Below are 72,089 nucleotides of genomic sequence, written 5' to 3' on the forward strand. Positions count from 1 at the left end.
ACAGAACTTGGCCCACAGGCTAGTACTCAATGCTGCAACAAACCCATGCCTGACAAATACGACAGGCACCATGCCTAAGCATTGCTCAACACTGACGGTGGATTTGAAAAAAATCAAGCTTACACTCCCCCGCGGCCGTATCAAGGCCCAAAGCTGAGGGAGTGTCCACGGACGTAGTGCCTTGGGCAGTGGAGGACACAGTACAGTTTGGTTTGCAGTCAGTTCCTACAACAGCCTTGAATGAGTTTATGGTACTGGACAACTCTTTTGAAAGGCTGTGCAAAAATAGGGAGGGGATAACCAACAGAGGCTACGGGTCTAATACACTAGAGATAAGACCTTCTGGTGATCCAATGGGCTTATAGTGAAGTCCCCTTACAGAAAACCAGGGAAATGACACTTCACGAAATCCGAAATCTATCCTTAAACAACCTATGAACAGGGACTTTTTCACGGCCAGTAACACAGAAATGAGAAGGAACTCAGCGGTGATGCCTCAAGTGGGCTCTCTGAGTCCAGCATCAATCTCGGACCTGCATCTTGTTCTAGAGACCCTGCTTAGGTTGTATGACAACATTAAGGACATTGCCCAGGACAACGCCAGGAAATTGGGAACAATTGACTTTAACATTGCTTTACTATTGGGAGGACTTAAGTCCCTACATTGTGCGCCGTACCGAAAGTGGTAGCTTTGGAGATCTTTTCTCCTGAGTGTGTTGTTGTTGATGAGGCCACTTGGGAAGTGCCAGAAGGGCATGCATTGGCACAATCTTCAAGTCCCCTGTTGGAACTAAGTTATATCCCGAATACTCTGACGGTGCTGTTGGACTTTAAAACAGGGAGGTGGATTTTTTTTCAAGTTGATGGTGATGTCCGAAAAGATGACACGGACGTGGCGTTTCTGGCTGCTGCAGATATTTCTCTCTCCAATACCAATGAGGATCTCCACCAACAAAATTCTAGAAGACAATGGAAAAAAAGAAGCAGCAGCAGAAGAAAAAGCAAAAATATTCTGGCCCCTAACTTGAACAAGCGGAAAATGGTCCAGAAATTCATAAGTACACTCAAGGAACTATCACTGGAGCGTCAGCCGCACTGTCTTACAGCTTTGCCTGCTCCACTCGATGACCCCACGTCAGGAAGTCAGAACGATAAAAGAGCACTCAAGGCCTCCTGCTCTTTTGGTTCTGTGCATGAAGTGTAAACCACCCGATCCTGACTGAAGCTGACGCTCGTAGGAGTACATTATCAAATTCTCCTACAGGTAGACAGGTATACAGCAGCGCTATTGAACACACTTTTATGGGACACTGACAGTGCCTTAAAACAGATTCTGGCAGCCACACTCATCTAGTGTAGTCCCTTTCTGGCCCGTGTGTCATGTTCTCTTCTGGGAATATCAAAAACGACATGCACTGCGTCGTTCTGTAGTATCTGGAATTTACTTAGGCTATTGCTATTAGCACCAACCAGGAGAGTGTTACAGTAGTCAATTTGTGGAATAAGAATTCTCCTTAACAGGGAGCCAGGGTTGATTTGGGACAGAAAAGGTTTGACATGCCTTAGCACTTTCAGGTGGTATTGAGAGCTTCATATAATGCTGTCCACCTGAGCATCCAAGCTTAACGAGGCATCCATGCATATGCCAAAAGTTTTAATCTTAATGAGAATTTTTATCCGATTATTCTCTATGGTCAAGTGAGAGTAATCTGAGTGTAATTTGGTTCTTGATTGTGTAGAACCAAAGATCATCAATTTGGTTTTTGCAGGGTTTAAACACAGACAGTTTTGGTACATCCAGTTTTTAACAAGAACGTAAATGCTGGAGAGCCTGTTGACCAAAGGCGTGATTTCCACTCATTTCCAGGAGGAGTTGGGTGTAGTCTGCGTAATTACATAACTGCTGAACCCATATGCATTAGTAATGACCGAAACCCCAAACTCTCACCCATAATGATAGGCTCACAACTTGTTTCAAGCGTTGGCAATAAAAAGGCCGTAGGATTTTATTGTACAGATATGGGTTATGGTAATAACAATATCACATATCATGATGGTATCATACTTTTGGGCACCGGGTCCTTAGGTTACCCCCTCGGACCTGTGCCGCCTTCTTGTGTCCCACGACTTGTTGTGGGCACCGTTACTGTGCCTTGTACTTCTTTTTGTTCTTCTCCCCTTTTGTAGGGTGGGTGGGTTCTGTGGTAAAGAAGCAAGAAGATTTGGAAGACACTAAGTAAACAGTGAACCTCCTGTTTGCTTGGGTCCCGTTCAGGGTCCACAAACAGATTGTGTTTACTCTGAGCATGCTGCTCTCATTTATAGGACCCATGGAGGCCCTGGGTCTTTGTTGTGTATGTGATGGGGGACGCTGTTGTCGCAGCCCCCGGCCGGATAGCAGACTGTCTGACCCCCTGCTGGGGGCAGATCTTTGAACCTGGGCCCTGCCTGATGGTTGTTTCCTTGTGGCGCTTTAGCACCTTGCTGTTTGGGGAAGGGTGCGATGACTGTTCGCACCTTACCCTTCCGTGGCTTTTGTGCTGCCGAGACTGCGTGTCTCCGTAGCTGGGGGGAAGGAGAGGAGCAGGCGCGGGGGGTTGGGGCTGCCCCTCTCCCAGCTGCCGATGGTAACAGCAGTTACCCTGCCTCGCTTGTAGGATGCCCATGCAGCATTGCCCATAACTGCTGAACCCATATGCATGCATTGGTAATGACCGAAACCCAAAACCCTCACCCATATTGATAGGCTCACAACTTGTTTCAAGTGTTGGCAAAAAAAGGCCATAGGATTTTATTGTAAAGATATGGGTTATGACAATAACAATGTCACATATCATGATGATATCATACTATTTGGGCACCGGGTCCTGAGGTTACCCCCTCGGACCCGTGCCGCCACACACGGGCAGGTTCCCGGCTGACCGTGTTCCCCCAAGAGTATGCCCTAGAGACAGCCCCTGTGAGCAAGCATTGTATTGATTTCCCGAAAGAAATGCTCCATACCCTGGTTAGACAGATGGGTGCCGTCATGGAGAAAAAGGTCTGGGTTGCCTAGTGTAATGGCTGGGTGTTTTATGAAACCCAGTCCTCTTGTCATACAGAATCTCTATCGCCCTGTTCAGTTTTCTTCTAGATATGTCTATAGATTTGTAGCAGTTGGCCACTAGCCATATCTTTCTTGGTAAAATGGCTGAGAAGTATATTTCCGTCCCCCTCCAGTTGTGTGAAATGCCTGCTAGGGAGGAGCAGATTTCTTCGCATAGGATGCGTCTAGCTGTGTTAACTAGATCGTTGCCCCCTAGATGGATGATCAGGAATTCTGGGGGGTCCTTGTATGCCACCAATTCTGCAAGTGTTTCGTGGACGTCAGGCCAGCGTAGGCCTCTGTATCCCCACCATGAAGTAATGGTGTTTCTGAAAGGTGGCCCTTCTTTAGTTTCTTCTGCCCATCTGCCTGTCCTGAAAACGAAAGAGTGGCCAACTATCCATGCTGATCGTAGTGTGGTCCTCGATTCACATGTTGTTTCTGTGGTGGTGGGAGGAGGGGAAAATAAAGTAAATTTTAGGGCAGAAGGCTATATCAATTTTGGTCTGATATATCTTTTATAACAGTCTGACTTCCATCCCCCTATGTTTTTTAGTAGTTGCGGTGCTAAACCTCCTTGCCATGCTGCAGTGGCGGCACCTATCCTGAAGGAGTGAGTGCCGAATTGTTTGGGATCCCACCCTACTCTGCTGATTGCTTTTATCATCACTCCTTTAAATTGGTAGCGGCTTAGGGCCGACGTATCCTTGTGGATTAAAAAGCTCCCCCCTACTTTGGGTCGTTGCGTGTAATAGAGGTTGGTGATACAAACTGGGCAGTTTGTTGCCTCGTCGATGCAACAAATATTGATGGTTCTTTTCGCACCCGTTTTCGACTGTTGCATTTCTACATTAACACTCTCTTGCCTCACCTTGATTTCCAGGACACCCAGGCCGTTTGTGGCCTTGGTGCTTGAAGCGATGAGTTCTCCCACCCGGAAAGCCCCGAAGTAGGTTAGGAAAAAAGCTGTTTTAAATAACGTTATCTCGTATGGGTGCCAACATATGGCTTCCAAATGGCTTGCTATCTGCACCAGTTTGCTGAAATCAAGTGGTCGGCGGGTGTCCACTTGTGGACCCTCTATTCTGCCCCATCCCTTCATTGCGTAAGAGATGAGGGCATTCTGGGTGGGGTCTGAATCGCCCCGAATTTTTGTAAAGTATGAAATTGCCACCAGGTGTCTTTTTGCCCAATCCCTTTTGAAACCTTGTTCCCGGGCCCATTTTAAAAATACTTCTATATCTTTAATCGTTATAAGTTCTACGTGGTTTACACCTGTGGCCTCAAATATTGTTTGCAAACACTTCCTGTACTGAGTTGCAGTGGTGCTTGCCACTGCCCTCTCTCCCATCTCTGTTAGGAAGCCTGTGAGGTTGTTGGCACCCGTTGTTGATGTGCCTGATTCTTGTTGGGCATCCCGGCCTGGGTTCTCTGGCGCAGGCGTTGATGCCAATTTGTTGTTGGCACCCGTTTTAGAGGTGCCTGCTTTGTATTGGTTATCCCAGCCTGCACTCTCTTGTGCTGGCGTTGATGCTAATGTGTTGTTGGCACCCGTTTTAGAGGTGCCTGGTTTTCGTTGGGCATCCCAGCCTGTGCTCTCTGGCGTTGGCGTTGATGCCGTTATTCTTGTCTTCCAATTATTGTCCAGCATTCTGCTGGTATTGGCGTCATCTGTTCTTGGGTGTGCGGCGCTAGCTCTGGGAATCTTGTCCACTGGAAACGAGATAAGCCATCAGCAATGTTATTATCTGCCCCTGAAATGTGCTTCGCTTTGAGTACAACGTTTACTTGTAGTGTGACTGTTGTAATGGCTCGTAGTACTTTTAATACTAGAGGGCATTTTGTAGACCTTCTGTTTATGGAGCCCACTACAGCCATGTTATCGCAACAGATCAACAGTTCCGTATTCGCTAGTCGCCTGCCCCAGATGTGTAATGTTAGCCAGATGGGGAATATTTCTAGTAGGGTGATGTTTCTTGTCCACCATGCTGTTTGCCATGAATTGGGCCAGTGTCCTGCCACCCATTCGGAGTCTAGTATGGCTCCAAACCCCTTGCTCCCAGCTGCGTCGGTGTATAGGACCCTGTTTGACCGGGTATGTAGAGGCGTTCGCCAAAGTAAAACCCTGTTGAAATCTCTGAGGAATTTTCCCCATGTTTCCAGGTCTTGTTTCACCTCTCTGCCTAGCCGGATATGAAAGTGTGGTTTGGTGAGTGATTTGATTTTGAACTCCAGGCTTCTGCCAAATATCCTTCCTTGAGGTATCATTTTGGATGCGAAATTGAGGCTGCCTGCCAAGGATTGTATTTCCTTTACGGTCCCCTTTTCTCTCATTATCAGGTTTTGTATTTTTGCCAGGAGTTCTGATATTTTTGTTTTGGGGATTCTGCAGAGTCCCTTTGCTGAATCTATTTCGATGCCCAGAAAAATTATGTTTGTGTCTGGTTTGGTGTTTTTTTCCTTCGCTAGGGGAACTCCCCACTGTGCGGCCATTTGCTCGAGTTTTGCTAAAGCCCGGCCGCATTCCTCAGAGTTTGGTGGCCCTATGACCATGAAATCGTCTAGGTAGTGCACTATTTTTGTCCCTGGTCTCTGCTTTAGGAAAGCCCATTGAAAAAAGGAACTGAATTGTTCAAATAGTGCACAGGATACTGCGCACCCCATGGGGAGGCATCTATCTACGTAGAATTTATTGTTAAAGGTGAAACCTAACCACTGCTGTGACTCTGGATGGACTGGCAAGAGTCTGAAAGCAGATTTGATGTCCAGTTTGGCCATCAGCGCGTTTCTACCGCACTCTTGTATGAGCCTTACCGCCTCTTGAAAATGCGTGTAAGATACCGCGGATTCTGTGTGTGGGATGCCGTCGTTTGAAGACTGGCCTTTAGGGTAGGATAGGTGATGAATTAGTCTAATTTTTCCGGGTTCTTTTTTGGGGACCAGGCCTAGTGGAGATATTAAATAGTCTTTTAAAGGCATGAAATCCCAGGGACCTGCTACCCTTCCAAGTTGCAGTTCTTTCTTGATTTTGGTTTCTACTATCTGGGGGTTGTCCCTGGCTGACTTTAGGTTCATCGGGATGTGTTGTGACCCAGTGTCCTTAAATGGGATGAAAAACCCTTCGGTGAAACCTTGCAATATTATCCTGCTGGTTTCCTTGTCAGGGTAGCTGTTTAGGGCTTCCCTAAAATTGCCTGGGTTGATGGGCGTTAGTCCTGGTTCTAAAACTGGGATATCATTCTTTCTTCGCTGGTAGTCTGGTGCAGTTGCTTGCTGCATGGTCGCCATTGCAGTTTGTGCAGGCGTGTTTGTACCAGCATTCTTTGCCCCATGTACACTGGTTTTTCCCAAAATTTCTGCATGGGATGTTGGATTTGACAGCCTGCTGTTTGTTCTGTCTGTGGGCATTTTTTTTAGCCGCCCAAGCCTGGTTCCTCCAAAAGGGCTGCTCTACTTTTTTAGATTTATCAGTGTAATGGGATTTGCTTACTTGGGAATTTTTGCTATTTTTGGAAGAAAACTGCATGGTATCTTCTTCCTGGGGAGGTTTGGCGTTGAGGGTATATAAATCGTTCTGGACTTCATCCCACTCAATGGCCGGCCTTTCTGACATGCTCCTCCTAAATCTAACGTCGTATGCAAGCCATGTCTTCCCCCTCTGGGTTACTTTTACTTCCCTTATTTTATCAACGTATGCCCAGATCTTCCTGACATCAAAAGGGAATCTTTCTTCGTATATTGTTGCTAAGATGGCAAAAGCCTGTAACCAGTTGTCCCAGTTTTGCTCGACCTGGGCGTTTCTGGCAATAGCTTTTTCTTCTATTTTTTTGGGGTCTCTGAAAGTGTCTTTCCCTTTGCGCTGGGCTTCTATTAGGGAAAAGATTTCTATAAATTCTTTGGCCCATATGGCTTCTTTGATTGTGGTATGATTGTGGTTCCATGCCAGGCATCTTTTGTATCTATTTAATATCTCTGTTTGGAAGGATTTAATTTTGTGGTCTAATTGTGCATTACAAATTGTTACAATGTCAGTTGTATTGCTGCCGGGTGTCCCTGTCGCGCCCGTGTTGTCTGTGCCTGGGGTTGCCCATGCTTTTAGGGCACCTGCTGGATCGGTTGCTGGAGTTGTGGAGGCTGTTGTATTTATAGCTGTAGGGGCTATTGGCAACTGCTGTGCTTGTTGTGGCGGGATTGCTATAGGTAGTGTTACGGGTGGGTTGACAACCGTTATTGTAGGTTCTATTGTGATGGTGGGGTTGGAGGCCCCAGGTTCCCTTGTGGGCGGTGTCTGCTTCCCCCTTATTTCTACCATTAAATGCTGTAATTCCGCTACATTCTCGCATAGTTCTGACAATTTGTTGGTACCTTTTCTGGTGCCTTTGGATATTTTTCTCCTTTTTAAAGGTGCGGAAACCTCCTCCTGGCTGGGTGGGCTGGTAATTCCTTCCCTGGGTAGGCCGTACATGTTTTCTCTAACCCATGCCCATCCGTAGTGCTCTGCCGCTTCAATGGCTGCTAGCAGTTGTGGAGATTTGGGCTTCTGCGCCGGTGTTGGGGGTGCCCGTGTTTTCCGTTTGAGCCCCATGTTTTTCTATGCCTGCTATAGGAAAAGAAAAAAGGGGTTTTATCAAGGAGTTAAACCGTTGTTATCGGCAAGTTCTTTGCGCCTGTTCTATTTGTTGCCCATGCTGGGTAACTGTTGACTGGTGCCTTCTTGCCCGTGTTCAGAAAATTGGGCAGCCCCCAGGTTTGCTTTAAATTGGTTTTGCTGTGAGGTTGCACTGCAATATTACAGAAATTATTTTAAATCTGCAGTCTTTGGGCCCGCAGCGCTTGGAACTGTGTTCGCTAGCTCTGTGTGATTGTAAAGCAAAGACGAGGTCCCAAGCTGGCTTGTGACTCTGCCCGAGTTTAAAACTGCCTTGTGTTATCTTGCCCCGTCTGCCTTATAAAGCGGGGGTTCCGGTCCACTGTAATCAAACTTCCGGACATAAATGTCTATTTATCCTCCCTCATAGCCCCAGCGCGGTGGCTCACCTTAAAAGTGTTGAATCGTAAACCATCCGCACCGTGCTTGTTCGTGTGCAGTTTCTCCCTCGTTCGCACTGGTTTTGGGGATGATTCCGCGGCACGCGCCTTTGTTTGTTTTGTTTTGGACACGCTCGCCGCTCGCTTTTCGTTCTATGCCGAAAATGTTGAAGTTGCCAGCGTCCGCGCTGGCCGTTCGTTGCCGCTTCTTCCTTTGGTAACGCTGTATTGCAAATGCTTTGAACAGTACAATGTTCGGGGAAGGAAAAAGACACTGCGATGTACAGCGAACTTCAAGAATTGCTAAAGAAGCAAGAAGATTTGGAAGACACTCAGTAAACAGTGAACCTCCTGTTTGCTTGGGTCCCCGTTCAGGGTCCACAAACAGATTGTGTTTACTCTGAGATGCTGCTCTCATTTATAGGACCCAGGGAGGCCCTGGGTCTTTGTTGTCTATGTGATGGGGGCCGCTGTTGTTGCAGCCCTCGGCCGGATAGCCGACTGTCTGACCCCCTGGTGGGGGCAGATCTTTGAACCTGGGCCCTGCCTGATGGTTGTTTCCTTGTGGCGCTTTAGCACCTTGCTGTTTGGGGAAGTGTGCGATGACTGTTTGCACCTTACCCTTCCGTGGCTTTTGTGCTGCCGAGACTGCGTGTCTCCGTAGCTGGGGGGAAGGAGAGGAGCAGGTGCGGGGGTTTGGGGCGCCCCTCTCCCAGCTGCCGATGGTAACTGCAGTTTCCCTGCCTCGCTTGTGGAATGCCCATGCAGCATTAACCAAAACTGGACATTGGATAAAATGAGAGGTCACAGAGGGGCCTGAGGTATACATTGAAAAGGATCAGGGACAGGCAGGCACTCTGGGGAACCCCTCAATCATTTATAAAACATTACTCTAGTATAAGCAGCTCAATATCACACACTAACACCACAAAAATCCAGGCGGTAAGTAAATGAACGAATTTAGCTCCAAAATGAAGTGGGAGCAAAATGGCACTTCAGATACTTAATAAGGGAAGGAGAAGACAAGGTTGTAAGAATAGACAGCCCACATACATTCATAGGCAGGGCAAAGGTTTCAGTTAAATACAACCAGCAATTCTTCTCAATAGGCCTGGGCAAAAATCAATGGTTCAGAGTCTTTTGTATAGGATAGCACAGTTCTGGTAAGTAACGGTTAAGTCTTTGCCACAGATTTTTTAAAGGATTTGGCTAGGCAAAAAGTTTGACGAATGTTTAGGGAAGGAGAAGCCTTTGTAGTTGAGGAAAGTTTCAGGCACTTTCTCGATGGCCGAAAACATTTCCGAACCACGTTTGTACACTACCTTGTCAATGAATAAAGCTGTAGCTGAAGCAGTTGTTCCTGGCAGTTCGAGCAGATCTCACTGTTCCTGAGCTTCAGTCGTGGGGACAAGAAGGAGAACATCGGGAGGTGGTTCGTGCACTGCCCAGGGACTAGGCCAAAAGCTGTAGCAAGATGTCGGTTCAAGGTGTGAGTGCCTTAAAGTCCACAAGCTGGTTTCCTTCCCTCTGGCTATCTGGTTTTCAACAGCACTCTGATGAAAATTCGACCAGAATAGGACGGTGTCCAGGTGGCTTGCAAGTTGGTTGTTTTTTTTTTTTTTTTTATTTGATTTGATTTAGCTGAATTCAATCAACTTTTCAAATGTACATATTTATACAAAATTAATAAAATGGAATGTTACAAATAAATACAGGGTTCATTGTTTGGTACAAAATTCACATTGGTACAAAATATAAAAAAGGACATGCGAGCAATTTAAAATTACATATATACGTTGAATTTCAAATAATCACATGTTTATATAAAATCTTCTCGATGCGAACCCATAATGATTTCATTCTCCCATATTATGGCAAAATAGAATTAGATACATTGTGTAAAATTTAGTCATACCAGTTTAGAGATGTATTTCTGTTTGTAAAATAGTTTCCAGGAAATGTACCATTGATTTCATGATTGAGAATCTAGGACTGTTTACTAGGATACTCCATATCTCCTCTTCATCTCGGTCCACATACAGATTTATAAGTTCAGTAAATTGTTTTGATCGTAAAGATTTTAAGTGAGGACATGTCACTTTCAGATGTTGCAGTGTTTCTATAATGGTGCCAGATTCACAATAACGACAATAAATCTGTTCAACATCTATCATTTTTCGTCTCACCAGAACTTCCCTTGTTGGCCATAAGTTCAGTCTTACACGTAAGAACTGATTTCTAATTTTAGCCGAAGGACACCTCCGAAGATAGCTAGTCATTTGTCCTAGACAGTTAGAGCGAAAGATGTTTATATTAAAATCTTTGTACCTTGCACAATTTTCGTAGTTATGAATCCACGCCCATTGGTAGTATCTTGTTTTGGCTCTAGTTGGGTTCTCTATTAGATTCTGTAGAGAGATGTTAGCTCCCAATAGAGTGTTCAAAACTAAATTACGCCATTTATCGGGAAAGTACTGATTTGATGAGATTAGATAGTTAGCAACTGTACTTAATATGTTATTATTAGACACTCCAAGTAGGCATTTGCGAAAAAAAGCACACATGCTCCATTTGACCCTGCTGTTTATTGATTTAATACCCAGTTCGAGTCGAAGGAGCGGCATAGGGACGCAATTTGGCAAATGGAGCACCTTTCTCCAAAAGGTCGCCTCTATTTTATTCCACATCTGATCATTGGTATATAACTTGGATTCAGCACCGTATGTAAGTATAGGACATACTTTTTGCTCATAAAATAACAATAAATGATTTAGAGAAAATTTACCATACTTATAAACTAAAATTTTTGCCTGAGATACAAGAGATATGAGTTTGGTTTGTAGTTTTTTTGAGTAAAATTGATCATTCACGCTGTTTTGAATGAAGATACCCAGGTACTTATATTCTAAAACTGTGTCCATCAGTTTTTGCTGCAAGTACCATGCAGAGTTTTGTAGTTTGCGTTTTCCCAGGGGCCTACAGATCATAATTTGCGATTTCTCAGTATTTATTGATAGATGATTCTCCAGAGCATATTTGGACAGCGCAGATAGCAAATTCTGTAAACCCAAAGGAGTTTGAGAAATTAGCACTAAATCATCAGCGTAAAGTAACCACGGGATGCGCTGTCCACCTATCTCGGGTGCATCTGAGAGTGTTTGACGAAAGGAGTTACCCATATCAAGAATAAACAAATTAAATAGAAACGATGCCAAGATGCAACCTTGTTTTAGTCCAAGCGAAGTGGCAAAAGCTGCAGAAAGAAGACCCTCAATAGAGAGTCTTACACGCATGGAGGTGTCAGTATGTAGCTGAATGATTATTGCTAACAAGGAGGCAGGACATCCAAGAGTCTTTAACTTATGAAACAGTAATTTACGACTTATAGAATCAAACGCTGATTTAAAATCAATAAAAGCAAAGTATAAGGTTTGTTTCCTAATTGCATATTTAGATTTGAGCATGTTTAGCATTATAATGTTTGGAAGTGTACCTAAACCGCTAACAAAACCCGATTGCAGGGGATCAATTTTGGAATCTCGAAATGCCCACTCCTTCAACTGCTTCAAAATAATTCGAGAAAATATCTTCCCAGGCACATCAAGGAGCGAGATAGGGCGGTAGCTTGCTGGTTTAGTCCGCTCGCCCTTTTTATAAATCGGAACAACAATTGACTGTTTCCAGGACAAGGGAATATTCTGTGTTGCATTGATGGTTTCAAATACCATATACAGAATGTCGGCCCAGATTTCCGGGAAACATTTGAGTTGTTTATTCGAAAGGCCATCTGGGCCAGGAGCTCCCGAGTTACTCGCTTGCGATATGCATAGAAGGATATCATCTCTATCGAACGTAATATGAAAAGGTGAAAGCGGACCCGGGCTAGCTATGCCCGATTGATCCGATGGAGCAGCAAAAGCAGTGGAGTAATATTGGATCCACTCATCCTCCATGACATCATTCATTTGAATAGCCACTTGGTGCCCGGATGTAGCTTGGTTTATGATGTTCCAAGTTTGCGCGGAGTTTTTAGTGGCCAAAGCTTTTAACATGCTAAACCCATCGCTTTGGTAAAGTTTGGCTCTTATACCTCTTACCCAATTTGTATATTTAGTTTTAATTGTAGTTAGGGCATGGCTGCGCAATGACGGGGGAAGCTTAGCAATGCTTCTTTTATCAGCTCTGAATTTGGCTTTTCTCATTCTTATTTCATGATCGTGAATGTGAAGGTGAGGAGTCTGCTTGTGCTTATGTATGGTTGAACCTCGCTGAAAGAGTTGCATTAGATCATAATATATTAAGTCACTATATCCAGAGACTCCATTTCTAACTTTTAACTCGGCTTGATAATAATTTCTAAATGCTGCCAGGGACGACTCAGACCACGTCAATTTATTCCTTGTGGAGTTTATGTTACAGATGCCCGGAATATATGCAGGCAATGATTGGTTTGTATTTAAAGTAGAAGACCAAATCATATTTAAGATGTTATGATCACTAGCATCTGTTTGAAGGATTTGGAAGGCTGTGATCTTATTTAGCATACGGGTCGTGGTATACATGAAATCTATAATTCCCGTGGACCCATTCCGGTGCCAAGTGGGTCTCGGAGGGACATCCTGTGGCAGAGTTCCATTCAGCACAAGCAGACTCCTGGACCTCACAAAAGACGACCACTTATCAAGTCGTTCTCTTTCAGAGGTACGTGGAGGGCCCAAGCAATGAAGATTTAGATCGCCAACCACAAGTATATGTTCTGTTAGACCTTCGAGTAAAACAATGTCAAGTGCCTTAGCCATACAGTCCAGAAAACAGTCATCCTGGATACCCGCCGGGTTCCAATAAATATTTACAATAGCACATGCAAACATCCCCATCCCGACTCTTGTCATTTGTAAAAACGGGTTAGGAGAGTACCATGGTTTGATTTTTAGGCCTGCCGACTGCTTCACCGCCGTCAGCAAGCCCGATGTAGGCCGACCCCACCGACCTTTTACTGCTGGGGTTAAGAGAATATCAAAGTTGTTCCATGAAGGCATCTCTGTGAGCCATGTTTCTTGTAATATGATGACATCATGATCAACCAAGCATACATTCTTATTGTTTAACAAATGATTATGGCCTCTGGAGTTCCAGCTAATAAACGACACTGTCACACTTCGCAAATCCTTATCCTAACAATCACTTGCTTTGGTATTGCACTTACATGTTTTTGCAGTTGGGGGTTGGTCTTGTTTTAAAGTATGTATTGAATTAGATGTCGGGATGTAACTTGATACGGAGTTTGTGGGTTCTATCATTGTCTGGAGCTTAAAACCCAACTCGAGCAATTGAGTTTTTACAGCCCATATGGTGTTTACCACTACTCTCGAGTTGAACCATAAATTAACAGATGTACAGTTTGATTGATTCACAAATTCAACTAGTTCAATATCAATTGTTCCAATATCATCTAACTCTGGAATTTCCCCAAAAATTGCAAGGACAGAAGCTCGATTAAGATTGTATTGCTTTGCTGGTGCGGGTAAACAAGTGAGGGTCAGAGCATGAATAGCTGGGCGTTTAAATCCTACAGTTGTTATCTTTTTGTTACCTATCGATGATAAAGTTTTAGGGTTCGATAGTATTTCCAGACTGGCTTTAGGCTGAGAAAGACCATGGTTCTCAAAGAACTTAACCAACGAGGACTGAATCAACATATCCATATTTCCCGCAATGCCAAGCTCATAGGGGGATTTATTTGATGTTTTTGTTGGGGACACTTGAATCGGCATTTGAGATTCAGAGTTTCCAGGTGCGATATTCAAGACCTTCTGTGTAGTTGTTTGGGAACAATATAATTCAGATGTAGCCGATTTTGGTTTCGCTACCTCGTTTGTACTAAATTCTAGCTTTCTGGGGGCTGGTTGAAGTGCCATATATTCATCAATGGCGTGCCTCAACTCTTTGAGTCGTGTGTCTCTATTCACGCATGGTTTTAATGAAACCATATTAGGTGAAGGTGTACTGGGGATCTGTTTTTGTTGGTCATTTTTGGAAACATCAGTGGCAGCACGGATCAAATCATTTAAAGGACTATGATCTGGAGCTGGAGTTATCGATGCTACATGATCGTTTATTTTTCGGTTTCTTGCTTGAAAAGAATATTTTTTGGCAATCGCTTTGGCCGCAGTTACAGAGTTAGCAGCTGGAATGGAGATGTTTTTAACAAAGGTTTTGGTTTGTGAGGAGCCTTTGATTGTAGATTTAATATTTTTAGATTTTTTTGCAAGTGGAGGTTTTTTAAGTCCCCGTTTGTTGTTTGAGTCAAACAAGGGATATGTAGCTTTTTGGGAATGTTCCACACCAGTATTAATTGGGTCGCACGAGAGGTCAATTATGGGATTCGCAAAACAAGGAATAGTCTGGTAGACATGCGGGGGAACTGCAGCTGGAAAGTAGGTCTGGGATGCTATTGACCTTTTGTTGCTTGTTGGGCTGTCAGTTTTGGACATGTTTTCTAGTTTACTGGCAAGTGTTAGATGCTCTGCCAGTAATTGGTTTAATTGAGCGGAGTGCAAGTCTGCTTTCGTTATTAGGGCCTCAAACAACTTTGCTAAGGCCATAATGGCCGTGTTCATGGACATTAGAGCTACTCCTGTGTTTACGGTAGAGGAATCAGTAAATCCAGCTTCTTTAGTGTTATGGGTCGGCATTCTCCGCGGTGTGGGGGCTGTAAAAGACAGATTGGCAACCGACTGGGCTGCACTGACATTTGTGAACAAGATTGGTGATCTAGACAAGTTTTCAGAGCGAGTGTATGAAGAGAAGGCCGTTGCATTATAGTCCAAATCAATGATGGGCACAGTTTCAATATTTGAGAGAGGGTTTGGGCTGGGACCTGTTTTTAACTTGTGAGCTTCATCTAGAAGCAAAGACTTCGAATCAGACATTTTTATAGGCTGAGCAGTAGTGCCTGTCAAGACATTCTTTAATAGAACGCTATCTGTGAGAGACACGTTTTCTTCAGCAAAGACCACAGAATCAGTTGCACCAGTGTCAGCGACTGTCACCCTTGGAGTTGTGCCTTCTTTTGCTACTACCTTTGTACCAGGCTCAACTAAGGCGATTTTGTGATCTATAGGGGGTGCTAGCACAGGACTGAATGAAGGAGGACCATTGTTGTATTTAGAATGTAGTGAGGAAGTTGGGATAGACGAGTCACAACAAAATGGACGGATATCCATACTTGCCAGTATGTCCGTTTTTGTTTTGGATTTTCCAGTGACATTGCTCACACGAGGGGTGGAACTCAGTCGTGGTTTTTTGGATTTTGTGGCTGTCACTTTTTCAGCAGAAATGTCATCATTTGAGAAGTGTGAGGTTAAAACTGGGGGCATGCCTGTTTTTAAGGAAACAATGCTGCGTTTCATGTTGAACAATTCAGTACAAAATAAAAAAAAAAAATATATAGACAAATAATAATAAGTAAAAGATGGATAGGTAAATGACTGAATGTCTTGTCCCAACAAATCACCTTAGATATTATCGCTGCACGCTGCAACAAGCGCGGCAAAGCGGGTAAGCGGGACTTGACCGGGACTTTGCTCCGGTGCGCGCGCGCGGGGCGGGGGCTCGGCAGGCTTTATAGCACCGCCCACACAAAAGGTAAGCAAAGCCTAAAAAAAGGAAAGGTGCATTAGTTAATGTCCAATATATATGTTGAAAAATGGTGAGTGGTAAGTTCAACGATTCTTTTCACCTTCTGGGCGTTGTAGTGTAAATCTCCCAAATAATCGTCCAAATAATTCAGCGAGGATCCTGAGAGATCGGCAAGAAGCTGCGGGTAAGCGGGACTTGACCGGGACTTTGCTCCGGTGCGCGCGCGCGGTGCGCGCGCTCGGCAGGCTTTATAGCACCGCCCACACAAAAGGTAAGCAAAGCCTTCTGGGCGTTGTAGTGTAAATCTTCCAAATAATCGTCCAAATAATTCAGCGAGGATCCTGAGAGATCGGCAAGAAGCTGCGGGTAAGCGGGACTTGACCGGGACTTTGCTCCGGTGCGCGCGCGCGGTGCGCGCGCTCGGCAGGCTTTATAGCACCGCCCACACAAAAGGTAAGCAAAGCCTTCTGGGCGTTGTAGTGTAAATCTTCCAAATAATCGTCCAAATAATTCAGCGAGGATCCTGAGAGATCGGCAAGAAGCTGCGGGTAAGCGGGACTTGACCGGGACTTTGCTCCGGTGCGCGCCGGAGCAAAGTCCGGTTGTTCCCACCAAACTCAAGGGAAGAAGTTACCTTGAAGGGCTTCTCTGTTGTCGGAGTTTCAGGTAATTCAGCCTGCAGCAGGGCTTCATCGGTTGTCCAGGAGGAGTTGCAGCAGTCCCTTTCCTTCCTCTCCTCTTCTGTTCTTTCGTTCCAGTGGTCGACTCTTCTTTCCAAGTCCCAGAAACCTGCTTTTAAACAGTTTTCCCCCATTCATTACAGCCTGACGGTCACTCACACAGCAGGGTGGAGGTCCTTGCTGGACAGCCAGCCGGCCAATCATACCAGAGTGCATTCAGGTCTCCTAGGAGACTAAGCACAGGGAGTTTTGGGCACTTCCCTCACATTCTGCCCACCCCAGACACTCAGGTCCCAGAGGAGGGCTTCACCACTGAAGCCCGCCAAAGGCCAACGAACAAAGGGACCAAACCTGGTTTGGCACGCAGAGTCAAACACAAGAAGGACCTTTCCTAAAAGAAATGGCCAAAAAAGATGACCGGAGTCTGTTTTTACAGATAGGTCTTGGGCGCCATATTGAAAAACATGGCTGACCCGATTTTTTGCAACCTTTGTTAGCGGTAGGGCAATATCATGGTAGTTTGATCTAAACTACTGCCACCAGCCATTTAAAGTAAGAAAGGGTAACATGTTACTGTTACATGAGTCTAGGCAACCCCTCCGGCCCTCTATAGTAAGATAGTGTGTGCTGGATCAGTAAATTTAAAGAGACTAGTGAAGTCAATTTAAATTTACATGCCCTGGGAGACAGTAGTCAGTCCCAGGAAAGGTATTTAAACCTTGGAGAGTCTGAAAGACACCCCTGTGCCACTGCACTGAAGGTGCTCTGTGACACACAAAAAAAGATGATGCCTATGGACTTGTGTTAAAACTCCATAACCAAAGAACATAAAAGTAAAACACACATCAAAATACATGAAAGAGAGGGAAAATAAATGCTCACACTCTTTCCAGGTAAAACAATAAAATCCTAGAAATCCAGCAAAGTTGCTGGGGGTCTCAAGAGGTAAGGGAAATTAGCACATATTGAGAATTCTCACTAACACATTCCAGTGACCTACTGAGGGGAACTAGGCCTTGTTAAAGTATGCGAGATGGGAATTCTAGACATCACATGGAATTCCCGTGGACTGGTAGGGTGGCCCCCTAGAACCATTCTTTTGGGTAATGGCCTTTTCACTAATTGCGATAGTGCATCTCATCACAGCTGATGATCGAATTACTGCAAAACTTGCCACTTTGGAGGCTTTTTGGCCATAACCGCAGCTAGAGAAGTGCGCCAGGTGTGAGATTTCAAACCCATACACCCCTTGCCACTACTGTATTGGATGCTTTTTGGAAAACCAAAACCCCCTGTCACGGATACCTCTAGCAGCTGCAGCATTGCTGAAAATCATCAAAATGGACGTTTTTAAATGTCGTTTTTTAAAGGGAAGCACCTGTATAGACCAGATAAAGATGTGCGCTTCAAAGTGCTGCTGACCCCTATTTGCTGGAATCCGTTTATTGAAAGGGGAAACACGCATCCTCTTATTGCGATGGACCTTCTTGTGTCACTAAGTAGCTGTGACGTTTTTGTGTATTACTTATGATGATTAGCCCTCCCTCTCTGCTTATTTCTTTAGGGTGTGTGCCCCGCTTATTATATTCAAGATTGAAACTGCGCTGAGATTTTATCTGCATGTAAACGTCTCCTTCCTTATCTCTCCTTCCCAGAATTCGCGCAGAGTACCTTGTGAGTGTGTGTGCATGCTGCATGCTGGATGCTGTGTGAAATGTACCATGCACCACAACCCTCCATGGCGGGCAGGTGTAGAGCCACTGTGACTAAGAGCCATTTGGAATGAAATTAAATGAGTAATCATTGTTGAGAGAGCAGCCTGACTTGGCAGCCTCAAACATCAATTCCAGTCAAAAGGCGCGATAACACTCACAGCCAGGAAAGAAGAAAAGAAAACCGGCGATGCAGAAACAGCTATGCCAGGAGGATGGCAAGCAAGGGCGTGGATTTTTACATAACCTTTGTTCACTTTGAAAACCGTTCAACTTTTTCCAGCTTCTGAGCTCAGGAGGGTTATGGAGGGTTATATCTCTGTGTAAAACGTAGGCCCTGCATCTTGCCGCAGAATTGGCGGGCGAATATTCGTCAATGGGGTTTCAGGAATAGAAAGACGGCGCGCGTGACAGTTTACCGAAAGGAGAAGCACACGGCCTACACACACATTTACGGGTACGTCACTCATCCGTTTAGTGCAATTTCCTTTTCGGCATCATTCACACTTGTGAGATATCTTTCAGTGAGGCACACAGCATGCATCAAAGCGGGTTTGAGAAGAAAGGCTTTGTAACGTGAGCTGTCAAATGAGCAAAACTGTCTTGCGGTGAGGGCGAAGCCGGAAATCCTGATAAATACAACATAATTTGCATCAAATGTCCAACCGTCCAAGCAATTTCATGTTTTGGGGAAGTGCGCCGTGCTTACATGGTTACCGTGAGTGGCTACCTATGTTATTGTTTTCTGATTCCTATAGAACAGCATATTATTCTGACAGCCTAATGTTGCCATTGTTGTTGACTGCTGTTGCATTCTTCGAGTCCTTTTAACCCAAGCTTGGATATATGTTACAACAGGTAAACAGTGTTTATATCGAATCCTTTATATTGAAATACACATATATCGAATCTTTTATCTTGAAAACCTTTATAGTCAATGTATTTAGGGTGGGTTAAAGGGTTACATTTTTCTGGGAAACGGTCGGGATGGGTTTTTATAGGTGGGAAATGGTTGTTCGCACCACAGGTCCCCCACCCCCCACAAATTAAAACAACAAAAAATGAATTCCCTATAAAAGACATGTAACCGTTACAACACGGTATGTAACATTAGGGCTGATTGGAATTTTACAAAAGGACTTAGCCTCAGTTACTCTTCATATGCGTGCAGTTTTTAATAATGGTAGCAGGTATAAGACTCCTAGTTCCTTAAAACAGTCACAAAGTAACACAAAGGGGGTAATTCATAGATTTCTGCGCACAAGTGGCGCACGTGGCTGGCGCACAGTGTGCGCGTGCAGCAGCCTGCGCCAGCCGCGTGCACCAAAACCCATCTCAGCGCACATGGTATTCATGGATTTGAACATCCATAACCAGCCTTGGTGCAGAGTGGCGGAGCGACCCTGCAGCAGCGCCAGTTACGCCCTCAACCCCGCCGCGTGCGCCATGAACAGCGCACAAATCCAGTACATGGCGCAAAGGCCAGTGGACCAGCATACAGCCCCCCAACCATGAAAACGCGTGTAAAACTCCCTGCGTACCACTCCGAATACACGTACCCCTCTCGCGCTAGCGAAATCGCATGTAAAACTCTCTGCGCACCCCTCAGAATACATGCATACAGCCCATCCACCCTCCCCATGCCCTACAGGCAGGCCATCCCCCCAGTGCATGTCCCACAGGCAGCCCATCACCCCAGTGCATGCCCCACAGGCAGCCCACACCACAGGGGGGACTATTCCCAATGCGATTCCGGTAGCGCGAGAGGCGTACATGTATTCTGAGGGGTGCGCAGGGAGTATTACATGCGATAGGCCATGTGCGAGCTGGGTACGTGTATTTGTGGGGTATGTGGGGAGTTTCACACGTGATAGTCCCTGTGCCAGTGGGGTACGTGTATTTTTGGGTTACGCAGGGAGTTTCACACGCGATAGGCCCTGTGCGAGCGGGGTACATGTATTTGTGAGGTACGCAGGGAGTTTTACACGCGAGCGGGGTACGTGTATTTGTGGGTTACGCGGGGAGTTGTACACGTGATTTCGCTAGCGTGAGAGGGATACGTGTATTCTGAGGGGTGAGCAGGGAGTTTTACACGTGATTTCGCTAGAACGAGAGGGGTATGTGTATTCGGAGGGGTGCGCGGGAAGTTTTACACACAATTTGACATTGTGTGCCCTCCAGGGTGTGCGGTTTCCCCCCTCCCCATGCCCTGCAGGCAACCCACACCACAGGGGACTGCCCTACAACCCTCACCATGCCCTGCAGTCAGCCCACATGGCACCATGCACTTGTGAGCACACTTGTGAGCCCTGACTCATGTACCCCACCCACCCCCAGGGACGGGCACCAGCCAGCAGGCCCCGACTCATGTCCCCCTGCACCTCCGCCCACCCAGCATTGACGGGCACCTTCCAGCAGGCCCGAATCATGTCCCCCTCCACCCCCACCCACCCAGCATTGATGGGCACCTGCCAGCAGGCCCCGACTCATGTCCCCCTGCACCCCCACCCACCCAGCATTGACGGTCACCTGTCAGCAGGCCCCGACTCAAGACCCCTGCACCCCCATCCACCCAGCATTGACAGGCACCTGCCAGCAGGCCCTGACTCATGTCCCCCTGCACTCCCACCCACCCAGCAAATTAACGGGCACCTGCCAACAGGCCCCAACTAATGTCCCCCTGCTCCCCTACCCACCCAGCATTGACAGGCACCTGCCAGCAGGCACCGACTCATGTCCCCCTCAACATCTCATCACGATCCACACACATGGCCCTTATGGGTACCCAAATCACACCCCATGCAAACCCAGTCCAAACACCCAACCAAGTATACCATCCTCCCCACATTGAAATCCCCATTACATGATACATCCCAAATGGCAAGTATGCACATCAATACATGTCCGACAAATGAAGTATGAAACCAAAATGTATTAAAAATAAAAACAAGGGACTGAAAGAAAATTACACAATAATAGAAATAATAAACAAAAGGCTGCATGTCCAAAATAAATAAAATAAAATATATGAATGCTGCATCAAAATAAATCCAAATGAAAATGTCTCCAAAGGGTTCGTCTATCAAACAAAACCCAAATGAAAAAATAAATCCATTGCTCCATGGTCAAAAATGAAGTCCAATCCAGTCTTCAACTATTTACAATTTCCAAATCCAGGGTCCATGAGCCCAACAATCCAAATATAACCTACAAAAAACCCTACCTACAACTATATACAAAAAGGTGGGGCATAGTCCATGTGCCCCAAATGAAATAAAAACATAAAGGAAACCTAACACCAATTAACTATATAGAATGGCGGCAGGCAAGTCCTATGGCTCACTTGTTGATTTCCCAGGCCAGGGCATCATCGAACTCCTGTTCTACGTCCTGGAGGCGGGCCTGTTCCATGGCCCCGAGGTTTTGCAGGGATAACGCCATGTCCACCTCCAACTCCCTGCAAATTTCCTTGAGGCACTCAGCCCGCCTCAGTGCCCTGCGCATGTAGTTCTCCGCCCTGACCATAGTGAGCCGTGCCTCTTCCGCCCGCCTCCGCTCTGCATCTATTTGCTAGCCCAACTGCTGCCACATGGAAGACACTCCCAATCCAGGGTCCTCCTGCCCTCCAGCCGATGACTGCCCCTCTGATGTTGATGGCCCCGAGCCATCATCGCTCCCACCTTGAGCCTGCTGCTGCCGTGCATGTGCCCTGCCTCTTGATGCCTGCACGTCCTCCTCCTGCTGGGGTCCAGTTGTTGGGGTGGCCACCCCTGCTGGACCTCCAACTCCCAACTGTGGCAACGATGTGTCCTCCACCAGCCTGGCTGCTGGGTCAGAGGCAGCTCCACAGGGTACCCAGGTGATACTTGGGCCAGAAGATGGCACGGAGGATGACTGGCGCATAGGGGGTTCAGTTGAGGAGGGGTCAGTAAAAGGTCCAGTAGACGGAGGAACCCAGCACTGTTGACCCGTCTTAGTATGTCGACGCGGTCAATGAGGCATCCCAAATAACGTGCAGAGTCCTCATGAAAGCCCTGCATGTCATCCCGGAAGCCCCGTTGACGCAACGCCACCCCAACCAGGACAGGCTCAACACAGTCCCAGATTGCCACATCCGCAGGGAGAGGAAAGCCAGTTGTTGTTCGTGCATCCCCTCCCTGCGAACGGGTCTGGACGAAGGCATCCATGCTGGTGCAGGATGATGCAGTCACAGGATTGGGGACAGGATTACACACAGGCACCTCTGCGGCAGCCTGTGCTGCCTCCTGTCCCTGCCCCTGAACTGCACCACTAGCACCAGTGGAATCCCCCTCCAGACCCTGTATGTGGCCCTTCCACGGCCTCCTCCTCAACCAAACCCACCACCAACCTGGATGACTCCGTGCCATCTTCCTCCATCGGACCCTGTGGGGTTTCAGCTGCCCCTTCTGCTGCAGAGGAGTCCCCCTCTGACCTCCGCCTCTTGGACCTACCCTTGGCAGCTGCGGCCATGGACGCGACACCAGACTCCTCACTTCTCCGCCCTCTTCATCAGTTGACGCTGCAGACAGGGAGAGATAGAACACAGGCATCAGGGCACTGTACAATGGTCTGATACACACATGACAATTGCACATGAGTGGCAGTGTCAAACTTCCCACATGACATCACACTCCCCAACACACATATCATTTCAACTCACACACATGCGCAAATCAACAGGAATGTTGCAGGCAGCACCATCCATACACATACAACAGCATGAGCAGTCGAAGGTTAGCCTGATGTCACATGCAACACGGGGAGTGCAGAACACATGCAGACACGCCACCAGACATGCATGCATCTGTACATCTCCACCACCTGTCATCGACATCCATGTCACATCTGCCAATCAGCCTCCTACATGTCAGTGTCACATGCATCCATGGTGTATCACAGTCGCGCACTTGTCAAATACACACACATGCACATGTACGTAGTGCAGATACATGAAGGTGGAACCAGTATCCATGTGTGACACCACAACCATGCCACAGTACAAACAAAGAAATGTAAACATGTGTGCACCCACACATGCATTCGGCCACCATGCATTTGAACACATACACCATTGATGTGCCTCACACATGACAGGACTCACATGCGGCAGGCTCATGTCCCTGTACATACACATCCATACATGGGCCTACCAAGACATATGTCCAACTTGCACACTCCTGGCACACCTCAACATGCACAGCATCCAATCAGTATGCATGTACACTTACCGCTCGACTCCGGACGGGTCTGCCTCTCAAGGACCTGGAGGTGGAGTGCTGGGCTTATACATTCCAGGACCCTCATCTGGTTGTTGGTAAGGCGGACCTGGCACCCCTCAGCATCCGCTGCCTTCAAGAGGCGCCCGGCCTTGTTGAGGGTCCTGGACCTGAAGTCCTCCCAGTGCTTCCGGACGTGTTGAATGTCGCGGGCTGCCACCCCTTCCACGTTGATGGCAGCCACAATGGTCATCCAGATCCTCTTCCATCCTTCATTGTCGGCGCATGAACTTTCAAAGAGGGCATCATACTGCCTCAGGCCTTGCTCCACCAGGATGCCAACTTCATTGGCACTGAAGCTGGCAGCCCTCTGCCTCTCTGCTGGGGGTTTGCCACTGGTGCCAGATGGTGTTGTGTCGGACATGGCAACCCCCGAGGCAGGTGTGGGTGGGCAACTGGGTCCTGGGGCTGGGCTGTGGAGCGATGGAATCCCAGTCGGGAGTCTTCTGTCCCAGCAGGGGTGGTCACAGCAACTGGAGCCCAGCAGATGGCTGACGTGCAGGCACCAAACAGCAGGGCACGTGGCCAGCAGGCAGGCAGGCAGCAGCAAATGGCAGGAGGGACCGTGCTCGGGGCTCTTGCGGGCAGGAAAATGGCCTTCTGGGCAGGAGCGTGGTCTTCCGTGTGTTGTCGCATGGCCAGCTTGATACGGAGTGATTTGGCATGTGAAAAAACTGCACGTCAGCGTGTAATTCGAGGAAAGGCCCTTAGCGCGTATGCGTGTCTGTGACGTAACGAGCACGGGCGTTTCCCTCGTGATAGGTGCATAGTGATTCAGCACGTGAAAAAACATGCGTGTATTCCGAGGAAAGGGCCTAAGCACGTAAGTGACGTGACGCGCCTGGGCGTTTCCCTCAGCACGGGTTAAAGGTGAGTGTTGCCAACAGTTCGCTGTATGTGCCTTTCGTAGAGACCGACGTGTGTGTTGCTACTTTGTGTTGTTTCACGCACCATCACAACTTCACAGCGGATCAAGGACGTATCTCTTCTTTTGGTGGGGGTATTGGCTACACGTGTTTTTCATTATCACGCTAGTCTGACGGTGAGTCGCGCATGCTATATTTCCCACTGCGGGTGCCCCTGTGTATCGCATACCCATTTTCGAGGTCATAGTAGCCTGCGTGTCCCACGCGTATGTGATTTTCATGTCCTTGGGTGCCACTGCATACTGCGGGAGGTTAATTCCACACACGTGGGCTACCGGGGGCTGCGTGCATGGTTTTACTGCAGTTTTGGGGTGCCTGAGCATTGCGTGACCCATCACTTCATCACTGGGGTCACATGCAGCCTTGCAGGTGCAGGGGTGCTGTTAACATATTGTATCCCACCCCTTCACCCCAATTGCCCAGGACAATTGTCATGTACACCCCCCATTGGCACTACTACATCTGTGCCGGCACTACTGCATCTGTGCCATGGCTGGGAGGCCACGAAAGGTGAGGGGCACCTCAGCTGGGTGTACTCCACTTGGCAGGCGTGGTCAGGGACGTAGCCAATGTGACCAGGGAATAGGGGGACTCCAGGGTGTCCAGGGTGGCTGCAGAGGGGGAAGAGGCAGGGGTGCACCAGCTCGGCACGATGTTGTGCCACGTGTTGGTGCAGTCATGCCACCACCCCCTGCGGCTCCCGGAGATGCAGGTCTTGCATCTGGCACTGGCGCCCATGTGACCCGGCAGTCCGTTTCATCGACTGCCACGGGCCCAAGGATAGTGGTAGCTGCAGGTGCAGCTGTGGACACCACCACCCAGGCTCAGGGTCTGCCAGCGCAGGCAGCGTTGGCACTTGAAGAGTCCATGGAAGATTTCCAGGAGGTCAGGAGGCACACCGTAGGTGTACGCAGGGCTGCCCTGACCGAGGCACATGTCCCTGGGGCAGTAATGTCATCTGCTGCCCTGACCAGCCAGGTGTTGGCAAGTGCATGGGCAGAGGCAGCCGACACCATCCCGGTTGTGAGTCTACCAACCAGGACAGTCCCGTCAATTACCCTGGCATAGCGGATGTTGCTGCGAAGGGTCCATTCCAGGGCACCCAGCAGCCACTGACGCAAGTCAGGGCTTCGTCCATGTTCCACCTGCCACTCCCTCGGCTCATTCCACCAGCGCCACTGCCCATACTGATCAGGGCGGCATTTGCCAGCCAGGGTCCGGACCAGCGTCCAAGAGGAGGAAGGTTGCACCTGCAGTAGAGGCTGGGATTCCAGACACAGCTACGGCCTCTGGCACATCAAGGAAGAAGCCTTTTTGCGTGCAGGAACTGGACTTCCTTGTGGACTACGTGCGGGAACACAACCGTGACATGCTAGTGGGGCTGAATTGTCAAACTACGGCTGCCCATCGTAATACCCACTGGAAACAAGTTGCGGATCATGTGAGTGCATTCGGCCATGAGGTGCGCACAGCTCAAGAGTGCAAAAAGTATTTGGATGACCTCAAACGCAGCACTAAGGCGAAGCATGCCTCTAATTACAACATGACTCTGGTGACTGGCAGTGGGCCACCACCTGAGGAGGAAGACCTCACTCAGCACGAGTCAGTCGTTGCAGAGTTCATACCGACAGGAATGTTCTAAGGAGTGGGAGAGCTGCTGGACTTTGATGCCCCGTCCAATGAGTGTTGTCACGTGTTTGTCGAGGCCATGTGTGTTTTGCTTGTGTGATGTGTTGTGCTTGACTGCCACTACATGTCATGTGTACATGGTTCTCATGTGCAAGTCATGCAATGCTTCACTGATGTGTGCCTGCTGTGCAGGATAGTGGACATGTAGAGCAGATGGGGACTGTCCTCATCACCACACTGGCACCCTACTCACATGCTAGTCACCCGGCTGCCCCTTTGTTCCATGTTCCAGATCACTGGACCTTCTGCATGTAGCCTGGGGTGTCTTTCCACTCATGACTGGGACTATGTCATTGCATGACTGACGTGCATGTGTCTTCGGCCTGCATGCGGGTACTCCACGTAGGCATGCTCCCTTGCCCCCCCTGCACCACCATTTCACCATGGCACTGGTGTGCATCATGTTGGCACCCTGCATCAATGGCCTGTTCAAGGCTCCGGTGTACATGCAAACTTCCACCAGCCAACCTGCCCGACACATGCAGTGGGGTACATCCTCTGTCCTTGATGCAGGGTGTCTCACTTGGACTGTGCAGATGGCAGATCCTCCACAGGGACATGAGTGCCCATTCATGCTCCATGTGCATTCCATGCATGCCCCTATATGTCCTTGACCAGATTATCATAGTAGTACATGTCCAGGCTGACCTACATATCATGGCATTTGATCAACAATTCCATGGCCACTCTGGCTCAGGCCAGCATCACAAACAGGTTTAGGGTGTTACAGTCCGTGTGGGGCACCGGCCTCACCCTGTTTCTGGCCCACTGACTCTGTTCAACTGGTGTAGTGGCTTCTGCACACATGGGTGTACTACTGAGGATTCATCATGTGTCCTGCTTACTGTCCCATCATCATCTGCTGTGTTGTCAGTTGACTCTGATGATGCAATTGACGCTAGTCAACACTGTCTAGCAATACACAAGTCTCTGGTCCCCTTTTCGCTGCCATGCAATGCCTCCCTACATTTTCACTTAGGTGGGTGGGGGGGTTTGCCTGTAACCATGCAACCAATTGCATGCACATTGCACGTGATGCCTGAACTTGCCCTTGCACTGCCCACACGTGTATTTGTAAACTTCATAATGTATTTGTTCATGTAGATAGTGGGGCACGTACACATGTTCTGCACTGCATCAACCCACTTCCTAGCCGGGTTACACCCTTCTATATGACTACTCACTGATGCTATGTCAAAGTCACCTGGCATGTATGGACTGTCTTTCATCCCTTCTCTGTCATGTATGCGATGGGCATAGGTTCATCCTGTGACACATGTACTCAGTGTTAGGACTACCTAGTTGTTTTTTAGATTAGTTTATTGGTCAATGTGCGGCCTATACCAACTGGCATAGGGCACTGATTGGATGTAGCCTGCCAATTGGGTTGTGATGACTGTGGAGCATCCTTCACGTGTGTATGTGTGCACTTCCACATACATCTAAGCAAGCAGCGTTATAGATGCTTGCTTTGGTGTATTGGATGCTGGTCATGTTCGCAATACAGGCGTATGGGGAAATGTGTGTTTTTGAACGCTTCCACATGTGCATATGCAAGAAGCTTCAACGTTGTGTGGTGCAACATTGCGAGTACTCACTTATGTGTTTGTGAAAGTGTCAATTTGCACATGTGTCTTCTGCAGCTTTATTGTTGACTGACTAATATGTAGTTGATAGATGTTTATGCTAGTGAGATTTCAGCATAGCGCACGTTTTGTGGAACTGGCATGATCCCGAAGGTTCACTGTTGTGCAGTATGTGTATGCCCAGGCCCACTTACCTACTATGGTGGGTCCTGGGTGTGTACATTTACACAGGGAATCATGTAATGGGGCACATTCATAGCCCAATGTGGACAATCAGGCCCTGAGGTGTGCTGTGGAGGCCTCATGTCCTGCAGCTCGGACGGTACAGGGCGTTATAGTCCCTCATGCCTGGTTGCAGGGCCTTGCTTTGCTTGTGACATTCACTATTTCTACATGGCCCATGCCACCCGGTACGGGGCGAGCTGCAGATGGATGTAGCTATATTGATGATGATGCTTCATTGATTCATGGCTACATGCATGTTACATGTGTCATTGTGTGTTTGGATTCACTTGCAGCAGTGGTCAATTTGCAGTTCAGGCATGCTTATGGTGTGTTGCATCTCTTAGTTGCCCTCTGTCTTTTCTGCCTGTGACAAGAGCCTGACAGGGGTGGTTTCTGATGAAGTTCATATAGTACATTTTGTAATAGTGTAGGCTTTGCTATTTACACACATCCATTTCTGCTTATGGGATGTGTTTGCATATCAAGTCCACTGGATGTATGCCAGGTTCTCATTTGTGTGTGACACGTCTGCTTCATGTGTTGGCTGTGTATGTGATGTCTATGTGTGTGTGTTTCATGTGCTTCTGACATGTGTACTAATGTTCATCTTTTCTCCCCTTTCCAGATGATGACACAATGGAGCCAGAGGATGGTGTTGTCATGCCAGACACAGGGTTTCTATCACACCAGCAATCCAGCACAAGTGGGAGTTGTGGGGTGGTAGTCCACGAGAACCCATTTGTGTTACACACCATCTTTTCTAGGGCTGGCAATGAGTCTAGCTCGGAAGATCACTCTGACGACAATGTCGAGTTGGATGTGCATCGGGTCCATTCGTCAGGGGTGAGTGATTCTGATGTGGATGCTCCTCTGTCCGTGACACCTGCACTGAGGGGCCAGACGGTGGTGGGACCTCTGCCTGTGGTGGATCGGGACGCAGGGTCACCCTCCACTCAAGTTGCTGATGTGCCTGGGGCATCAGGTCAATGGAGGAATGTAGTGCTGCAGCCGCGGGCGGTGCCAACCCAACAAGGACGTCAGCTCCTTGGGTCCCGTAGGTGTCAAGCCCAGCAACGCGGTGGCCACGTGCCACTGGGGTATACTGAGTGGGAGCAAGCTATGGTTGCCAATTCAGAACACCAGGGGGCAGCAATTGATAACATCGCTGAGAGCATGGAGCGTGTGGCCCAATCCGTGCTACCCCCTGCTAGGCAGGTGGAACTCCAGCAGCGGGTGGCACAGTCTGGGATGAGGGCTGCTCTTATAAATGCACGCTCTAAGGTAGCCCATGCTACTGACATAGCTGACTTATTACACACTGAAAACTTAGACCTCTTACCTATTCCAGAATCTTGGCTTCACCCAGCAGCCAGCCCAGCAATTATGCTAGCCGTGCCAGACGACTACACCCTCCTAAGGCTCGACCGTACTACCTGTCGAGGTGGTGGCCTTGCTACTATAGCTAAAACAAACCTATCTTGAATCTCTCACCACCATACAACATAAGTTCTGGTGAAACCCTAATGGCTAAGTTAACTCTATCTAATACACAGTCTGTATCCATTCACCTATTATACAGACCTCCTGGTCCATTAGGATCTTTTGAAGATGACTTAACAAATATTATATCACATAATCTCAAGAACTCCTCCCAAAGCATTATATAAGGGGATTTTAACCTTGGTCTTAGCGACCCGTTAGACACTAATGCCACTATAATCAAAAACACCCTAGAGTAACTAGGTTTCACTCAGAAAATCACAGCCCCTACCCATACTAAAGGTAGAACCCTGGACTGGCTAGCTGTGCACAATTGCCGACTTACAGTCTCATCTATAATTCCACAGCCGTGGTCTGATCATCACCTGATCACATTCTCCCTAGAGCCCACATCACCGCTGCTACCTATCAGCATAGCTCCAGCTGTCCCAACTAGAAATAAGAGAAACATCACTCCAGAAAACCTTATCCCTCTGATTTTACCTACTCTTAACGCTATTCCTGACCATTCAGATCCCTCAACCATGGTAGATCTGTATAATAAAGTAATGCTATCTTCCCTTGATGCCATAGCACCTCTCAAAGTGAGAACGAGCAAACCTCGCAAACAGTTGAACAATTGGTTCTCTCCGCACCTTAAGGCTATCAGACAGGAGAAACGACGCTATGAAAAAATCTGGAGATCAGATCCATCTGAAATTAATAAGATAAACCTAAGTAATTTAGCTTCCCAGTACAAAAATGAAATCATCCATGCAAAACAAACCTGTTATGACCTTTGAATCTCTCAAGCGAAATCTGATACTAAAGAGCTGTTCTCAATTCTGAAAGAAATAGAAACTCCCGTCCAGCTGCCTGACTCATGCATCAAGAACAAACAGATATTCAAAATGCACGTGCCAATAAAATTAATTCTCTGCAAACTAAAATCAGTAACAAAAAAGAATCCCTTCTCTCCATCACCAAACTGAGTAACACCAGCTCTACTCCTCCTCAAACCACTCAGGCGTCACCTCCTGTGCCCACCCCCCTCTTCAACTTCAGTAAAGTCTCTACCAAAGAGGTTGAAAAAGTTATTCTCGCACTCAAACCTTCGAACTGCCATGGGGACCTATGCCCTGCACAACTGATAAAAGATGCAGCTCGAGAACTCTCACCATTTATCACTAAACTAATAAATGCATCCTTTACAGCAGGCACCATACCTAACAATCTGAAACAATCTTGGGTCCTCCCACTCCTTAAAAACCTGAATCTAGATCCTGCCATCCCTACCAACTACCGTCCCATCACTACAGTGCCGTTTCTTCTCAAAATCCTTGATAACGTAGCATACCAACAAATTCAACAATACCTTAAACTTAACCACCTCCTGGGAGTCTGACAGTCAGGCTTCAGACCTCAGCACAGGACTGAGACTGTGCTTATAGATCTTAAGGCACAGATAGATGAGCTGAGAGATGAGGGCAAGACAGCACTTCTGTTACTTCTCGATCTCTCAGCTGATTTTGATCTGGTCAACCACAAGATCCTCTGCACACACTTACAGTCGGCAGCTCATTTCTCCCAGGAGGCAACTGAATGGATTCAGTCATTCTTTAACAACCGCACTATGCAAGTTTTCTCCCCTTCAGCAGCCGGTGACCCTATGTCCATTACCTGTGGTGTGCCACCAGGTTCTTGTGTCTCCTCCACCACGTACAACATTTTTGCAAAGCCCCTTTTCGATGATCTAGATGGCCTGGGTATCACCTACACAAACTATGCTGATGATACCCAGATCCTCATCCCGCTGGCGGGGGATTATGACAAGGATTTGGCCTGTGTAAATTGAGTGTACCTCATCATCCAGGCATGGATGGCTTCTCATGGTCTATGCCTGAATAATGACAAAACAGAACTCCTCATCCTAGGCACCGCACCCAACCTCAATAAATTAGGTCAAAACTACTCATCTTTTATCATCGACAATAATATCATCATCGTAGCTAAGGAGGTTAAAACTTTAGGATTCTATCTAGACTCAACGCTCACCTTCAAAAAACAAGTAAATGCCATGGCTTCCACCACATTTTATACATGTAAACTGATTAGGGCAGCCAAACCATTCCTCTCACCAAATAACTGCATCACTCTAGCTAGAGCATTGATCCTATCCAAGTTGGATTATTGCAACATGCTCTACGTAGGCAGTAACAAATACATTAAAAATAAAATTCAAACCCTACAAAACAATGCCTTAAGAGCAGCCCTAAGCCTCCCGAGGAAAGCACATATCTCAGAGACGAGAAGATCATACAACTGGCTTTCTACAAAAGATAAGATTTTAATTAAATCGGTCTCTCTGACCCATAAATGCCTACACCAAGTGGCCCCTCAATATTTGATAACGAGATTCACCAGACCGACTTCTTGCCGCCCCTCTAGAAAAGCTAACTCAAACCTCCTCCTTGTCCCTAGATTCAAACGTACTATGTGTGGAGGGAATAGCTTTCCTGTCAAAGCAGCACAATTTTGGAACTCCTTACCACCATCTTTTAGGGAAGACCTTCCCTACCCACAATTCAGATCTAATACCATCCGTTGGATCAAGGAACGTGACATCTAATGCTAAGACACCTAATCTCTTCCACTGCTGCGCCTATTGTAAATTGTGTATAAATTGTATATCCTCTCACCTCTATGCTTAGATATAAGTACAACTTGTAAACTATGTATATTCACCTATAATTTATACTCTGATGTATCAGTCCTAATGTTTGATGCTTCCAACATTGTAACCTAGTTGGATTAATTTACTGCGTGCTCTGTAACTTAAGTTGTACACTCCTCTTGCTGCTTTGCGCCCTGCTACCCACGGGTTAGGTGCACCTTACAAATAATAAAAACAAACAAACAGTCCATGGCTCGCTCGCTCAGGCTGGGCATGGCGGCCTCAGACAGGGCACGCCGGGCTGAAATGGTGTCTTTGCATCAAGCAATTGCTGCTCACGCAGAGGCAGATATGGAGGTCATGAGGGTTGAGTATGAATCCCTCGGATTTACTCTGGGTGTGCTCTTGATGTCCCAGAGGAAGCGGTCAGAGGAGAGGTTGGAGCAGCTAGAAAGTACCATCTCGGCTGAGCTATGTGCTTTCCGGGAGGTATACCAGTTGTCCAGCCAGGCCATGCAGGAAGAACTCTGTGTTACACGTGCTACTTTGCAAGAGGAAGTACGTGTATCACGCAAGGTTCTTCATGCTGACCTACGTGTCATCGCCGCACAGAACCAGGCTCACCCGTCCTGCAGACTTGCTGCCGACGAGGGGCAAGCTGCATCTAGGTGTGGTCAGGGTACTATGCCACGTCAACCTTTTCAGCCAGAGGTTGATTTGGACAACGAGATATCTCCCACACAGGTCGAGATGTTCAGGCGTTGAGCCCATGGAGGATTTTTTTTTGTCTCAACATCATCGCATGTGGGTGTTGAGGTTCACCCTGTACCTCCCCCCTCCTGGGTGCCTCTCCCCAGGGTCGTATGTGGCCATTTTTGATTTTTCTTCTTAGTTTAGTTAGTTAATATGGTTTTTGATAGTTAGTTTAATTAGGTAATGTAGGTTTTTTATAGTTAGTTTAATTAGTTAATATAGTTTAAAATTGCTTGTCGATTGTGCATTCATGTGACGGTGTGGTGCTTTGTGGCTTTTGAAAGCATCCACTGTCTGTTCCAGCTGGGTCCTTCAAGCTTGTCTCGTGTATGTGTTTGCAGCCTGGGGTCCTGACTCACATAGGCCACTCCTGCTTCCTTTATTCATGGGCTCGCAAGGATGGTTCGGTGTAACAAACATTTACACAAGGGCTTTGAGCTGTCATATCTGTGGTCTGTCTGCTGCTGTACTACTTGTGTTAACACCCCTAGTGGGGATTGTGGGGGTTTATCCACTGCTTTGTGTGTTCAATTTGGGTGGGTTCATGATTGATGTGTCCATTAACTCATCTACATTGTGATGTATGTTTCTTTCTTTGCTGTATATGTGCTTGATGCACTTCATGCTGTAGACAGTAGCCTGCACCCTTTGCCTGTCAAAGTCACACTGATGGTGGGAGGAGTTCTGATGTAGGTCTCTAACATGGCCCAGTGACAACCAGCATGAAGAGACACACACAGGGAACTTTCCAGTGTTAATTATATGTTTTGTGCCATTTCTGCAGGAGAATGAGCCTCCAGACCACCATTGCCAGCAGACATAAGGCGTAGTACTACAGAAACCTGGCCACGTTCGGTGGGGCAGACGTGTGCATGTGTGCGCAAGCAATAGCACAGGGCTTGTGCTCAGACGTCCAACAGAAGCAGACTTGTTCCCAGGAGCTCCAAGCAAGGTGAGCAGCACAAGGGCGCCAAACCGCAGCCAACCTTCCACCAGACCACTTGCACATGCATGCTAAGTAGCGCCACTGATGGGGAGGTTGGACAGATATTGTACAAGTGCACAGTACAGCTAAGATGCGTTGGGAGACAAATGGCAAGTTGCTTTACAAGTTGTAAGGGGCACACACAGGGGCCGTCACACATACCCTCTGGTCCCCCCTGATCCATAGAAGCTGAGTTATTAATGCAGTAGTGTTCCTAGCCAGATACTTATACAGCGCACAAGGACACCCAGCGAGGCACAGACTTTTGTGCCGTGAATATCATTTGCATGTGCTAATTGCCACTTGCACTGCATATTGTAATCCACGGCTGGCAGAACACGACTTGTACTGAAGTCGCACCTCGCTATATGCATCTAGCAGCTCACCCAGGGACCATTATATCATGTGTGATTCTTGAGGCATTGGTCTTCCATTTACCGTGTGCCCACGTGCACCGGCCTTACTGCATTGACAGTGTATGAACCATCACGGTGGCAAGCTAACGTTTACGTACATAGCACCAGACAAGAATGTTTGTTTGTGTAGAAGTCACTCACTTTGGGGGCATGAATGGTGTTGTGTGTGTGTGTTGTAAACACACACAGATCAGTGACTCACACTCTCTTTGCAGCATGGAACTGATCCTGTTACCAGACCTGAGAGTGCACAGGCAGGAGGCCAGCACTCACCCCAGAGATACATCTGTCTTTGTCCTGAATTTGACTGATTTAGTACAATGTGCTTGTAGAACATGGTTTGTCTGAATGAGTATGTGTTATTGTCAATAGTTTTATTTTGTATTTTGCCTATTTTCCCTTGCCAATCCTACTTCCTTCTCCTGCCTCTCTTTCTGGTTATCCTGAATACCAATGCCTGTCCTACCAACGGATCACTGACCCTCTTTCCCCGCCGGGGTCTCAGAGGCCTGTGTAAGTTTTACCTTGCAGGCGCCCAGTCCACAGAGGGGGTGGTTGGTTCGTGCCACTCTTGCGCCAGGAGACCGGAGCTGTGGCACTACCATCAGTTGTTGCATCCTCATTGTATGTTGTTTCCAGAAAAAGGTACCCATCATGTTGAAGCATTGTTCTACTGTGCTACCTGGTAGTTGTATTATTCTGCTTGTACATGCACCTGGTCTTATTTTTCCACTTCAAGTAATCTACTGGAGACTCTTCCAGGGTTTTATGGTGCCTAGAGCCTTTTTCAATGGTTTTGGGGTTTGGGTCCTTTGAGTTCTCTGCGATTTGGTATTTCTACCAGTGAAGGAGGCCTCTGAGGGGGCTGCACCCTATTTACACTCAAGGTGGGACATGAAGCCCAAGGGGTAGGGGGAACCTGTAGCCAGGTAGACTAAAAGGGAGAAGGCCACATGCCCCAGACACAGTTGTTCAGAAGGTTATGGTGATGTGTAAATGAGGGAGGGCCTTTTGTTGTTGGACAGTAAGCCTGGCCTACGGTGTTTGGGCACTCTCTGACAATGTCATTGTGGGGTACTGTGTACATGATGTGTTGTCTGGTCAATGGCTGTTCCTGTGTTGTATTTACTTTTCAGGTGTCAAGGGATTGTTGCGCTTTGACATGCTGGGGTGTACACATGGGCAGTGTTCACATGTGATGTGTACAGTACACTGAGGGTCACATGATTTCACATGCATATATTGAGAGCATTTCCCTACTGACACAGACAGTTGCACAATGCTCCACCACACGTACAACCACCCTTCCATGCCCACGGGTACACACATAGTGCCTTCTTGGGCACGCTGTGTCCCTGCAGCGCATGATCAATTACCATTTAGGGATCCTTTACATGCGTCAATAGGTAACTTTTTTTTCTTTGTCCTTTTCATGTGATGCTCATGGTCTATCCCCAACACGATGGATGCTCACTGTGCTGTGTGCTGAGCAGTGTGTAGCAGGAGAGACACACAGCACACGGGTTGGGGAGTAGCGATTCTGCCTTGCCTAATGTGCATGTGAACAGGCATTCAGTGCTGTGTTAGAGCTACCACTGGTGGAAGGCATTTGTGTATGACTTGGTATGTGTGGGAGGTTGTTGGTCAGTCATTTCATCTGATTCCGCGTCAGGCGTCATTGTCTCAGGCCACTTTCCATTTCTCACATGTCACTCTGTATCTTGTTGGTCATGTGTTTGGCTTTTGCTGTTGCATGCCATGTCATGGTATGGCAGACAAGGGTGATGTGGTTTGGGAGTGTTTGGGTGACATACCAGGGATTGTCATGGCCTGTTTTGTGGTGGGGTGTGATACACACCTTGCATCTGTTCCTTTTGATCACACAGGATTGGTTATGTTTACGTGGCTAGCGATGTACACAATGTAGCACTTCCATGGAAACATCCTCAGGGTGTTAAGGTTGTGACAGTTGACTGTCTCTTTGTCATCATCGTTGTGACCTGGTATGTGCCAGGCCTGTGTGCACTCCGCAGGGGTGGGAGTTTAGGTGAAAAATGTGGCCACACGCTGGGTCCGGGCTACCTCGCCCCTTGCCCTTTCCCCACCCATGGGCAGTGCCTGTGCATGTGGTTGGGGATGTGGGGGCACCACCAGGTCCACCGGTACACCCTGTCGTGTTGCAACATTGTGGAGGACACATGCTGCCACAATGATCCTGCACACTACTGGGGGTGCATATAGTAGCTGCCCGCCAGAGCGGTCAAGAGAGCAGAAGCGTGACTTGAGCACTCTGAATGTGCCATCCACTATGCCCCTGGTTGCAATATGGGCAGCGTTGTATCTTACCTGGGGTGGTGTGGTGGGGCTCCGGATTGGCGTCATCATGTGGTTGCTCAGAGGGTAGGCACTGTCCCCTGTGGAGGTGATTATGGTTGTGATTAGTTGGGTTTGTGTATTTTTCTGTGTGTGACATGCAAGCATGTTCACAGGCACTTGTACTCACCTAGGAGCCATGTGTTGCCATGCTTCCCAGCTTCCAGGGCCCGGCTCAGGGTGGCCATTCTGTATATGAATCTGTCATGGGTTGAGCCAGGGTAGTTTGCATAGACAGAGGTGATGATTCCCTTTGCATCGCATACAACCTGCACGTTGATAGAATGCCAGTACATGCGGTTTTGATAGATGTGCTCAGTGGCCCTAGGTGGACGTAGGGCCCCATGGGTGCAATCTATGGCACCGAGCACTTTGGGGAAGTGTGCCACCCTGTAGAAGTCCTGGACCATGGCCTGCCTTTCTGCAGGTGTTCTGGACATGTATATATGCCTGCGGACTGAGGGGCACACAGTCATGATTGCCAACACCTGGTGTAGGCAGCGTGACTGCGTGGGCTGAGACCTCCCCACTATGGCAGTTGTCCACTGAAATTACCCAGTGGCCAAAAAATGCAGGACATTGAGCACCTTCTCCAAGGGCCCAATGCTTGGGAGCACAGGGTGGGTGATGTAAGTTCATCTTCCCACTCCCTGACTAGGTCTAGGATGATATGAGGTGGGAACCTATACCTGCCATAGACCTGGTCGTCAGGCATCCCAAAAAGGCTGGTCCGGGGCAAATAAATGCAGGGCCTGGCTATTCTCCTCCTCCTGCGGTGTCCCACGATCAGTGCTGCGACAAATGGGGCATTCATCGTGGCTGTGTATACGTGTTTGTTGTTGCGCGCACTTTTATACTGTGTGCGGGGACGCTTCCGCCTGCCTTCGTGTGGCGGACGTGTTGACGCCTGTGTGCGTCTTTTGGCATGTGCGGGTTTCCCGTATTCGATTCCATGAATACGTGTTGTTCGCGTGCGTGTGGGCGTTCCGTGTATTTCCCTGCAGTACTTCCCCAGTTACGCCTTCTTGTTCATGTGTTGTTCCCCATTCCGCGTGTTACGCCCCGTGTCCCGCCCACTTTTTGGTGTATGCACCGACGTTGTGCGCTTTCGCTGTGCGTGTCACGCATGGCGTTCGGATGTTGCTGTGACGCTCGGATTTGGCGCACATCCCACTGTAAACACGCGCAGGCCCTTCCATGAATCGCACGCGTGTGCGTGCGCTTGCTTTTTCACGCTTGCGCCGGCTTGTGCCTAGATTTTCGGTGCACATTTGTTCCATGAATCGGCCTGAAAGTGTGTTAATGACTCATCATCTTGTCCACATACTGGGCATGCAGTTGAAGTGCAGTGACTAGTAAAAATGACTACTTTCAATGTGTTGAGCCAGAATTCTATGTACAATGCCTCTGCATAACTAGGCTGAATAGGGTTGAGGTACTCTTCAAAACCTGGGTCTTGTTTTTATGCCAAATATATTAGATTGGACTTTCGTCTCAATGGAATGGATAATGTTAGCAAGTATGCAGGAGAGTTGTAGTAAGGTGAAAAATCCGTACAAAACACATAGAGCACTCCCAATAGTTCCATTGGTCAACAAGCAAATAGCAATAAAGGGTGGCCTGCAAGCTCCAGCATTTAAAGCATTGTTTCTCCTATGTCTACCATCCAGAGGCCTCCCTAGAATGGAGAGGATCAGCATACATATTTTATTTTAGTATTTTTTTATTTTTTTTCCCCTTTTTCCTTTTTTTTCTTCCTTTTTGAAACTAGTTTATTCAGTTTACCAACATACACTCAAGCAATAAATACAATTCAGGAAAACAATTCAACCGTATGTTCGCAATACAATGTAAACAAAAAAAATTACAAACGATCATTCCACCCTTTACCCCCCCAAAAAACAGCATACATTTTTTTTTCTTGATGAAAATTATGTGAACATAGACATAATTCGATGATAATTCTCCATCATCCATTTTGGCATCACAACATTCCAGAGCAAGTGTCATACACTTGCCATTATATATAGGTGCCGTGTCTAAGTAATTATTCATAACATAGGGACACTCTGTCTGTTTTGCTGTGTCAGTGTAGCAAGATGCTGATGTTGTGCCAATAAATGCAGAGTCCATATGGATTTATGCAGCAGCCTGAAGCACGTATTATTGCGAAGCACACCGCGGACCTACATTTTTGCACATCTGCTCATGCAACTAAGACCATGTTCCCTTAGACTGTTGCTTGACCCTAGGCACTGTGTCTGTTGTGGAGCAGTGAACACTATCCCCGAGCATGAGGCCATCAATGACCATGTACTGGCAAGGACAACACCCACGTGTAAGTCAATGAAACCTCTGCTGTTTACGCCCTGAAATATTACATCCCCGGGTATTACGCCCACAGTCCTCGTGTTGCCATGTGGAATCACTATAGGGATACAGTGATACAAGAGACTCTGAACTAAATGCAAAGGAACTAATGTGGTGTAATGTCTCAGAGACAATGTAAGATCTTGTTGCCTTGGCTGGCCGGTGCTTATTTAACAACAATGGGTTCTAGATGTGGTGTAACATTATACTTGAGCTAAACTAAACGTGGTGGCTGGAAGGTTTTGAATTAATCATAACCACGGGCACAGCTCTGGGCAACCCTCCAGACCATCGTTTATCAGCCTGACAAGCCATTACACAAGGGGAAAGACCATATGCAAATAAGAAATCAGGCTTGGTCCCACCCCAAAAAAATGGCAGTCCAGCCCGTACTGCTAGGTCACATCCCTTCTGCACCAGGTCACAAGCATCCCCAGGCATGTTTCCGGCTAGTTTGGAGTCATCAGTGAGGATTAGCTTGGGTCTCTAGGCCCAGAAGGCTCGGGACCCACATCTGGGCATACCCTTCCCACTCAGGGTGACTTAAGAAAAACAAAATGGTGATGGCTAGAAAGCTATGAATTAATCATAACCACATGCACAGCTCTGGCAAACTCTCCAGACCATCGTTTTTCAGCCTGCCAAGCCATTGCAACAGGGGAAAGACCATATTCAAATCAGGCTTTGTCCCACCCCAAAAGGGGCAGTCCAGCCCAAACTGCTAGAACACATCCCTTCTGCACGAGATCACAAGTATCCCCAGACATGTTTCGGCCTGGTTGGGAGTCATCAATGAGGAGTAGCTTGGCATCTAGGCCCAGAAGGATCAGGACCCACGTCTGGGCATACCTGTCCCACTTGGGGTGACTTGAGCAAAACACAATGGTGAAGGCTCGAAGGTTTTGAATTAATTGTAACCACAGGCCCTTAGATAAGTAATGTGTATTTGTATGACTGTGTTGTCGCTCGAAATGCTTGCCTGTCATCGATTGTAGGCTTGTGATGTACTGTGTGCATCTCTCCATGTCCTCAAGGTTTGGCACTTACCTTCTGGCTCAGGGTTCTCCTTTCAGTGGGGACTTAAGGATGATGTTTGGTGTCCAGCTGTATGGCGTTGGAGCACATAGCTGCTGGAAACTTTTATTTATTTATTTGTTGGACATTTGTATGACGCCTACACAGGTATTTGCAGGTGGCACAAGACACGACGGGGGTGGGTGGGCGAACATGGGAATCAACCAAGTAAAACAACAAAACAGTTATATTGGCCTTATGACAATCCTACTGTGCAAGTGCAGAGTTTTCATTGCAATCACTTCGAAGATACTTTGATTATTTGGGGGAGGTTTACTTCCATGCAATTTTCTTCTTTGTTGAAATTGCTTCAAAAATACTTTGATTTTTTAGGGGGGATTCCCCAACCCACCCTCCCTTTCACCCCAAACACTTCCCCACACCCTTTTATCCCTTACTCCAGAATACTTAAAACTTTTGAAGTAGTTTCAAAGTCATTTCCAAAAAAGTAAATTACATCGAAGTAATTTACTTTGCGGAAACAAGGGGATACATCAGGTACGTATCACATGCCATGCTTACGGAAACTAACCAAGGGCACGGCCACCCACTTGCATGCATCGGCTATCATACACTACTTTAAGACACTTTGAACAACACCTCTGGCATAAGAATGCAGCTATCCCCCACGATAAAAATTCAGTCTAGCTGCACACATACTGACTCTCCTGCATGCTCTCCGGGCCACCTTTCAGCACCCATCCACATGCCAGCTCGACATTGGTGACAAACAGGGACTCGGCCACCCCTGCCTTCCTTCATATTAGCTAAAATTCACATACATTCTAAACTCCTCCAACGAATTTCCCACACCTGGACTTCGGTCCCCTGAGGGCGCTGGCACCATGCCAATGTGGAAAGACTCTATACAAATGACCATTACATTACGTATGAAGATAATTTCTAGGATGGTAAAGACTTTTACTCTTGGGCTGTAGTTCCTTGCTTGCGTGATATGTCATTTGTGAAGCGGCACTACATGTTGCTCATTGGAATCCTGCACAATGCCTCCTGTACAGCATTGCCAGGACTTTGAGTTAGATGAGATAAAAAGCTGCCACGATGTGTGGCATTTCAAGGTGTGTCCCTTACACAAACGTTTAACCCTGCACACACATAATTACTAGCCGCAGGCCCTCCTTACAGTGTCCTGTTCACACTTCTCTCTGCCGTGCACATTTGCACATACTTGTGCACCTTTTTAGCAGGGCTCGAGTCGAGGGTACACGGGGGTACACTTTTTTCAGCGGACGGACGCCGTTCCCCTGGGTATTTTAGAAGCCGTGTTTAAAATGAGAAACTTTGACCGTCTTTTTTTTCATTTATGAATTTACAACGACTTGGGGATTCGAAACACGGTCACAGGTAGGGCACTTCACCACTGCACCATACAACCATACAAACTGATGAAAAACAACAGAGCACGCCCCACGCTTCACCACTGCACCATACAACCATACAACCTGATGAAAAATAGCAGAGCAGGTCAGGCACTTTACTACTGCACCATACAACCAGATGAAAAATAACATAGCAGTTCGGGCACTTCACCACTGCACCATACAACCATACAAACTGATGAAAAATAGCAGAGGAGGTCAGGCACTTCACTACTGTACCATACAACCAGATTAAAAATAACAGAGCAGGTCGGGCACTTCACCACTGCACCATACAACCATACAACCTGATGAAAAATAGCAGAGCAGGACAGGCACTTCACAACTGCACCATACAACCATACAACCTGATGAAAAATAGCAGAGCGGGTCAGGCACTTCACTACTGCACCATACAACCATACAACCTGATGGAAAATAGAAGAGCAGGTCAGGCACTTCACTACTGCACCATACAACCATACAACCTGATGAAAAACAGCAGATCAGGTCAGGCACTTCACCACTGCACCATACAATCATACAACCTGATGAAAAATAGCAGAGCAGGTCAGGCACTTCACTACTGCACCATACAACCATACAACCTGATGAAAAATAGCAGAGCAGGTCAGGCACTTCACCACTGCACCATACAACCATACAACCTGATGAAAAATAGCAGAGCAGGTCAGGCACTTCACTACTGCACCATACAACCATACAACCTGATGAAAAATAGCAGAGCAGGTCAGGCACTTCACTACTGCATCATACAACCACATGAAAAATAGCAGAGCAGGTCAGGCACTTCACTACTGCGCCATACAACCATACAACCTGATGAAAAATAGCAGAGCAGGTCAGGCACTTCACTACTGCACCATACAACCATACAACCTGATGAAAAACAAAAGAAAACTAAAGGTGAAATGTTGCATTTCGGGATTGCATGTTCCAGGGCAAACATTGGTATTGATTCTTGGAGTTTACAACATGCACGCCTTTAAACATTTTCAAACACTATTAGGCAAAAAAATACTATCTCAGTTTTTTGTGTGTTGATTTTATGAAAGGCAAATGTCATTCGTCCTGCGCAATTTGTGTGGTTATGCAGAAACAATTGAATGCAATTTGCCTATTTCACATTGATATACTAATTTCTGGTGACGTCACATCCCATTGCGTATGTTAATGAGTCGCCTACTTTATTTTAGAACTTGACCCCTACATTTTAGGGATTACATACCACATTCGTAAATATATGTGCAAACATATCGAAATACTAAGGACGGAAAGAATTGCCACAGAGTAAAGATTGCCCACGCTAATAGCTCAGGAAAGTCTTCATTCTATTAAAGACAAGGATGCGAGCATTATGCTTATCTTTCTTTAATACTGCCATATCAGCATTTCAAAACTTCAACTTTTAACTTTTATGTTTTGGTTTTTCTTACATGTTACTTGGGAAAAACAAAGCAGGAAGTTACAAGTTTCATCTCTCAACTGAATCAAATAGGTTTTAGAAACCACGCTTCCCATAATCCTGAGGCCCTTTGTAGTCCTGACCTCTACTCCCACACCAATCAGTGGCCGGATAGGGGTATAAACACTGGCTCCCCTCGGTCCATTCCTCTTTCTTTTGCCATCAGAGTTCTAGAAGTACAGAGAGTCCCTCAAAATGTCAAACACAATCCATAAGGCCTGCACTCAATCCGTAGCTGGCGTGACTGCTCGGTCCAACGGGACAACTTGCCAGAAGATCCTCGGTGCATATCCTGACTTGCTCATGTCGCCTTCTGATCATCTCCTATGAGAACAGAAAAATCATATGAGGGCGGGAATGAACTACAAATGGAACACCATGCATGACAGTTTTCATTCGCTCAGTCATTGCTCTCATTTGTTTCATACATTAGGGTGGGATATAATGCTCGCCTCTTTGTCTTTAATAGAATGAAGACTTTCCTGAGCTATTAGCGTGGGCAATCTTTATTCTATGACAATACAGGAGGCTCGCATTATGCTTGTTCAAAGCTTGCTATTACTCAATTCGGTATATCAGATACTGGCTTGAAGTAAAAAGTCTTAAAGGTGGATTCAGAAGACCAATCAGCAGATTTCATAATATTTTGTAGGGAAAATGAAGCTTTAGCCCGGTCACAAGTATCAGGCAAATTAGCTATGCTTCTATGTCTAGTAGCGTGCAGGAGAGTGTCAGACGTGAAAGCATTGGAAATCGATAGAAAGATATTTTATCCAGAAGGAGTAGCCTTTACTATCACGAAAAGAACAAAGACCGACTCCAAAGTTATTTCCTACCCATATTTTGCAGAGAATAAGAAGTTATGCGTAGCTCAATGTATCAAAGATTATGAAGCAGCTACAGTGCATCTCAGAACGTGCGGCGTAACTCAGTTGCTTATAGCGCGTAGGAAACCTCACCACGCAGTAGCAACAGCGACCATTGTGAGATGGGTGAGGGAGGTCATGCAGTGGGCAGGGATAGACTTATCCTTATTTGGTGCACATTCCGCTAGGGGAGCAATGGCTTCTAGAGCGTTTGCGACAGGAGTACCCCTACAAAATATTATGAAATCTGCTTTCTGAAGGCTCCTGAAAGGAATGAGAATCCACTCGTTCTCGGGATGTATGGTTTTCTTTTAAAAACCTACAAAGGAATCTCCTAATCACTCTAGACATAGCAGAACTCCCTGACAGTGCATTCTGCATTTTGGATTTCACACTTGCAAAATCTGAATGACAGAAAGTAATTCCTAATATCTCAGAAGAGGTGATTGCAGAATAAAGCTCTGACATCCTACCTAGAGTTTAAAGGAAGCATGGATTTTAAGCGATATTTATGCTTCTTTTTCGGCTTGTTTGCTCAAAACATGTTTTTGCTGAGCTTAAATGTCAGTGCACAATAAAACATGTATATTTTTTTTTTCAAAAAGAAGCATGTACGGGCGGTCAGGTTTGCCATGAGGGAAGGGAACAACAAACTATGTCCAAGAGCTGAAAGGGAAAATACACTTTTTTTGTATATTTGATATTGTACCCCAGACTGTAGATACTCCATATGGATCTATGTGATCACTCCTACCCCCAGAATTCCGAATGCAGAAAATGACGACTTATTTTTTTATTTGTTTAAACCCCCTTTACACCACATACATATGGTGGGAGACCGCCTGTATCCCTCCATGCTACTATTATATACCATACCTGCACATGTGTTGTCAGGGGGGGGTAACAATCAGAATTTCGGGAGTCGGAATTCTGAGGGCGACATTTTGGGCCATTACCCTCCAGATGGTTGATAAGAGCAAGTACGTATGGCCGACCTTATCAGCTGTCTTAATGGGAGTGATGATGCGGCACAGGCGGCTTATTGATGGGTAATTATCATCAGCTGCATCATGCAGTAACTTTATTATCTTGATTGGAAGAACATTGCTGCATTACCATCATGAGCAATATTTCAGGCACCTCTTGCCTATGATGGATTTCGTCTTTCATTGACTGTATCGCATAGCTGCAAGAGAGCAGTAATACCTGTTGAGTTCCATGTGTCAATTGTTCCATAAGTGTGTGCTGACTGATAACATTGTTTCTTGAATTCCATTCTAGCAAGTTTCACCTTTTCAAAGTCACTAATCCAATTAGTTTAATGTTCCTACCAAGTCTAACATTTCTGCTGAATAGAAAATGAGAGGAGAGTGTGCTTCTAATGTCCAAAATGTCCTCTGTTGCCTATATCATTGCCAGAGCTCTTCCCAATGATCAATGTAATGCAGGGATATCTTCAAGATTTACACCAGAGCTCTGATCTGCTGCCTGTCGTGATTGAAGCGCACAGGTTCAGGTTGGGTGTGACTTACGTACCAGGTAGGGGGAAAACAAAATGGCTGCTCCCAGATCCCTTGGTATTAGCAGTTTTTCCAATTCACTTTGTGACTGTAGCAGATGTCTTGGACTTTCTGAACTTCCGTGGTAGTCGGTTTCTTGCATAATGTGTTAAGGAGCCTATTCCTCCAAATCCTGGTGTAGTATGCCCTTTTGAGACACATTGCCGCAGGCCATTAATGAGAGGATCGAGTGTGTTGGTTTGCTTGGTGGGCCACAACACTGGCGATCATGACACATGGCAGATGCAGATGCTCTCTTGTGACATGGACATGATGTCAAACTGCCTTGAGTATGGAGACGTCAAACATATGTCTGTAGAAGCGCCATATGTTTGTCGATCCGACAATGCCATATTCTGTTTTAAACATTTTTAGCATTGTATTTGCTTCACGCTTAGTGTTGGTAACAAGCATGGGCAAAACGAAACGTTGTGGGTTTTGTGTAGGCATGGGATAGGCTTTTGCAAGGCATTGCCATACTGGTACTTCCTGGCCGTAAACTGGCAAATACTGAGAAATGGTGAAAGTACCTGGATGCCTACCTAATGGCTATACACGAGCAAAGACGGTTGGCTTTACCAATGCCTGTTTTGAACTGGAATGCAGTACAATGAACAAATACCAGGACTCACATGGTATAGCACCCAAAACGTAGCCCAATACAGCTGAAAATAAGATATCTTCACATATTGTTTTGCCTCTGAGTTTGGGATTTTATATAGCCAAATCTCGAGAGGATAGCTCAGGGGCAACATGCTCGCCTTGGAAGCAAGACGACACAGAGCACCACAGGTTCGACCCCCGGGTCCGCGCTTAGAAACCTCTGTGTATAAAGCGCGTTATAAATAACCTATCATATTATATCATAATTGGGCATGTAGCACTATTGTTTAAGCTAATAGAATTGACTGTTAGTATTGGTTAGGCCAATCAGTGTAATTGCATCGATCTCTTACATGCACAAAATGCAATGAAAGGCATGACCTTTGACTGTACTCAGATCCCCATAGCAGGTGCATTTATACACTGTATGCAAACACCACTTATATGTTATCGCTTATAGCGCAAACCTATCTCAAGAGCAGCAGAGGATTATGCCAGAATTGGACCTGGCATTTTAAACATTAACACAGCACTGTTAGTAAAGGTAAAGAGGGATTTTTATTTGTCTGACGGATATTGTTGAAAGAGTCATGTTTTTGGTGTTTTGCGGAACTGGAGGATGTTAGGGGCATTTTGAGCATCTACTGGGACTGAGCTCCAGATGGTCGTACGTGGCAGGAGAAGGACTGCTTGGGAGTCTTCTCTGAGGGCTAGCTTTGACTCAAACCTTTTGTTAGTTTTGCTGCATGAGCTGCGAGAGCCTCCAGAGGTGTGGAGTTTAGCCGCCAACTATGTTGTTGTTCTGTTTGAGAATGCTTCATAGATGAGACATGCAGTTTTCAATGTGATCCTTGCGGGCATAGGGAGCCAGTGAAGCCTGCGTAGTGCTGGAGAGATACAGTCAAATTTGCGTGCACCTGTCATGAGGCAGGCTGCAGCGTGGTGTGCTGCTTTGAGGGGGGCCACGGTGTGCAGCTGGATTCCCAGTAAGGAGACCATTCCCCCATTGATGTGAGAGATAACAAGGGCTTGGGCCACCGTACAGAATTCGTTATAATAAGGTCAACCAACTTACAAGTCCCAGCATGTAAGGTGCTGCCGGTTAAAAAACCAGAACCTGCACAATCTTGGATAGTTCATAGGGTGGAGGTTAATTTGAAATTAAGTGGCTTGGCGTTATCACAAAAAAAACATACGAAAAACGAGAGAAATCTATGTTTGCTCCTTGCTTAATTGTGGAGTAAACCTTTATTATGATGTTTACCTGTAAACAGCAAACACACACACACACTCATATACACGTGCGCGGGCGCTCTCTCTCTCTCTCTCTCTCTCTCTTTCTCTTTCAGTAGCTAAAATCACTAATCAGGACTGGAGTAGTTGATGATTGTTTCATGAGAAGTGAACACTGGTGGTCTTTAATTCGCTGCATATGTCCTCGATATCTGGATCTAGATTATGTAATGAAACAAAATTCTCAGTCAAAGAGACAAGGAGAAATTCTACAGACACATATCAAATTGCACAGAATCCGTTGAGCGATCCTGTATGCCAATGATTGGCACATGCCAGCGAGAGCCAGCTTTGACTTTGCAGAAGTGTCAATGTGTAAACATTATAACACATGGGGATTGGGGAATAAAACAGTGACATATCTGCTATCAAAGTACATGTCAGAATCCCTTATTGCAAGCATGCTTCACACCCCAACAACTTTTTGTGGAGGCATGACTGTAATAGTGAAACCTAAAGGCATTAAACACACAAACAATTATATATGGTCCACCAATGTTTTTTCTGACTATAAGGATCCTGAGTGGCCAACATGAAAGGAAAGGTGGAAGGTGGTGTGGGAATGGAGAAGACGAGAGCTTTAGGTGGGAGAGGTAGGAGGTCGGATGGCAGAGATGGGAGTTAGAAGAGGAAAAGCGGATGGGATGGAAGGAGGAAGTGGAGGGAGACTCTGAATGCCACAGAAAAGAAATCTGGGGAAGAATTTGGAAAATAAATCTCTAGGCAGACCGACAGAACAGATTTCAATAGGGACAGCATCTTATTTCAATTGAAAAGGTAGGACATCCTTTGAAAAAAAAAGAGGCAAGCTTACAAGGGCACTAATGAAGAAAAGTGTTCTTTATTGGAGAAGTGAAAATGTTTATGGTGTGTTAAAAACTAGACAGAAGCGAACAATTTCATGGAACAAGTCACAGTGCTGAATTTGCATGAGTATATGACTAAAGGTATAAGCAGCACTGTTTTATCAAAACAAAAGCAATAGCTTCTCATATTGGTAATGAAAAGTGGACTAATGACTTCTGACACCTTGAACTAAGCCTGCCTTTTTTGCCAAAAGTGCATTACATCCTGTAAGCAGGCACATAATAATTATCAGGCCAACTAAACTGCAATTCCCAGAATGCAAAGGGGTGTTGCTCGAAATGCCGGGGCAGGATCTAAGGTGGCCTCTCTGCAGCATTGATTGTCACTTTTCAAGTGTATCCTTTATACAAAATTCGGTGGTTTGGTGTTGTGTCAAAATAAGACACAAATACACATTTAGAACTGTGGGGAAAAAAGAGGAAGGTGGAATTTAAACAAGTGTCACGCACACACAATTATACCCTAAACCTTAGAAAGCTCAAACAGGACATCTACATCCATACAGCAATCTGACAGATGTATCCAGGAGCATGGCACTAATGGGAAGTTTGGATGGATGATGAACATTTCACAAGCAGTCAACGCTGATGGTCTTATGGTGCTGCTTCTGTCCTTGACTGAACTCTAGATACATGTTTTACTAGCTTAAACACCGACGTCTTAAGCAAAGACAAAGGAGAAATTCTGAAAGTACATTAAACTTTTACTGGAGATGCAAAACTAAACCTTATACTGTTTTATGTGCCAAACAAGTGGCACTGGCCCATACACAACCATTTGATGTGTTGTAATGTACCATTAACATGGTTTCCACGGCTGCCCATGTGTGATCAGTGCTGTATCATTAAAGAGTAACAAGGGATCCACCAGGGGGCGCTGAGATGTGCTGATCCATCTCCGCTCGTCTCCCCAACAGGGCGTTAATCGAGGGACCTGAGCCCCCCCCGACACCCCCGGAGCGAGACGCCGACACCCCCCCCCCCAGTACGAAGGCGCCGGGCACCCCCAGCCCAAACTTGAGCCTCGGCGGCGCGTCGGAGCCGGAGCCCCGAGCCTCCGAAATTCGAGGGCGCGAGGCCCCTCCCCCCTGCGGCCCTGCGGCTCCGGGGAAATCCTTGGTGAGCCCGGGCTCGGAGAAGACGCGCTAAGGCCTCCACCAATCCGCGGCCCGGGACGACGGAACGGCCCAAGAAGAGGAGTCAGTAGCAGGAGATAAGGATCCCTCCCAGCGGAGAGGCTGCAACGGAGCAACGCCCCACAGCCTGGTGAGCCCGCGCGGGCGAATACGCAGGACACCACCCCGGGCCGAGTGGCGCAGGAGCGGCCCCCCGAGGTAAGGAGACCCAACCCGGGGCGGGGCACCCATCGGGGGCCATAAAACCCCCAAGAGGTTGGGAGGAGAGGAGCCAGGAGCCCGAAAAAAAAAAAAAAAATAAAAAAAAAAAAAAAAAAAAAAGAAGCACTTGAAGCACCCTGAGCCTGAGAGGTGCGCCGGGCCCCACCAAGGGCAATCGCCCCCCGCAAACACCGCTCAGGGTCAGGCAGAGGGGCATAAGACCCCCCTCCTCACCCCTTCCTTGCCCAGTCAAAACACAACAGGTTGCAGCCTCCAGCTACGGGGAAGTGAACGGGGACACCCCGAGAAAGGGAAGCCCACGACGAGGGAACTGCCTGGGATACCATCCCCCCCCCACAACCGTGACCCCACCCGCGGCCGCAGAGCTACCAGAGGCCCCCGCTCCCCCCAGGACTCAAAGGAGACAAACAAACACCGTTAGCCACGTCCACCTGGTGGCAGCCACCGGGGAACAAGAGTGCCCAGGAAGGGCCTATGAACTGGAGGGAAACGCTACAGAGGTTTCGGCGTCCGTCCCCCGAGCCCCCCACAGCCCCTGAAATGGCTACCCAAACGCAACAAGAAGTGACAGACGCAAATTCGGTCACCAGGGGTATGGCGGCCCTACTGGACGAAATTAGAGGATTCCGCGCAGACATCACCCTTAGACTGGACACTCTAGACAAAAAGGTGGACAATATAGAAGACAGGGTGCAGGCACTGGAGAATACCACAGCCTCGAGCGACATTTCCGAGACACAATTTGATATGCGCCTGTCAGAGCTCGAGAGAAGAGAGGAGAAATGCTCATTGAAAATGGATGACTTGGAAAATAGGGAAAGGCGCTGCAACCTACGTTTCCTAGGCTTCCCTGAACAAGATGGTGAAACTCAGGCAGACATTGTCAAGGCTGTCAATGCGGTGGTGAGAGTGCTTTTTGATGGAGCGAATACCAGCGAACCCACTATTGATAGGGCCCACAGAGCTGGGGCTGCCTCCAGAGGCCCTAGATCCGTCCTGGCTCGCTTCCACTACTTTGCTGAGAAAAGCAGGATTCTCGAACTAGCTCGCAAGAAGGGCCCGGTGGAGTGGGAGGGAGCCCAGATATCTGTGTATCAGGACTTGTCGGCCTTCACGTTGGCGAGACGCCGCCTTTGTTCGCCCCTGACGAAGATGCTTCAAGCCAGGGGAGTCCGATACAGATGGGGGTATCCTTTTTCACTTTCTTTTGAGTTCGAGGGATATAAATATGCCCTGACCACCGAAGATGACATTCAAAGAGTGACGAGCGAACTCATAGATAGCTCGGGCCTGGAGCCGAGAGACCGTGAACGGGAGCGCACCCCGATGGGCCCAAAAAAGAATAATGTTCCTAAAGAGAGGCGCAGGGTACGAGGCCAAAGAAAATTCAGGAGAGTAGCCCTGGCGTCGCCAAATCCTCAGAATGACTGAAACAGTCTACTAGAGGCCGACTAAAAACTCATCTTCTAGTCGCAGCAGAGGGGGGATGTTGCTATATCACATGTTTTTTGCATTAATCCCGAGGAAGGGGGGGGGGGCTCGGATGGTTGTTTATGAAGAGGTTATAAGCCCGGAGGGGGAAGACATGGCTGGCCGGTTGTGTGACTTTGGGACGATGCCTCAACACAACCAGGCGATCTGGGGGGAGGGGGGTGGGGGGAGAGAAGAGGGGATGTTGGGTTGTTGGGGGATTTGTTATAAAACGCCAAAGTTTGGGGATTCGCTCACATCTCGTGGGCTGTTATTAACCCTCTACGAGGTATCAAAGCACTCAGGGGGTAGTGCCACTTGCGTCATTGATATTGGAGTTACGAGCTTCAAAACGCGTCCAAATGGATGACTCACTCCAATCCTTGTCAGTGGGGTCTCTAAACGTCCGGGGGCTCAACTCACCCACCAAGAGGTCATTGCTTGTGCGGGAATTCACGAGGATGAAGCTACAATTCCTCTTTGTGCAAGAGACTCACTGGGTTCAGGGGAAGGAGCCCAAACTCAAAGCTAAAAATATAGAGCAGGTGTTCTCTGCCTCCACCCAGTCTAAGAAGAGGGGAGTAGCGCTGCTGGTGTCCCCCGGGGCTCACTTTGGCTTCAAAGTGTCACAGTCTGACCCTGAAGGTCGGTATCTTATGGTAAAGGGGGAGGTGCGGGGACGGTTGTTCACCTTGGTCTGTATATATGCCCCAAATGAGTCGCAGGACGTCTTCTGGGAAAACATGAAGGGGATAATAATGGCATTCGCAGAGGGTACTCTTTTGGTGGGAGGAGACTTTAATATGGTGCTATGTCCTGAGAGGGATAGGAAATCAGCGAAACCCTGTCCCAATGCCCGTCTCCACAAAAAATTGGCCTCAACCTTCCAGGAAGTGAATGCGGAATTGGGATTGTGTGACACGAGCTTACCCAAGAAAGGTCTGAACCCCGACTACACGTTTTACTCTAAGTCTCATGACGCCTTCTCGCGCATAGACTACATACTGGTTGATTCATCAAGGCAGGGAGAGGTCACAAGCACGGGAGTGGAAACCGTCCCCTGGACAGACCATGACATGGTCAAGATTAGGATCGGCCTCCCCCCTGCTCCCGCAGCCGGCTCCCGATGGAGCTGTAACGACCTCCTACTACATGACAGGGAGACGCGCCAAACCCTTCTGACAGCCATAAATGATTACTTCTCCCTCAACGACAACGGGGAGGTAGGCACTATGGGAGTATGGGAGGCATTCAAGGCAACTATCAGAGGTACCCTGATTGGCATTGGCGCAGGGAAAAAAAGGGAGATGGTCCGGGAAGAGAAAGACCTGAAAACTAAAATAAAGGCCATACAACCGGGTGGTAAACTGAAAACACAGATGTTTCCTGGGCAGTGGGAGGAATTGCAGAAGCTGCGTGCCAGGTTGGCTGACCTCCAAGTAGGACAAACGGAAAGGAAACTCTCTTTTCTTAAACAAAGATACATGGAGAAGGGGGAAAAGGCCGACAAGATACTGGCCTGGAGACTCCGCGAACTTAGGAACAGCAGGAGAGTGAATTCAATCCGCTCTGCGGACGGTAACTCGACTGCAAGGGACTCCAAAATAGCGGAACAATTCAGGCTATATTATGAAAAGTTATACTGCTCAGAGTACAAAGGGGATGGGATAGACGTTGATAGATTTCTGGATTCGATCCCAGTCCCGGGCCTACTACCAGACAAAGTTGACACCCTGGAAATCCCCATTTCCCCGGAAGAAGTAATCGACACTATCTCCTCCTTAAAAAGTGGCACGGCCCCGGGAGATGACGGCTTCTCAGTTAAATTTTACAAGACTTATAGATCCACACTCGCCCCCTTCCTGGCTAAGCTGTTTAACTTTGCACTTAGCCAAGGATCCCTCCCGCCCACAATGATGTCAGCCTTAATAGTGGTCTTACCTAAAGAGGGCAAAGACCCAACCTTATGCCAATCATATCGCCCCATATCACTCCTAAATACGGACGTTAAAATACTGGCCAAACTCCTAGCGAATAGATTGGCAAAACTCCTCCCTACCCTGGTACATGGAGACCAAGTGGGCTTTATCCCGGGGCGCCAGGGTTCAGACAACATTAGAAAAACCCTGGACCTTATGCATGAAGCAACCGAGCAGGGAGTGGAGGGGTATCTCCTCTCACTCGACTCAGAAAAGGCCTTCGACCGGGTCGAGTGGCCGTATATGATCAAGGTCCTTCGGAAAATGGGAATGGGAGATAATTTTTGTCGGTGGGTCGCAGCACTATACAACTCGCCCACGGCGAGAGTATTGGTTAACGGGGGTACATCTGAGCCCTTCTCCCTCTCCAGAGGCACCCGGCAAGGCTGTCCCCTGTCACCTCTCATTTATGCCCTGGCCATGGAACCCCTGGCCATAGCGGTTAGGAATGACCCGGGAATCACGGGAATACAATGTGGTGAGTGCGAGTTTAAGCTCTCCCTATTCGCAGACGACATACTTGGCTATTTGACCAGCATTCAAGAATCCCTACCGAGGCTGTTTGAGCTCATACACTTCTTTGGCTCCTTCTCGGGGCTGAGAATAAACACGTCCAAATCAAGCATTATGCCCATAGGCCCGGGAGAACAGGATATTGGGAACAGAACCGACATCCAAGGGGTAAGAATTGAGCGGGAATCTACGGGATACCTGGGCACCGTCATCCCCAGGGACCTGTCACAACTATACCAACGTAACTTCCCCGGAATTCTCGCCCGGGTCAGTAACGATCTCAAAAGATGGGCTCCCCTTACGCTCTCTTGGCTCGGACGGATGGTTACGGTTAAGATGAACGTCCTACCGCGCCTCCTCTATCTCTTCTCAGCACTCCCTGTCGTGATACCTGAGGCCTTTTTCGAGGTACTCCAGTCCCGTGTCCTGCACTTCATTTGGAATGGCAAAAGGCCCAGGATTAAAACTTCCACTCTGACCCTCCCAAAATCCCACGGTGGCTTCGGACTCCCCGACTTTAGACTCTACTATAAAGCAGCTCAGCTTAGGGTGATGTTGGAGCATATACGGGAGGATATGCGTACATACTGGACGTATGTCGAAGACACCCACGCTCACCCAAGAAAGGTCAGAGACTACCTCTGGGCTCCGCCCAGGTCACTTCCCCCACACCTCAAGGCACATCCTACCTTAGCAGTCCTATGGACGCTCTGGAAACCCAGCAAAGCTAATAAACTGATATCTACATGGCCTTCTCCGATGTCATCACTCTGGGGCCCGCCCATCGATCTGGGCACGAGGGGCTTCCGGGACACCCAGGCCTGGTCGGACATGGGCCTGGAAAGAGTCTCCCAGCTTACACGAGAAGAGGGCTTCATTGAATACGACAGCTTAACAGAGGCCCTGGTGGATAGGCCCCCCACTGTCTTTGAATTCCTGCGGCTGAAAGGGATACTTACCCAACCTAGATGGTCTGAGCAGCTTAGCCGCCCCCTAACCCCATTCGAACTCATTCTGGCCAAAAGCAGTTCGCGTAAGGGTGCGCTGTCTAAATTCTATAGTGTACTGATTACAGCAGACCTGGAGGGCAGACAACCCTTCAAGCGCATATGGGAAGAGAGGATGGGAGGGTCCATAGATGATCTCACCTGGAGTGCGGTTTTCAAGGGCATTTTCACGGGCTCCTTATACACAGCAGCTATGGAACATAACTTTAAAATCCTTCATTCATGGCACCGCCCCCCGGCTCTAATGTCTAGAATGTACCGGGATGTCTCCCCCCTCTGCCCCAGAGGATGCCACCAACGGGGAACCTGGTTTCACATGTGGTGGAACTGCCCGTCCATACAGATTTACTGGACGGAATTGCTTAGCTGGATCAGAGACATTGAGGGCTATGGTCCATCTTTGCACCCGCTGGAAATCCTACTGGGCTCCCCCATGCCTGAGTCGGAGGTGAATACCTTCCCCAGGATCATCTGTGCCATGTTGCGAGCAGGGAGATTGGCGCTTGCGCAAAAATGGAAGAGTTCCCTGACCCCCTCCAAAGAGGAATGGCTCTGCAAACTTAGGGCGATTTTTAGTTATGAGAAACTCTCAGCAATAGCAAACGATTCCATGACTGATTTTGTCCAAGAATGGACAGCAGTGCTGTTGCATGATGACTGTATTACTATGCGTCTGTAGATGTTTAGGCTAATGTTTGCAATACATGGGCCCCCGTACTTCTCAGAGATCGGGGCTAGCCCTGACTTAACCCCACCATGGCCTTACCCCGCTGTCTTAAGGATTATTGTTCTTTGACGAGTTCTATGCAAGTGTTCTCCACTAGGCTTATCGTAGAAGCATCTTCTCTAAACATGGCGTGTTAATTGTTTGGGGGGTGGGAACGGGAGGGGGGTAATATGGGCTGGGAGTTAACCAAAAAATGATCCAGACAATGTGATTTTCTTTTGCATTTATTGTTGGGGGGATAGGCCAGTTGGCCCACCCAGTCATGTACGTTGTCAATAAAAAACAAATTTTAAAAAAAAAAGAGTAACAAGGAGAGCGTCCCATTAAATGAAAATAAAGTTTAGTGAAGATGTAACAAGGCATTGCTTATAAATCAAGGGGCTGAAGGGGTGCTCCGTCTTTTTATCGTATGTTTTTCAACATCATCTTTTTTTGTTCCTGCAGATTTTTACCACAACATGCAGTGGAGTGGGGCTGTTTTGCTAAGGCAATATGGGTGGTAGCGGGTGAGAGGTGGGGGACCGGTGGGTCCTCTCCCACCCCCCGCTTTTTGTAGTAAAACATATCTGTAAAAAATCTGCATGTAAAATGCACAGTAAAAACACATAGGACCACTAAAGGCACATTTATTTGAGTCATTCATTTTTATTACACTAGGAGATGATTTACAGCTGCAATTAAGCCCTTCCCTTTCAAATACTTATAATTAACAATGAAAATCCCATAACAGCAAAAGGTTTGATGCTCCTGCTTGATCGAGCCAGCAAAAAGAGATCCCAAGGGTGTGTGTTTTGGGTACGGTGGTCCAAGCAGTGGGTGGGAACGGCCATAGGGATTAGCAGTCAATAGGCCTATACGGAGTCTGGGATGGGTCACAAGATGTGAACTGTTTGTACATTCTCCTCCCGAAATAATTCTTTCTCCTTCCTTTCTCCTTCTTGATCGCCTCCCTCACCACATTATCCCAGTGGTCAAGAAAGAACGCCGCCAGGGCTCCAGTCGGCACTCTGTTTTATCCACTAGGTATACCTCCAATTTTACAGGTGCCAGTCTGGATTTCAGTAACCACAGGTATCGCTCTTTTAACGGGAGGTAAAACTCGATTCATGGGTATGTGTTGTGCAGAGAAGAGAAGAACATATAACCCCCCTATGTTGGATTTAGCAAACACCATCGCTCTAGGAGGTCGATCTTGGTCTTAACTGGGTGTAGTCTGTTGTACCTATAGTCTTGCTGTCTGTGTGGGTGTAGACTGGCCTCCAGGTGCTATGGCTCCAAAGTCACATTAAAGTATCTCCCAAGGAGGATTTGGTCATCCATGTTGGCCTCCTTGACCATAGAGAACTCTCTGTGGAAGGCATTCTTACTTACAAGAGTTTCTAACGGCGAACACTGCCCAATGGCACAGGAGTGCAGCAGAAAAGATTTGTATCATCATCCGGAAGTCAACAAACTTAACAATTCAACAGAAACGAAATGTTTTTCATTGTTTACAAAAAATCACTGAGGCTGGGGTTAACCGAATATCGAATGGCAAGAATTACAGAATCGTGGGACGGCAGCTAAGAATCATTTGTTGGATGTCTTCGCTTTAGTTACTTTGGGGATTTCAAGATGAAGTTCTCATTTGCTCTTCGGAGAGCGACCTCCACCATCATTGTTCAATGTATCCGCTAACTGTAAAGACATAAATCCCCTCACTATCTTTCTTCACACTACCCATGAAGCATTCATATTATTTTTTGAAGCAATATTGAGATTCGCGTAATCTTGCAATCTTCGATGCAAAAGAAGTCTACGTCAAAAATAAAGTCCTATATTCTTTTCAAGCAAGTGTGCATCCAGCAGGAAGATGCAACTTGTTTTCAGCCTCTTTAACACGCATGACTTTTGCTTCATCAAGACCTTCTTCACTTGGACATTCCCAGTGATATCCCCACATACCATACTGCATCATTCAAATACAGAATTCCAATAGTCATCCACTCACCATCCAACATGGTGCATCCGATTCATCACAATGAAAAAGTATTTCCTGGATGAGAAACTTGGATAACGGTCTGCATTGTGTACAGGTCTAACGTTACCAAAACAAAAGGAGCGATGGTTGGAAGGTTTAGAATACATCTTAACCACTGGCATTGCTCTGACCAACCCTCCAGACCATCGTTCTTCGCTGCCAAGCCATTACAAATGGGGAAAGATCATATGAAAATAAGGCTTGGTCCCACCCCAATAGGGGCAGTCCAGCCCAACTGCTTGGTCACATCCCTTCTGCACGAGACCACAAGCATCCCCAGACATGTTTCGGACTTGTTGGGTGTCATCAGTGAGGAGTAGTTTGGGTCTCTATGCCCAGCAGGCATACACATCCCACTCTGGGTGACAACCGCAAAACAAAAGAGGTGATGCCTGGAATGTTTAGAATTAATCGTAACCCCTGGCATTGCTCTGGGCAACCCTCCAGACCATCATTCTTCACCTGCCAAGCCAATACAAAAGGGCAAGACCATATATATGCAAAGCAGGATTGGTCCCACCCCAAAAGGGGAAGTCCAGTCGGCACTCACCTGGTGCTGTTATTGGTTTCCTGATGTCAGTATGTGACAATTGGAATTAATGAACTGGCGGACGGGTTGACAGTTACCAACGCTTTCAGACCTACTTTACAATTATAAGTTGGGGAGCAGGGGCATGCACCAAGATTACACTGAGGGCCTCAGTGAAGCATTAGAACACAATCTTAATGTAAGCATTGCCAAAGGTCTCTATCAATAAATATAGGGTGAATAGAAGTGTATTGTCCTTCAATAGCATGGAAACATTTTTTTTATTCCTTTCTGTCTTGCTCAAAATAAGATCCTTAGTCTGTTGAGGCTTTTTCAAAAGCAGCAGCCTTTGGGCAGATCGTGAAGGTGATAGAGGATGCATTGGAGATTTAAAAAGTACAGCTTTCCCCCCAAAGCATCCCACTACTAGACGACAGAACTTTATTTATTTGGGCATTTATATCAACACACTAAGCGCTGGGACATCAAGGCGCTAGTTACATTACAGAAGAAGGTGGGTAAGAGGAGAGGAGGTAGGTAAACAACAAGTATTTATTTATTTATTTTTGCAGAACTTAGAACACAGAAGAGCCTACAGAGGTTCTCAAGGGTCCTCCAGGATGTGCAATGAATGTGTCAGTGTATGAAGTGTAGGTGAAAGTTATGTGGCTTAACAGCAGGTTACCATCATACCTGTGACATCCTCATCACTATTGATATATCAGTGCAAGTTCTGAGACTGGATATCACAGGAGGAACATATTCTTATTTGAATGGGAGGTTGAGCATTTTTTGTATTGCATACACTGGGAAATCTATCCCCTCTTGGCACTTTGAAGAATTGAGGACATGTATTTAGAAAGTGCTGTATGTAAAGCGATTGAAAGTTAGGCCCCGCTTCTAATGGCACTACATCTGAAAGGCATTGCATTTTGTCAGTACATACATGTTGGTAGCGGTGTGTGTGTGTGTGTAATTCTGTTCAGGTACGGGGAGGAAAACATATCTTACTGTCTCTTTAAGAAATGAGGAGGTGGTGTGATCCTCGCATTAGAATGCAGCGGTGCACTTAGATACTGATTCTATGACAAGACAGGAGGCTCACATTATGCTTATCTTTCTTTAATACTGCCATATCAGCATTTCAAAACTTCAACTTTTAACTTTTATGTTTTGGTTTTTCTTACATGTTACTTGGGAAAAACAAAGCAGGAAGTTACAAGTTTCATCTCTCAACTGAATCAAATAGGTTTTAGAAACCACGCTTCCCATAATCCTGAGGCCCTTTGTAGTCCTGACCTCTACTCCCACACCAATCAGTGGCCAGATAGGGGTATAAACACTGGCTCCCCTCGGTCCATTCCTCTTTCTTTTTGCTGCCATACTGAGATAAGTGTTATGTCTCATGTTTCTGTTCTTAAATTATTGTTGCCTATTATGATTTAGTCTCTAAATGTACTCATTATCAATGATAGTTAGCTGATAGACTAACAGGTGTTTGATTGATGGCTGTCGAGAGCTTATTTTACAGTGTTTGTACTGTTGTGTAGGAATCGCGCGCACGCGTATTACCAGTGTTTTCCCCCGTCATGCTTTTATTTCAATTCTAACAGGAACGGGAGTGAGGAGAGGCGGGGCGGAGCTGCGGGCAAAGCCGCTCGCTTCTGGCAGCCGCCCCGTTCTCCTCCGGCGTAGCCGAAGTTTTCGCTCGCGGAGGCTCTAGGACCCTGTGGCAGCCTACATTATACGCGTGTGCGCGCAGGCGGCCCGCGCCGTCGAATGCGCAAGGCTTTAGGACCCAGCAAAGCAGGTTCAGCCTCATATCATTCCCGGCATGCTCCACGTTCTCCTAACGCTCGCTTTTCGCGCGTACACATAGCGAAATGGAGCGGAGGCTTGTGTGAGTCAGTACCTGAGAGGAATTTTTTCAAAAAAAAAAGGAAAAAGACATTCCTTGGTGGCATCTGTTAGACCTACAGAGAACGTGAAACAGTTCACAAATAGGCTAGAAGGCGCAGAGTGCACAGGAGGTAAACTCTGATTTAGAGCCTTAATTTTCAGCTGACCCCGAGAAGTTAGCGCTGCTAACAGTATTCAATGGCTCACTCATCGCACCCGAGAGATTCCCAGTCCACCTCACCAGAGTGGAGTGAACAAGAGTGGGAGGAAGAACCCACCTGGCAAGACACAGATTTATCCCTCAGCTTCAAGAGGGTACTGGGAGATTCACTTTCTCAAGCAGTCTCCCAAGGGGTGCAACCTTTGACTGAAAGGTTAGAAATGCTCGAAGCATGCATGGCTGAACAGCGGGAACAGCTAGCAGCCAGGAAGAGACGGGCCGACAGCCCTGGACACCCGCAGAAGAGGGTTGAAAATAAGGGAGGTAAAAAAGGCCGGAAGAGCGCAGACTCTTTGACCCTCTCGGGCACAAAAGATAGGGTTGACTATGTTCCCCAAAGTGAAAGCGACCCAGTCGCCAGATTGAAAGAAGCCTTTCTAGCAACATTAGCAGATGGCCACATCAGACCCCTCCTTGCCCCAGGGGTGGACAATTCAGGGGAATATGAAGAGGGAAACGCCCCCGACGACGAAGGCGGCGAGGAACAAGAGTTCCCTCAGCCAATTCCTCAAACTCTTCCCGAGGAAGAAGACAACGTAATAGATATGTTCGACCCGGAGTCCATTAGACAACCAAAGTCTTCTGAGTGGGTGCCCTCACCCAGAGTGGCATTATACATGTCACAACACATCAGGAAGCCGCTGGACAGAGAAGTTCGATCCCGCATGCAATCAGAATGTCCACGGCCTGAACTGCCCGGGAAGCTGGCAGATACACCAGAACTAGACCCAAAAATGGTCACTTTCGTGACCAAAACAGCACGAGACGTTAGGAAAGGCATCGATCGTGCGTGGAAAGGGTGTCAAGATAAGCTCTTGGACTTAGCGGGTCCACTGGCAAAGATTATGGACCTTGTCGAAAAATCAAAAGATACTGGTACCCCAGTAGATATTCACGCCCTAGGTAACTGGGCTCAAAGGGCGGTGTGCTTGTTGGGTAACGCCAACTGTGCACTCTCTTCAGAGCGTAGAAGAGGCATCCTCCTAAAGATCGACAATAAGCTCAGCGATCTAGCCACGTATGAAGCAGGGGAGGGCGCCAAAGGCCTGCTTTTCGGGGAGGCCTTCGCTAAGGAAATGTCTCAATTTGTTGGCACCTACTCAGCCCTCGAGAGAGCTCAAAGCTCTATAAAGAAGATATTTCCCGGTCGTGTTTTTGCTGGGACCGGACGAGTCAGAGGTCGTTCGTCCGGTCGCTACAACTATCAAAAAAGGCCTCAAGGTCCACGCGCTCAATATTGGGAAAACCGTCAACAGGACACCTTTTTCCCGGCCAGAGGAAGACATCCAAGAGGCCGCAGAGGAAGAGGTTCTTTCCGTCAGCCCGGCGCAGCAGGCGGTGAGTACACCAATTGTTCCTATCGGAGGCAGAACTCTCTGTTTTCTGAGAGAATGGCAAGCTTTGTCAAGCGATGCTTGGGTTTTACAAGCAGTAGCGGGCCTTCACCTAGATTTCATAGACATCCCAAAGCAGTACAGAGAACCTGTCCCCATTTACATGCCACTAGAAGAGAAAGCGCTTTTACACAGCGAGCTAAGCAAATTAGTAGAGAAAAACGCAATAGAGCGCGAGAGCACAGAAAGACAGTTTTTCCTCAGCAATATGTTCCTGGTGCGCAGAGGGGAAAAGATTTGTCCAGTCATAAATCTAAAAGAGTTGAACAGTTGGCTGCAATACAACCATTTCAAGATGGAGGGCATCCATCTCCTCCGAGACCTATTGCGTTCAGGAGATTGGCTAGCCCGTCTAGACCTCAAAGACGCCTATCTAGCGATTCCGATAGCAACTACCTTTCGGAAGTATCTCCAGTTCCGTTGGGAAGGAGAGATTTGGCGCTTTGCATGCCTGCCGTTCGGGCTGGCGTCAGCACCGGGGGCGTTCACGAAAGTGATGAAGCCAGTAGCTGCAGCTATCAGGGAGAGAGGTATCCGTATGATGTGTAATGTATAAGTTTACATATTTTTTTTTAGTGTTTGCTTGTGCACATATATTCTGTATTCTGTCTCCATATTTGCAAACAAAATGTAAAATAAATATTGATAAGAATTTGTACAATTGTTTTGAAGCCACTATATGGGTACGAGTCACCCTTCAGTGATGTAGACAGCTTTTTTTTTATACAACCTATTGGTTCCCATTGGAACTAGCATTTCTTACTACGTGACATGGAACACATTCTTAATAATAACCTTTTTGACATCAAGGTGCCTTGCCTTTTTAATTAGATAACTCCATTCCCTTACCTTCTGTTAACAACAACATCCACCTTTATACAAGTCCATCCTTGACTATGCCATACATGGAAAGGGAAAATGTAGTCCGTTTTCCCTTTCCATGGCGGCCATCGGAAGCGGACGCGCTAGGAACAGAAGTGTTTCCAGCGCGTTCGCTCCAAGAAAAGAAAAAAAAAGAAGGTAAGTGAGGTTGGGAGGGTGGGGAGGGGATAGTTTGCGGGGGAGGGGGTTGGAGGAAAAAAAAACTTACCTGAGTCCTCGGCGGAGGACAAAGGCAGCCTCCAGCCATGGGGAGGCTTGGAGTGGGGATTGCCCCGTTTTGAGCCTCCTCATTGGCTAAAGGGCTGCCACGCCCCTCGCCAGGAACAGAGTACCCGGCACGCACGGCGTACATGTGAATACCGTGTGGTATGGTTAGGAAAAGAGCCAATCCACACACTGTATTCCCGGTGCGCAGTGCGTGCCGGGTACTAATGTGTACTAACTTACAATTCTCCAAATACGCTTAGGAAAACCACCCAATTATCAAAACATTTTAGGACATATCCGCCTCCCCCGTTTATCAGAAACATATGGTCTATCTAACAGGACTAACATACACCCACCCAGGCTATCACAAAACAATGCTCCCCGCTGCATCTCTCCCTCCCTGTGTTAGTAGCATCTATTGCTGCCTTCCTATCCTCATATCTCCCTTTAACTCATTTTCTTTGGGCAGACTAATGTCTGGATATCCCTATCTTTGGCACAGTACATACACATCATGGGCACGCCAAGGAGTTCTGATTTGGCACAGTATGTAAGCATGTTAACATAACATATGTTTAACAGGTCTGTGAAAGTATTACTACAGGAGTCTCAAAATAAGCAAGAGCTAGTACATTTTTATTTTATTTTTGCATATGCAAATCATGTTTCTCCTTTCATGTGTGGACAATCTGCATTTAAAATAAATGTTTATTAGCATGTGTCCAGTATTTGAGGCTTCTGCAGGGGAGGAGAACCTCTCAGCCCAATGAGGGCTGAAGAATATTATTTCAGGGCCTGCCTTTCTCTACAGTTGTGTGGCATCAATACCATACTAAGTGGTTTATTTGTAGGCATTGGATGGAGCTTTTCTGGCATTTCAGGATGACTTGGAGTATGATGATAACACAGGAATATATGTGGGTATAGCTCGCATATGAAGACTATACCAGGCACGTGATGGCAGCTGAAGTGATTTGATGTTTATTTCCAGGTTGAAATGTTGAGGATGCTGTGGAAGATAATTCTCAGGGACATCATTTGGGGGGTCATTTTTTCAATGGAGGCCTTTGGGTGAATATTGATCGTTCTGTTTCACAGCATCGACAATCTTTTTAACAGTCACTTCCTTTATGACAGTGCATGCGGTTAAGCAGCATGCTAGGTAGTCATGCATGCCAAGGGTACCACCAGGCAGGAGAAGCTCAAGGTCTGTCCACAATTCTTCTGCTTCTTTAACTGCAATATTGGATTGAACGCGGGGGGAGAAGTTTTACTTGGTTTGCAACTCTTTTTTCCAGGCTTTAAAGCAATTTGAAGTTGCAGTTTATAGCATGTTTTTTTCTGACGTCTCTGTAACGATCATCGCAAGACATTCCATCTCGGTGTCCTCGGTCACTTGACAAAATCCTTGTGCCTAAAAGCTTGTGTATAGTGTAGACATGTTTGACCATGGCACATAAAGTGGCCCTTGATTTCATTGTGCCACAATTAATGTTTCCTTGTAATGTGACTATCTTTCCTATCTCCATGACATGCTGTTCAGGATGTTTGCATGCATGAGGTAACGAGTGCCCAGAGTACGGAATGCCGTGTGAGGGCGCTGCTTTGCCTGCGCTACTCTTTAATACACAGTTATGAACCCTCCTAATGGTATGTATTGTGCCATTCTCTGAAGCCTGGAAAATAGATCTACGCAATCTTGACATGTGGCCAACTTTGCACCAGACCTGCAGATGAACTGACCTGCTGTTAAATCTCAGTTACCAGTTTAATGGTATCCACTACAGAGTGTAATTTGCTTTCTGACTTTGAGAACATTCAGACATGTAATTGCTCATTTTACTATAGCGGGTAAAATAGCTATAGCCGGTAAGATAGCACAGTGGGTTGAGGGCTCACTGATGCAATGTTTGTGTGATCTGCAGGTTGCAGGTTTGAATTCTGGGAAAGGCCCACTCGTCCTTTCTTCTTTCTGAGGTCGATAAATGAATTCCAACTCAGGTTGGGCGATTGTGTATGTATATTTGTTCTATATAAAGTGTTTAGGCATAAGTACAATATAACACATCATTATTATTGGCCTTGGAAATCTGCTTACATTCACAGTTATTTGGTCATATGGGCCTATACACACTGATATTAATAATACATATGTTGATCCATTCCTGTATGAAATGTATTTCACATAACAGTGATATTGTAACCATATTTTTCATAGTGCACTTAGGAACAATGCTATGTGATGCCACTTCCTGTTTTGTCAAGGGTTGAAAGGTTGTGCGACATCACTTCCTTTGATGTTAATTGGGGGTGGGTTAAAATTACATTACTTCCTGTCATTTCATCAGAGGTTAAGGGTTGTGTGATGTCACTTCCTCCAACGCTGGTGAAATGACGTCCCTGATAATTCTGCTAGCGTTGTCTGCCAGATTGTTCCCTTTCAGCTGCCGGAAGAGCGTATATCTGATTTGCTACTCTGCCCAATAACCCTCTAGATAATCTAAACCATCCATGAACCTGTGCATGCGGATCACAAAACGCGTCACCGCCATGCCGTCAAACGTAAAACCTGTGTGCTGCAATTAGAATACCATGGGATTATCCAGCGTTCCATCTACTGAGGACCCTCTAGTATCAGTGGGTGAGGACAACATTCTGACACAGAAAATCAGAATGGTGTATATTACCTAAATGAACAGCTATCAGAACAAATTCATTAACAAGGGCGGTGCGCGGGGTGAATTAAATCATTGCCCCTGGACACCATTGGGAATATTCAGCACTTAACACTTCAGTTATTTCTGTCTTTGAACAACTTCAGCAGTGATGCTTGTGGTTTCAGAGTCAATAACAAGTGATGAAATACTGCCTTTGCACAGTATGCATAACACCAATATTTATTGGCTTTTTTCAGTAGATCGGATTTTTGTTCTTGAAACAGATTTGCAGCTTCTACTGCCATCTTTGAAAACTCTACTTTTTTATAGGCTCACTGGTCACTCTGTGAGTGATAGGCACATGCATCAGCTCATCACACTTCTCTCTTGGATTCATTTTGTGAACATCTTAGACCCTCACATGCTATCGGAAATCATACTACAGTATCTGGGCAGGCTGTATCCAAGGATATGCCGATTCAGATATTGAGGGGTGTTGACAACAGCCTCAGGAAGTGGCTTGAAGTATACAACGTGGAAGATAGGAGATGAAGACAGTAATGATTTATTGAATGAGGCTGATATATGTGTCATTATTAGTAATGCCCAATGAGACTGAAACATATCTGGGATTGCTTTGTGTCTCGTCCAGAAGGGATATGACCAACCATATCAGGTTGGATGGCACATTTGGGGTTGAGACTATGCTTCATTTGCATATGGTCTTTCCCCTTCTGTAATGCCATGGCAGGCTAGAACACAATAGTCTAGAAAGGGTTTCCCAGAAGATTTCAGTGGTTGTGAATAATGTAGACCCTTCCACTATGTCATCTGAGTGGACAGAAATGTCCAGATTTGACTCCCGATCCTGTTGTGCCAAGAGACCCCGCCTCCACCTCATTGATGATGTCAAATGAAGCTGAAACATGTCTGGTGTTGCTTGTGGTCCTTTGCAGTTGTGATTTGACCTAGCAGTTCTAACTGGACTGCCCGTTGGCAGTGAGCCTGATTTGCATGTAGCCTTTTCCTTCAGCAATGGCACGGCAGGCTGAAAAACTAGGGTCGGGAGGATTTATTTATTTATTTATTAAGTGCAATTGTGATCTGGCGGTATCTTGGCGCTATCCACACAACATCAGCAGGGTAGGGCAGTTAGAGCAGGAAAGCATAGACTAGAAAAGATAGGTTTTTAGTGGTTTCCGGAAAGGCAAATGTTTACTAATGCCACGTAGAGTCAAGGGAATAGAATTCCATAAGACTAGGGTTGCCATGAGAAAGCACATCCTCCAATAGTAGCTTTCGAAAAACGACGAACACGCAAAAGGAAGAGGTTGGCAGAACGAGGATTCCAGGAGGTGATTTGTTTAATAAGCTTCTCACTGAGGTATAAATCCCCCCCCCCCACTGTAGTAAGCACGGCGGACCAGACACAAGGTTTCACATTTATTCTGGCTGTAACAGGCAGCCAGTGTAAGTTCTGAAGTACTGGGGACACATGAGCAAATTTAGGCGGTCCAGCTGCCAGGCGGGCAGCCGAACTTTGTACCCCCTGCAGTCGTTGAATAAGAAACTTGGGTTGACTGAGTAATGGTGTTTTAAAAAACATATTTTCAGGGTAAGCCAATTTTGTTGAGTTGCAATGCCCTCTGAGGTCAGCCCCATAGGAGGAAGCAACCACTACTTGCATTCTATGCACCAGCAGAGCTAGGCTTACTCCATTATTCCCATAAGAATTTGAGATGCCCAGTACTGCAGGGATTGTTCTAGCTAAAATCACATTTGATTGTTCTATGCAGTTCCCACATCAGAAATCATCCATATGTCCAGACAGTCAAAAAACTTGACTTCCCTTATACACAACCCATTAAGCAACATGTTCAGCCAACAGTGAGGCCTAGATCTTTGGCAGCAACAGATACATTATTTGTTTGTGCAGTTTACATACACAACCTTTGATATAAAGGAAATGATCTGCCTGTTTCAAGAAGCCACTCGGGGTACAGGAAATCAGGACCGCATCATCAGCAAACAATACGGCCCCTATTTACCAACACTCTCAGGGTAGGTTTGTTTCTAAGATTGGAATGTCCTACAGCACTCATTAAAACATAGCGATAAGAGTATTGTACACCCTTTTCGATAGAATAATTGCAGTTTTCCCCCATAGAGGCAATCTCACAGAAATTGGTTTATTAGAGTACAACTGTAACAGAGCTCTCAACAGAGGTTTAGATTGATCTACAACTGATAGGGGTTTCCACAGTTCTTTTCTTGGGATCCCATTAAAAGCAGATTTGTGATCAGCAAACACTAAAGCGATTCCTATCTCAGTATAGTATATTTATCAATACTTCAAACCTAAGTAACTGTTCAATTGAATTGACCCCTCTAAGGAAACACGCCTGTAAATGATTCATGCTGTTTCAGTTCTCTGCTCACTCCTCCAATCGGACCAATTGACCTGTACCATACATTTTCCTCATGGTGTTCCAAAGGGAAACTGGGCAGTAGTTTTCTGGGGCTTCACACATGCTTTTCGTGTAAGCAGTGAACATTCCTGCTCACTCCATTAGTCTGGGCATTTTTCTAGTCTAGAAATAGCATTAATAAATTAGAAAATGTGTGGCACCAAGCAATTACTCTTGTTTCAATAAGCCCACTGGAATCCTGTCAGAACCAGGGCCAGACCCAATCAGGGTTGACAAGGCTTTTAGCCAGACCTGCTTTATTCCAAGTCCTAACCGAAACGTCACCTGTTACCTTCAACTCATTAGGCCTTCGGTTTACTGGGTCAACCACGTGGGGGATTATTATAAATGTTGCAATAGAAGTTGGGTGTGATAACAATACCTTACATTCAAATTGTTTGATATGATATGATAAGGCATTTATAACGCACCCATACACAAGTGCTGTACACAAGTGTTGGTGAAAAGATGGGAGTCTAAGATGAGCAAGTACAGAAAAAAGTTCATCAGGCTAAGGCTTAGAGGCAGAAATCAAGCAAGCATGGTAACATTAAGAAAAAAATGATAATATAATTCTAAGCCTGTGGTGGGTAGATGTTTCAGAACTCTAAAATTGTTACCTTAATAATGAATACATCTGTTTATTTGACATCATATTTTCTTGTGATAAGCTTGATGTAGAATCAAATCAAAAAGAAAGGACACATAAAAGTAAGAAAGGAAATGGTTCCTAAACAAAAGATTTAAGTGCTATGTGGGTTAGCACAGGGTAGGTTAAATTGCTCAGCAAAACATGCAGAACATTGCAGTACGAACTCACCATGCATGAGTTAGAAGTTTTGGTCATCCTACAATGTGTGGGGTTTTCCCTAAATTTTGACGTACTTCATGTGAAAAGTAATTGTGTTACAGTACTCAAGTCTAAGGATATTATTGTGATGAAGTGAGAAAAACTTAGCACTCCTTTTGAAACTTATGATGACTCTACCATGTTAATGATATCCAGATGGGGACTCGATTCCTTTAGTCCCTCACTTCATTTTCATATGTTACACTTGATACCACAGTTTCAGGCGAGCACCATGGAAGATATTGATCTGTTTATACTTATGGCTGATAATCAGTTAACCAGTTCTAGGGTAACATTCAAAGCAAATGTACTGGTTGAGATACTTATGACCTTTATTGAGAAGTTATATAAGTTTATTTTTGAATGTGTAGTAGTTTCCGTAAGTAACAGTGGAATATTGAAAGGTGTGCACCTTGAGGCCAATGGGTGATTTGGCGGGTTAATAAAAATTAAAATAAATACATAAATAAGGTACAAAAACACCTCATCAGATCATAAGCAGGAGAATGTGGTAGGTTCAAACTGAAATGTTTTAATGGTGGTGTCTGAGAAACAGGAATACCAACTAACAAGAGCATAATCAAGAATACATGTGAAAGCTCATCCCATTGGGCTTGGACTACCATCATTATTACACCAGACATTACTGAGTCATCCCTGAAATGTACTTTTAACAGTTGGAACACCAGGGGTCATTGCCACATTATTAATCAAACTTAATGGACTAAACGTAATGGCTGGGGGATTCTGCTGTGCTTGTTGATAGGTCTCTAATCAAACTGTGAAGTCCGGGTCTGGTTGAACATCTCAGGACTACTCGCTCACCCTATTAAGACCTTTCGCGGTGTTAGGCAGGGGTGTGTGGTTGCTCCTTTCCTTTTCGCCCTTTATATATCGGACATAGGAGACTATTTGAAATCTGTTGTGCTCATTATCCCTAAACCTTTCCATCTCTGTTCTAAGTGGCTGCTGTATGTATTTATTTTTTATTTATTCGCATTTGTAGAGCGCACGTACAGCCCAGGGGCATCGTGGCGCTTGTTACAAGAGTTTGCAAAGAATTTTCATTGGTGTGGTTACATCTGACCAGAAGGTCTCTTAGTTACTGGGTACAGTTAGTAAACATTTACTTTGAGCATACAAAAGCACAGAAGACATAGCATGTTATGTTGGTTAAGTGAAGAGATGTGTTTTGAGTGCTTTGCGGAACGCAAGGTGGGATTGAATCATTCTGAGGCTAGGCGGGAGGGCATTCCACTGTGAGGCAGCTATCGTAGGGAAGCTGGATCCTCCTGCGTGGATTTTTTTGGTTATGGGCACCTGGATAAGGTTTGAGTAGCCCTTCCTAAGGGGTCTTGCGGCCGTGTGTTTGACGATCCTTTGTACACGGTATGGAGGGGGAGTATCGTGGAGGCATTTGTGTGCCAGTGAACGAGTTTTGAACGTGATTCTCTGTTTGACTGGGAGCCAATGGACTTGTCTCCTGATTTCAGAGATGTGTTCTTTCCTTGATGTTCCAGTAGCTGCCCTGAGGGCATTGTTTTGCGCTATTTGCAGTTTAGAGAGGTTTTTGCATGACGTTCCAGATAGTAGGGCGTTGCAGTAATCTAGTCTAGAACCAATAATGACTCTAGCTATGGTGAGGCAGTTATGTTGTGAGAGAAAAGGTCTGGCTGCATTAATGATTTTGGCGTAGTAGGCTGATGAGGTGGAGATAGCATTTACTTGTCTGCCCATGGTGAGGTTTGAGTCTAGGTAGACGCCCAGTGTTTTGACACCGTCAGACACTTTGATAGGTGTATTGTTGATGGTGAAGGAGGCGTATTCCTGACTAAGGTTACCCAGGGTGATAGGTGAGCCTATGAGAAGGAGTTCTGTCTTTTCACTATTTAAACAGAGCCAGTTGTCTGCCATCTATGATTGGATGGTTGACTATATGTCCGTGAGATTGGCCATGTCAATCTTGTAGTCACCTGTGAGTGGGATTAACACCTGCGTGTCGTCCGCATAATTGGTGTATGAGATACCCATGGCATCCAGGATGCTGAACAATGGCCTGGTTGAACAAGTTATAGAGAGTGGGTGCTATGCAAGACCCTTGTGGGACTCCACATGTAAGTAGGCTCGGTGCGGCAGTGGCCGAGTCCGAGAAGACTTTCATAGCCCTGCCTTGGAGAAAGGAGGTGATCCAGTCGCGTGCTTTGTGTGAGAAGTTGGCTGCAGAGGCAAGGTGGCAGCACAGTGTGTTGTGGTCGACCAAGTCGAACGCAGCGGATAAGTCGAGGAGTAGGAGAAGTGCAGGTTTGCCTAAGTCCCTCAAGTCGTCCATTTGGTTTTTTAGATCGAGGAGGGCTGATTCTGTACCATGTCTTGGGCGGAAACCTGATTGGCGCAAGCCAAGGAGTTGGTTTTCTTCGAGGTGTTTTTGGACTTGCATATAAGCTGCTTTGTCGAGAATTTTTAGCAGGAATGGGACTGTGGTGATTGGTCTGTAGTTACCGGGGACAGTGGGGTCGAGTGTTGGATTTTTGATTAATGGGCGTACCCATACTTCTTTGAGATCTTTCGGGACAATACCTGATCTGAAGGAGGCATTGATGAAGGCAGTGATAAAGGGAGCAAGGGCGTAAGCGGAGTCTTTGATAAGTTGGGCAGAGCAGGCATCACCTTTGCAGTTGGAGGGTTTTATAGACTTAAGCAGGGTGATGGCTTCAGCTTCCGTGATGTCTCTAAATTCGAATGGGGGGGAGGATTTAAGTGCTGATGAGGCAGGCATTTTACTATGCTGGCTAGCTATTAGCTTTTCTAGCATTTTTTGGTGGCCAGTGATTTTGGCCTGCAGGGTGTCAAGTTTGTCTAGCATTGCAGATTGAATGCTGTTACACCATTTGGCATCCTTGATAAGCGTAGGAGGAGGAGTCGCGGGTTTTTCCAGTTCTCTGAAGATGGAGAAGATTTCCTTGGAGTTGGATTTGGCGTCATTGATTCTAGTGTTGAATGAGAGGGCTTTGGCTTTGATGACATTGTTTTCATATGACTTGGAGATGATTTTGAAGGCTTCCCTATTTATTTCTGAGGGATTGGCTTTCCATGTGGAGAGGGCGGATCTTTTTTCTGAGCATTGCTTGAGTAGCTCGTTGGAGAACCACGAATTGGTGTGCTTAATTTTCTTGGCTTTCTTGAGGGTTAGGGGAGCAATTGCGTCTATGGCTTTGGTGATGACGTTTTTGTAGGTGCTTGCGAGAGTTTCTGGGTTGTCGGAGGTGGGCGTTTGTAACGCGGGGATCATTAGGAACGGTGCCAGGTTTTCTACTGTAAGTTTCCGTGAACTCCTGGCGAGTGCAGCTGGGCAGGGGGTCAGAGTGGGTGCGGAGTCCTTTTTAGTGGTGAGGTTGAATCGGATATAGTGGTGGTCAGACCAAGGGAGGTGGGTGTTGGCGGTGACCAGGACGGAGCAGTTGTGCTGGCTAATTCAGTCCAAGGTGCGTCCTTTGATGTGGGTGGGTTCAGTGATGGTAGGCGTGAAGCCGAGATTGGTAAGGGCTTTGTTAAGCGCTTTAGCGTGCTGGTCTTTAGGGTCGTTGAGGCCTAGGTTGAGGTCACCCAAGAGGATGGTTTGGGATGTTTTTTTTATATTGTCCGATAGAGCGTGGACAATGGAATCTTGGAAGTCAGTGCAGGGGCCAGGTGGTCGGTATACAATATGCATATTGATGGTGCAGGTGTGTGACACATTGATTTTAAGTGGGAGGTAGTCACAGTTGAGTCCATTTAGTCCCTGGTGTGCTGGTGATTCCCTAATGCTAAGGGAGTTCTTGGCTATATGGGCGACGCCGCCTCCTCTCTGGTTGGTGCGGTCTTTCC

The sequence above is a fragment of the Ambystoma mexicanum genome, chromosome 4p, assembly GCF_040938575.1.
Source record: "Ambystoma mexicanum isolate Mex_15411 chromosome 4p, UKY_AmexF1_1, whole genome shotgun sequence".
In the NCBI taxonomy this organism is placed as follows: Eukaryota; Metazoa; Chordata; class Amphibia; order Caudata; family Ambystomatidae; genus Ambystoma; species Ambystoma mexicanum.